General features: G+C 45.8%; 1 protein-coding gene across 1 annotated transcript; it reads left to right on the top strand.

Moving 5' to 3' along the window:
* Positions 1-42,801: 42,801 nt before the first annotated feature.
* On the top strand, positions 42,802-48,301 carry LOC123402081 (4-coumarate--CoA ligase 3). Its single transcript, XM_045095947.1, has 6 exons — positions 42,802-43,640; positions 44,214-44,567; positions 44,680-44,878; positions 47,152-47,365; positions 47,499-47,601; positions 47,913-48,301. The coding sequence occupies exons 1-6, from the start codon at positions 42,969-42,971 to the stop codon at positions 48,030-48,032; spliced, it is 1,662 nt and encodes a 553-aa protein (XP_044951882.1). The 5' UTR covers positions 42,802-42,968; the 3' UTR covers positions 48,033-48,301.
* Positions 48,302-72,089: the final 23,788 nt, after the last annotated feature.

Below are 72,089 nucleotides of genomic sequence, written 5' to 3'. Positions count from 1 at the left end.
CTGGCATGATTTTTTCTGGAGGTAGGAGAAGAAGATGGGAGCTGGAATAAGTGAAGGGGGGACACATGGGGCCCACAAGCCTGGTAGGCGCGGCCAGGGGCCCCCCACGCCTCCTGGGCTTGTGGCCCACTCGTGCGTCCCCCTGACTAGCTCTCTGTCTCAGAATTTTTCAAAAATTCCAGAAAAATCATACTTGATTTTTAGGGCATTTTAAGAACTTTTATTTTCGGGACACTTTCTAAGGGACGCAAAAACAGAAAACAGGAAAAACTAAAGCTAAATTTACCATTTTTCTTCTAAACAACCGAAAGTAAAAGTTCGAAACAGAGGGTTGTGACTCCAAGATTCATCCATCTCATGGTCATCAAAAGAAATCCGTCAATGAGGTTGATCAATTCTCCTTGACAAACTTTTTCCGAATTGCATAAACCCGGAGAATTTTCGAATAGTCACTAGGTTACCTCAATGGGGATGTGCATATCCCCAACAAGCAAATCATACTTCATCTTAACAGTAGGTATAGGGCATTCAAAGCTCCCAATAAGAATCGATGAAGTTTTTTCAATAGCATTGATGCAATGTACTCGATATTATTTCTTCGGAAAGTCACCGTATGCTCATTACCATTGACATGCAAAGTGACATTGCCTTTGTTGCAATCAATAACAACCCCTGCAGTGTTTAAAAAGGGTCTTCCAAGGATGACCGCCATGGCATCATCCTCAGGAATATCCAGAATAACAAAGTTCGTTAAGATAGGAACGTTATCAACCACAACAGGCACATCCTCGCAAATGCCCATAGGGAAAGAAGTTGATTTGTCGGCCATTTGCAAGGACATTTCAGTGGGTCTCAACTTATCCAATTCAAGTCTACGATAAAGAGAGAGAGGCATAACACTAACACCGGCTCCAAGATCGCATAAAGCAGTTTTAACGTAGTTTCCTTTAATGGAGCAAGGTATAGTGGGCACTCTGATACGTCTCCAACGTATCTATAATTTTTTATGGTTCCATGCTGTTATCTTGTCAAAATTTGGATGTTTTGTATGCCTTTTATATCTTTTTTGGGACTAACTTATTAACTCAATGCCAAGTGCCAGTTCCTGGTTTTTTTTCGTGTTTTTAACCCTTTTCAGAGGAGGATTTTAAACGGTGTCCAAACGGAATAGAACTTCCGAAAAGATTTTTTTCCGGAACAAAAGATACGCACGAGACTTGAGAACCAAGGCACGGGCCACCAGGGGACACCACAAGCCCCCTAGGCGCGGCCAGGGGGCGCGCCTAGCAGGCTTGTGGGCCCCCTATGGCTTGTCTGCCCTACCTCTTCTGCCTATAAATCCAGAAAAATTCCAAAACAGCAAGAGAGATCCACAAAATTAATTTTCCGCCGCCGCAAGCTTCTGTCTCCGCAAGATCCCATCTGGGGCACATTCTGGTGCCCTGCCGGAGGGGGGATTCGGATATGGAGGGCTTCTTCATCAACACCATGACCTCTCCGATGATGCGTGAGTAGTTCACCATAGACCTTTAGGTCCATAGCTAGTAGCTAGATGGCTTCTTCTCTCTCTTGGATCTTCAATACAAAGTTCTCCATGATCTTCATGGAGATCTATTCGATGTAATCTTCTTTGCGGTGTGTTTGTCGAGATCCGATGAATCGTGGATTTATGATCAAATTATCTATGAATCTTATTTGAGTTTCTTCTGATCTTTTATATGCATGATTTTATATCCTTGTAATTCTCTTCGAGTTGTGGGTTTTGTTTGGCCAACTTGATCTATGATTCTTGCAATCGGAGAAGTGCTTGGTTTTGGGTTCATACAGTGCGGTGACCTCTCCCAGTGACAGAAGGGGCAGCGAGGCACGCATCGTGTTGTTGCCATCAAGCGTAAAATGATGGGGGTTTCATCATTGGTTTGAGTTTATCCCTCTATGTCATGTCATCTTGCTTAAGGCGTTACTCTGTTCGTCATGAACTCAATACACTAGATGCATAATGGATAGCGGTCGATTCGTGGAGTAATAGTAGTAGATGCAGAAAGTATCAGTCTACTTGTCTCGGACATGATGCCTATTGATGACCAACAAGTATAGGGGATCAATCGTAATCCTTTCGATAAGTAAGTGTGTCGAACCCAACGAGGAGCAGAAGGCTTTGATAAACGGTTTTTAGCAAGGTACTAACTGCAAGCACTGAAAGTAGCGGTAACAAGTGATGGTGTAGTGAGGTGAAACGTAGCAGGTGAAAAGTAACAAGTAACAAGAGTAGAAACGGTGCAGCAAACTGGCCCAATCCCGTTTGTAGCAAGGGACAAGCTTGAAAAAAGTCATATAGGAGGAAAAATGCTCCCGAGGACACACGGGAATTTCTGGCATGCTAGTTTCATCATGTTCATATGATTCGCGTTCGTTACTTTGATAGTTTCATATGTGGGTGGACCAGCGCTTGGGTACTACCCTTACTTGGAAAACCATCCCACTTATGATTAACCCCTCTCGCAAGCATCCGCAACTACGAAAGAAGAATTAAGACAACGTCTAACCATAGCATTAAACTAGTGGATCCAAATCAGCCCCTTACGAAGCAACGCATAGGCTCGGGTTTAAGCTTCTGTCACTCTAGCAACCCATCATCTCCTTACTACTCCCCAATGCCTTCCTCTAGGCCCAAATATGATGAAGTGTTATGTAGTGGACGTTCACATAACACCACTATAGGAAAATACAACATACAACATATCAAAATACCGAACCAATACCAAATTCACATGACTATTAATAGCAAGACTTATCCCATGTCCTCAGGAACAAAAGTAACTACTCACAAAGCATGAATATATTCATGACCAGAGAAGTAATGAATATCATAATGGATCTAAACATATAATCTTCCACCAAGTAAACCAACTAGCATCAACTACAAAGAGTAATCAACACTACTAGCAACCTTACGGGTACCAATCGGCGTCGCGAGATGGCGATTGGTTACAAGAGATAGACTAGGGTTTGGATAGGAGATTGTGCTGATGAAGATGTTGATGGAGATGACTCCCCTCCGACGAGAGGAGTGTTGGTGATGACGATGGCGATGATTTGCCCCTCCGGGAGGGAAGTTTCCTCGGCAAGATCGTCCTGCCGGAGCTCTAGATTGGTTCTGCTCAAGTTTCGCCTCGTGGCGGCGGAGAATCCACGAAAAAGCTCCGCACTGATTTTTTTTTCCGGACGAAACCCTTCATATAGCAGAAGAGGGGGGCCAGTGGGCCACCAGGGTGCCCACAAGCCCTATAGCCGTGGTCAGGGGGCAGGCCGCGGATACCAGGCTTGTGGGCCCCTGGCAGCTCCCCTCTGGCACTTCTTTAGCACAATATTTTTTTATATATTCCCAAAAAATTCCACGTTGATTTTCAGGGCATTTGGAGTTGCGCAGAATAGAGCACTCAGACTTGCTCCTTTTCAACTCCAGAATTCCAACTGCCGGTATTCTCCCTCTTCAAATAAATCTTGCAAAATAAGAGAGAAAAGGCATAAGTATGGTACCACAAAGTATAATAACAGTCCATAAAGCGATAAATATCAACATGAAAGCATGATGCAAAATGGATGTATCAACTCCCCCAAGCTTAGACCTCGCTTGTCCTCAAGCGAAAACCAAGATCCATAAACATGTCCACATGTTTAGGGATGAAGGTGTCGATAAAACATAATACGGACATGAGGGCATCATGATCACACATAGAACAACAATACATCATAGAGATTCTTATGGGAAAGTAACAATTCCTTCACAAAGCAAAGTATGAAACAAAACCTTACCGAGAACTAGCCAACAACAGTCCATAGTCATTGAAGCAATTGCAATTTATCATAACATCAGAAAGAGTCAAATAAGAGCATGTAAAGCAAATCCACATACTCAATCATCTCTTTTGTTTTCCACAATTGCTACAACTCACGTGGTACTCATGGTATCAAAGTTTCAGTTGGACAGAGAGAAAGATAGGGGCTTGTAATTTTGCCTCCCAACCATTTACCTCAATGGTAAAGTCAACAATAATAAAGCATAAGTACTCATCTCCAAGTTGATATATGAATATAGATCTTTCCCTAGCATATGACGTTCACCAAGATGAAGACGGAATAGGGAATTGGTGTTGATCACCATGACTTTCACAAGGACAAGAGTAAAGGTACAAGATAGGCCCTTCGCAGAGGGAAGCAGGGGTTGTCACGCGCTTTTAAGGTTTGGATATACGACCTCTTAGTATAAAGGAACGTCACTTTATATTGCTCCCTGTGATAAAGAACTTTATTATGCAGTCTGTCGCTTTTATGTCTTCCTCATCACAGATTCATACAAAGCTTATTTTCCATACACTAATAAATCATACATACTTTAGGTAGCAACTTTTTATTGCTTGCACCAATGACAACTTACTTGAAGGATCTTACGCAATCCATAGATAGGTATGGTGGACTCTCATGGCAAAACTGGGTTGAAGGTTTATGGATGCACAAGTAGTATTTCTACTTAGTACAGAAGTTTTGGCTAATATGAGGTGGAAGCAATCGTCACATGCTAAGGGATCTCTAGACATGTAACATTGTTTGGAATCAAGCAAACAGAATTCATTATGTTGTCTTCCTTGTCCAACATCTACTTCTAAGCATGTAATACTTTGGTGAGTGCTCACAATTGTAAAAAGTGTCTAAGATGATATATTTATATGTGAACCTCTCTTTCCTTATTACTTCTTATTAATTTCAACAATGACTGGGGTTTATGTCTGTCTATTCTCAACAAGTTTCAATCATCATACTGGTTATATGTGAAGCTATCACTTTCCATAAGATCATCTCATGATCTTTCATGCTATCGTTCTTTTCATACTTTTGATCACGGCACAAAACAAAGCCCTTGACTAAGATACTCTTTATTATATAGCTCGCAAGCTCGAATACATCGGGGGAGACACAAGGCAAAAGACTCAAACTAAACACTAAAGACTTATTCCACTAAGAGAAGAAATAAAAACTGAAAAGGAAAGAACTAAAACAAAGGTAAAAGCAAAAGATATAAAGGTGATACGATACCAGGGCAACTCCCCCAAGCTTGGCACAAGCCAAGGGAGTTGCCCATACCAATGCTTAGTTGTCTTCCTTTGGTGGTGATGGTGGTGGTGTCTTTGCCTTTGATTCCAAGAGAGCTATCAATCTTTGATTTATACCTTGGAGAGCTTCGACATGATTCTCCAGCAAAACAACTTCACGAGAAAGGAAATATTGCGAGCACGAGTTGTTTCACAAAACCTCAAGAGTTCAATCAAGGATGGACACAGCATGTGGAGGAAGGATGGAGAAAATCCACTCCTTCAACGTCTTCAATGTTGAACATAGGTTGAACTTCCTCCCTAGCTTGGGTTTTCTCCTTAGCTTTGTCCCTGGCCTCCATGACTTCTACTCTTTTCGGATCAGCATCTACTTCTTCATGAACTTGAGTGAGATTATTCTCCCCAACAGATTCCTGAGACATCTTTGCTCTGAATCTGCGGCAGACAACAGGCTCGAAACGAAAACAGAGGAAAACTACGTGATACGGAGATCAAAACCCTCGGGCGTAAATATAATGATTTTTTCTAGACCAGAAGAGGTGCTCCGCAAGAAAACGGAGTCCGGGAGGCAAACGAGGTGCCCACAAGCCCTGTCGCCGTGGCGAGGGGGGAGGCCGTGGCTACCAAGCTTGTGGCCGCCTCGTGCGCTCTCCGACTGCTTTTTATTTTCCTATTTTTCCATAAATTCCAAAACGGAGAAAATGTCCTACTGGAAAAGTTTTGGAGTCCAATTACTTACCGAAACACATACCTCTTCGTTTTCAGAGTCTGAAACAGGCTGATAAACATCCCTTATGTACTCCTCTCGAGTTATGATATTGATGATATTGCTCTCAACATTTATGGGAGTACCAGAGATATAATGCTTGATTCTTTGCCCATTTACCACTCTCGGAAAATTACCTTCCGTGTTATTGATTTTGATGGGACCGTAACGATATACTTCCTCGACAACGTAGGGACCTTCCCATTTAGAGAGAAGCTTGCCTGCGAAGAATCTTAAGCGAGAATTGTATAGCAGGACATAATCACCTACATTGAACTCACGTTTTTGTATTCTTTTATCGTGCCATCTCTTAACCATTTCCTTGAACAACTTGGCATTCTCATATGCGTGGGCCCTCCATTCATCTAATTAGCTGATATCAAACAACCGCTTCTCACCGGCAAGTTTGAAATCGAAGTTGAGCTCTTTGATTGCCCAATAAGCCTTGTGTTCTAGCTCAATAGGTAAATGACAGGCCTTACCGTAAACCATTTTATACGGTGACATGCCTATGGGATTCTTATAAGCAGTCCTATAAGCCCATAGTGCATCGTCAAGTTTGCTAGACCAATTCTTTCGAGATCTATTGAAAGTCTTTTGTTAGATCAATTTGATCTCCCTATTACTCAACTCCACTTGACCACTAGACTGAGGATGATAAGGAGATGCAACTCTATGGTTGACATCACACTTAGCGAGCATCTTGCCGAAAACACCATGAATGAAGTGTGAACCGCCATCAGTCATCAGATATCTAGGGACTCCAAATCTGGGGAAAATGACTTCTTTAAGCATCTTAATAGAGGTGTGGTGATCAGCATTTCTAGTGGGGATAGCTTCTACCCACTTAGTGACGTAATCAACAGCAACTAAGATGTGAGTATACCCATTGGAACTCGGGAAGGGTCCCATATAATCAAAGCCCCAGACATCAAACGGTTCAATGAGAAGTGAATAGTTCATAGGCATGTCCTAACATTTACTGATGTTCCCTATTCTTTGGCATTTGTCACAAGACAAGACAAACTTACGGGCATCCTTGAAGAGAGTGGGCCAATAGAAACCTGATTGCAGTACCTTATGAGCAGTTCTATCTCCAGCATGGTGTCCTCCGTAGGCTTCGGAATGACACTTCTGCAGGATCTGTCCCTGTTCATGTTCAGGCACACAACATCTAATAACACCATCTACTCCTTCCTTAAAAAGGTGAGGATCATCCCAAAAGTAGTGTCTCAAATCAAAGAAGAATTTCTTCTTTTGCTGGTAGGTGAAACTGGGTGGTATGTATTTGGCTACAATATAGTTTGCGTAATCAGCATACCACGGTGCACTATGTGAAGTACGGATGACATTCAATTGCTTATCAGGAAAGCTTTCATCAATAGGCCGTGGGTCATCAAGGACATTCTCTAGCCTGGACAAGTTATCTGCTACAGGGTTATCAACACCCTTTCGGTCAACAACGTGCAGATCAAATTCCTGTAGCAGGAGAACCCATCTGATTAGCCTAGGCTTAGCGTCCTTCTTCTCCATAAGGTACTCAATAGCAGCATGGTCATAGTAAATAATGACCTTGGAGTCAACTATATAAGATCTGAACTTTTCACATGCAAACACGACTGCTAAAAATTCCTTCTCCCTAGTGGCATAATTTCTTTGGGCACTATCTAGAGTTTTACTAGCGTAGTGAATAACATTCAACTTCTTGTCAACTCTTTGTCCTAGAACAGCACCAACAGCGTAATCACTAGCATCGCACATGATTTCAAAGGGCAAGTTCCAATCAGGTGGTTGAACAATAGGTGCGGTTATCAAGGCCTTCTTAAGTATTTCGAAAGCTTCCTCACAATCCTCATTAAAAACAAAAGGAACATACTTCTGCAAGAGGTTGGTAAGAGGCCTAGAAATCTTAGAGAATTCTTTAATGAACCTTCTTTAGAAACCAGCATGACCTAGGAAACTTCGTATACCTCTGATATCTGTGGGGCAAGGCATTTTCTCAATTGCATCAACCTTAGCTTATCAACTTCAATGCCTTTCTCTGAGATTTTGTGTCCTAAGCCGATGCCTTCGTTAACCATGAAGTGGCACTTCTCCCAGTTCAAGATGAGGTTGGTATCTTTGCATCTCTGTAAGACTCGATCAAGGTTGCTGAGGCAATCGTCAAAGGAAGAACCGTAAACGGAGAAATCATCCATGAAAACCTCAACAATCTTTTCACAAAAATCAGAGAATATTGCCATCATACATCTTTGAAAGGTGGCAGGTGCATTGTATAAGCCAAAAGGCATACGTCTATAAGAAAAGGTACAAAAGGGGCATGTGAAAGTGGTTCTCTCCTGATCAGATTGTGCAACAGGTATTTGCGAGAAACCTGAATAACCATCTAGAAAGCAGAAGTGTGTGTGTTTAGATAGCCTTTCTAGCATTTGGTCGATAAACGGCAAAGGATAATGGTCTTTCCTGGTTGCCTTGTTCAGTTTCCGGAAGTTTATCGTCATCCTATAGCCAGTAATAATCCTCTGTGGGATTAGTTCATTCTTATCATTAGGAACGACGGTGATACCTCCCTTCTTGGGTACGCAATGCACTGGACTTACCCAATCGCTATGAGCAACAGGATAAATGATTCCTGCTTCCAGAAGCTTTAATATTTCTTTTCTCACGACCTCTTTCATCCTAGGATTTAACCTCCGTTGATGATCAGCGACTGGCTTAGAATCAGGATCGGTTTTAATCTTGTGCTGACATAGAGTGGGATTAATAACCTTAAGATCATCAAGAGTATATCCAATAGCAGAATGGTGCTTCCTCAAAGTTTTTGATAACTTCTTCTCTTCGTGATTCGAGAGGTGAGTACTAATAATAACAGGATATATCTCCTTCTCATCAAGATAGGCATACTTAAGTGTATTTGGTAACTGTTTTAGCTCGAACACAGGATCACCCTTTGGTGGGGGAGGATCTCCAAGCAGTTCAACAGGCAGATTATTCTTAAGAATAGGATATTGTTCTAAAACAATTTTATCTATCTCATCTCTTTCATCCATATGCATATCATTTTCATGCTCAAGAAGATATTGCTCTAATGGATCCGTAGGAGGTACGGAAATAGAGGCAAGAGCAATGATTTCATCCCTACCAGACGACTCTTTTTCATGGGGTTGTCTTCCAAACTTGGAGAAGTTCAATTCATGAGACACACCCTCGAAACTAACAGTGACAGTCTATTTAATGCAATCAATATGAGCATTCACAGTGTTGAGAAAGGGTCTACCAAATATGATGGGACAAAATCTATCTTGTGCAGTAGCAAGGACGAGGAAATCAGTAGGATACTTCGTCTTACCACACAGGACTTCTACATCTCGCACAATTCCCACAGGGCAGATAGTGTCTCTATTAGCTAGCGTAATAGTGACATCAGTGGTTCTAACTCAGCAGGTACAATCTCATCTTTGATTTCATCATATAGGGACCGGGGTATTGCACTAACACTAGCACCCATATCACATAAACCATGATAACAGTGATCTCCTATCTTGACAGAAACAACGGGCAGGCCAACTACAGGTCTGTATTTGTCTTTCGCGTGAGGTTTAGCAATTCTAGCGGAGTCCTCACAGAATTTGATAACATGCCCGTCTATGTCTTCGGCTAAGAGATCTTTGATAATAGCAACACTAGGTTCAACTCTAATTTCCTCAGGGGGTGCAAGTGGTCTAATGTAACCCCTACGTATCACAGTTGGAGCTTTAGAATAATCCTTTTTCCTAGCAGGGTAAGGTGGTTTCTTAGTGTAGGCACAAGGAACAATAGGATCATTATAGGCAATGACTTCCTCTTCAACTAGATTGGGTTTAACTATGTTGAATTCTAAAGGAGGATGATACTTAAACCACTTCTCTTTGGGAAGATCAATATGAGCAGCAAAAGATTCACATAGAGAAGCTACTATCTCAGAGTCAAGTCCATACTTAGCGCTAAAATCTCTAGAAGTGTTTGTTTCAACAAAAGATTTAACGCAATCAAACTAGAAATTCATACCCGACTCCTTACCTTCTTCAAGATCCCAATCTTCAGAGTTACGTTTCATTCTTTCCAATAAATTCCACTTGTGGTCAATATCCTTCTTCATAAAAGAACCGGTACAAGAAGTGTCAAGCATGGTGCGATCTTCATGAGAAAGCCGAGCATAAAAGTTTTCAGTGATAATTTCTCTTGAGAGCTCATGATTGGGGCATGAATATAGCATTGATTTAAGCCTCCCCAAGCTTGAGCTATGCTTTCCCTATCACGAGGCCAAAAGTTATAAATATAATTCCGATCACGATGTACTAGATGCATAGGATAAAACTTTTGATGAAATTCCAATTTCAACCGATTGTAGCCCCATGATCCAGTATCATCACATAGCCTATACCATGTCAACGCCTTATCCTTCAAAGATAAAGTAAAGACTTTATTCTTTACCTCATCCTCGGGCAAACCTGCAAGCTTAAATAAAGCACAAACTTCATCTACATAGATTAGATGCAAGTCTGGATGTGATGATCCATCTCCTGTAAAAGGATTAGCCAGCAGTTTCTCAAGTATACCCGAAGGAATTTCATAAAAGACATTTCCAGTAGGTACCTTAGGTTGAGGAGCAACTCCTCGTGCTTCCGTTCGTGGTGAAGATACCCCGAACAAATTCCTCAAAGGAACAGTTTCCATGGTGACAAGTGACAATAAATTTCAGCACAGTATATAAATGTTTCCTTACCAAATTCCACTTACCAAAGGCGCTTCACTCCCCGGCAACGGCACCATAAAAGAGTCTTCATGACCCACAAGTATAGGGGATCGATCGTACTCCTTTCGATAAGTAAGAGTGCCGAACCCAACGAGGAGCAGAAGGCTCTGATAAACGGTTTTCCAAAAGGTACTAACTGCAAGCACTGAAAGTAGCGGTAACAAGTGATGGTGTGGTGAGGTGAAACATAGCAGGTGAAAAATAACAAGTAACAAGAGTAGCAACGGTGCAGCAAAGTGGCCCAATCCCTTTTGTAGCAAGGGACAAGCCTGAACAAGGTCTTATAGGACGAAAAACGCTCCCGAGGACACACGGGAATTTCTGTCATGCTAGTTTCATCATGTTCATATGATTCGCGTTCGTTACTTTGATAGTTTGATATGTGGGTGGACCAGCGCTTGGGTACTGCCCTTACTTGGACAAGCATCCCACTTATGATTAACCCCTCTCGCAAGCATCCGCAACTACGAAAGAAGAATTATGACAACGTCTAACCATAGCATTAAACTAGTGGATCCAAATCAGCCCCTTACGAAGCAACGCATAGACTGGGGTTTAAGCTTCTGTCACTCTAGCAACCCATCATCTACTTACTACTCCTCAATGCCTTCCTCTAGGCCCAAATATGATGAAGTGTTATGTAGTCGACGTTCACATAACACCACTAGAGGAAAAGACAACATACATCATATCAAAATACCGAACGAATACCAAATTTACATGACTATTAATAGCAAGACTTATCCCATGTCCTCAGGAACAAAAGTAACTACTCACAAAGCATGGATATATTCATGACCAGAGAAGTAATGAATATCATAATGGATCTGAACATATAATCTTCCACCAAGTAAACCAACTAGCATCAACTACAAAGAGTAATCAACACTACTAGCAACCTTACGGGTACCAATTGGCGTCCCGCGACGGCGATTGGTTACAAGAGATAGACTAGGGTTTGGATAGGAGATGGTGCTGATGAAGATGTTGATGGAGATGACTCCCCTCCGACGAGAGGAGTGTTGGTGATGATGATGGCGACGATTTCCCCCTCCGGGAGGGAAGTTTCTCCGGCAGGATCATCCTGTCGGAGCTCTAGATTGGTTATGCTCAAGTTCCGCCTTGTGGCGGCGGAGAATCCACGAAAAAGCTCTGCCCTGATTTTTTTTCCGGACGAAACCCTTCATATAGGAGAAGAGGGGGGCCAGTGGGCCACCAAGGTGCCCACAAGCCCTGTAGCCGTGGCCAGGGGGGCAGGTCGCGGTTACCAGGCTTGTGGGCACCTCGCAACTCCCCTCTTGCACTTCTTTCGCCTAGTATTTTTTATATATTCCCAAAAAAATCCACGTTGATTTTCAGGGCATTTGGAGTTGCGCAGAATAGAGGATCAGACTTGCTCCTTTTCCAGTCCAGAATTCCAGCTGCCGGTATTCTCCCTCTTCAACTAAATCTTGCAAAATAAGAGAGAAAAGGCATAAGTATGGTACCACAAAGTATAATAACAGTCCGTAAAGCGATAAATATCAACATGAAAGCATGATGCAAAATGGACGTATCACCTATATGTATGATCATTGCCTTAGATATCGTCATGACTTTGCGTGGTTCTATCAATTGCTCGACAGTAGTTTGTTCACCCACCGTATTATTTGCTATTTTGAGAGAAGCCTCTAGTGAACACTATGGCCCCTGGGTCTACTTCACACCATATTTTCAGCCTTACACTTTTACTTCATTGCACTTTCCGCCTTCAGATCTCACTTTGCAATCAATCTTGAAGGGATTGACAACCCCTTTATAGCGTTGGGTGCAAGCTCTTTTGTGTTTGCACAGGTACTCTGGACTTGGCGCGATTCTCCTACTGGATTGATACCTTGGTTCTCAAACTGAGGGAAATACTTACTGCTCCTGTGCTGCATCACCCTTTCCTCTTCAAGGGAAAAACCAACGGAAGCTCAAGAGGCAGCACAAGGATTTCTGGCACCGTTGCCGGGGAGGATCAAGTCAAGAACTCATCCAAGTAAGTGTCGCAAACTCATCTCTTGCATTTACTTTCTTTCCTCTCGTTTTCCTCTCCCCCACTTCTGAAAAACAAAAATTTACAAACATATTTGCCTTTTTTTGTTTGCCTTTTTTCGTTCGCCCTTTTCTCGCGCTTACTTTCTGTTAACTTGTGTGCTTGTTTGCTTGCTGAAGTCACCATGACTGAAAACACCAAACTTTGTGACTTCTCAAATACTAATAATAATGATTTTATTAGTACTCCAATTGCTCCCGCCACTAGTGCGGAATCATACAAAATCAATGCTGCTTTGCTGAATCTTGTTATGAAAGAGCAATTCTCCGGCCTTCCTATTGAAGATGTCGCATCCCATCTTAATACCTTCATTGAGCTTTGCGATATGCAAAAGAAGAAATATGTGGATAATGATGTGATTAAATTGAATCCTTTTTCGTTCTTGTTGCGAGATCGAGCAAAAACTTGGTTTTTGTCTTTGCCCAAAAATAGTATTGATTCTTGGAACAAGTGCAAAGATGCTTATATATCCAAGTATTTTTCGCCGGCTAAGATTATCTCTCTCCATAATGATATCATGAATTTTAAGCAACTTGATGATGAACATGTTGCACAATCTTGGGAGAGAATGAAATTGATGATTAGAAATTGTCCCGCTCGTGGCTTGAGTCTTTGGATGATTATACAAATCTTCTACGCTGGCTTGAATTTCGCTTCTAAAAATATCTTGGACTCCGCCTCAGGTGGAACGTTCATGGAAATCACGTTAGGAGAAGCCACAAAACTCCTAGACAATATCATGACGAACTACTCTCAGTGGCACACGTACTGAAAGGTCACCTACTAGTAAGAAGGTACACGTTATAGAAGAAATTAACTCGTTGAGTGCTAAGATGGATGAGTTAATGAATTTGGTTGCTAGTAGAAGTTCTCCTTTAGATCCTAATGAAATGCCCTTGTCTTCCTTGATTGAGAGTAGAAATGCTAGCTTGGACGTTAATTTTGTTGGTAGGAATAATTTTCGCAACAACAATGCTTTTAGAGGAAACTATGTTTCTAGGCCTTTTCCTAGTAACCCCTCTAATAACTTTGGCAACTCCTACAACAATACTCATGGAAATTACAATAGATTACCCTCTGATCTAGAGAGTAATATCAAAGAGTTTATCAACTCGCAAATGATTTTCAATGCGTCCATAGAGGAAAAACTACTCAAAATTGACAATTTGGCTAGGAGTGTTCATAGAATGTCTAGTGATATGGATGCTTTGAAAGTTAGATGTGCTCCTCCCAAGATCAATATGGATGAAACTTTGAAAGCTATGCGTGTTTCCATGAGTGAGAGCAAAGAAAGAACCACCCAAATTCGTGCTAGACATGAATGGCTTAAAAGGGCGTGTTCTCGTGATAAGAATCACGAAGATCTTAAAGTGCTTGGTGTGACTCCCACTGAATCTTTGTTTTCTTGTGTCAAACCTAATGATGATGGGGCTGGATATGAATCCACTTTCGTTGAAAAACGCCCCAATGATTCGGAGTCCATCTATCTTGATGCTAAAAGCATTAAAAGTGGAGTAGATCTTAAAACCTTGAGTAGTAATGAAACTACTACTTTGGATTTCAAGGAATTCAATTATGATAGTTGCTCCTTGATTGAATGCATTTCCTTGATGCAATCCATGCTAAACTCTCCACACGCTTATAGCCAAAACAAGGCCTTTACCGATCATATCGTTGATGCCATGATAAAATCTCTTGAAGATAAACTTGAATTGGAAGTTTCTATCCCTAGAAAGCTTCATGATGAGTGGGAATCTACTATCAAAATCAAAATCAAAAACTATGAATGCAATGCTTTGTGTGATTTGGGTGCTAGTGTTTCCGCGATTCCAAAGTCTTTATGTGATGTTCTGGGTTTTCATGAGATTGAGGAGTGTTCTCTTAATTTGCATCTTGCGGATTCTACTATCAAGAAACCAATGGGATGGATCAATGATGTTCTTATTATTGCACACAGGAACTATGTACCCGTGGATTTCATTGTGATTGACATGGATTGCAATCCTACATGCCCTATCATTCTTGGTGGACCTTTCCTAAGGACTATCGGTGCTATCACCAATATGAAGGAAGGGAATATTAGATTTCAATTTCCTTTAAAGAAGGGCATGGAGCATTTTCCTAGAAATAAACTAAGATTTCCTTATGAATCCATGATCAGGGCTACTTATGGTTTGAGCACCAAAGACGACGATACGTGATTCTATCGCCTTATGCCTAGCTAAGGGCGTTGAACAATAGTGCTTGTTGGGAGGCAACCCAGTGAATTTATCTTTTTCTTTCTATTTTGTTGCGTCCACACCATCATAATTCTGTTATGATTATGTCTTTTGTGTTTCTTTTTATGTTTGAGCCAAGCAAAACCTTTATGACTAGTCTTGGCGATAGTTGTTTGATCCTACTGGAAAAAGACAGAAACTTTTCGCTCACAAGATTATTTTTCATTTTTATTCAGAAAGAGATTTTGAGTTGATTCTTTTTCCTTCTGGTTTATATGCCTTTTTCCCAGGCAGTCGTAAGTTTTCAGAATTTTTGAGATACCACAAGTATACGAAGTATACATATTGCTATAGAATGGTCTGTTTTTGACAGATTCTATTTTTGTTGAGTTGGTTGCTTGTTTTGATGAAACTATGGATAGTATCGGGGGGGTACTAGCCATGGAAAAGTGAGAATACAGTAATATAACACCAATATAAATAGAAATCAAGATTGCTACAGTACCTAAAGAGGTGGTAGCTTGTTTTCTTGTGTTAATGATGTCACGAGTTTCTGTTTAAGTTTTGTGCTGTGAAGTTTTCAAGTTTTGGGTGATGTTCTCATGGACAAAGGGATAAAGAGTGGAAAGAGCTCAAGCTTCTGGATGCCCAAGGAATCCCAAGCCAAATTCAAGGACATCAAAAAGCCTAAGCTTGGGGATGCCCCGGGAAGGCATCCCCTCTTTCGTCTTCAATCCATCGATAACATTACTTGGAGCTATAATTTTATTCACCACATGATATGTGTTTTGCTTGGAGTGTCTTGTATCGTAGGAGTATTTTCTTTTTTTTTGTGTCACAATCATCCTTGCTGCACACCTTTTGAGAGAGACATGCACTCATCGTGAATTTGCTAGAATGCTCATCGTGCTTCACTTATATTTTGAGCTAGATAATTTTGCTGTGTGTGCTTCACTTAGATCTTTTAGAGCACGGCGGTGCATAACTTGGTAGTTGGTTTATGATATGAAAGTAGTCCCAAAGGTGATAGGTACCCAAATAGGATACAAAAAAAACTTCCATCTTCATGTGCATTGAGTAGAAAGAGAAGTTTGATTCCTCTCAATTAGTTTTGAGACGTGGATTCGGTAATATTAAGAGTTATGTTAGTAGGGTGTTGTGAATCTAGAAATACTTGTGTTGAAGTTAGTGATTCCTGTAACATGCACGTATGGTGAACCGCTATGTTAGGAAGTTGGAGCATAATTGATCTATTGATTGTCATCCTTTGTGTTGCGGTCGGGGTCGTGCGATGGTTAACACCTACCAACCCTTCCCCTAGGAGTATGCGCTTAGCACTTTGTTTCGATTACTAATAAAAACTTTCGCAATAAGTATGTGAGTTCTTCATAACTAATGTGAGTCCATGGTATAGATGCACTTTCACCTTCCACCATTGCTAGCCTCTCTAGTACCACGCAATTTTCGCCGGTGCACAAACCCACCATATGCCTTCCTCAAAACAGCCACCATACCTACCTACTATGGCATTTTCATAGACATTCCGAGATATATTGCCATGCAACTCCCACCGTTACGTCTCATGACTTGTGTCGTCACTCTCATATTGCCATTGCATGATCGTAAGATAGCTAGCGAGATGTTTCAACGTCATACGCCAAGCTAGATCGTTGCACATCCCGGTACACTGCCAGAGGCATTTCCTATAGAGTCATCATCGTTCTAAGCTTTGAGCTATGAGTAAATAAAAGTTTGATGATCATCATTATTAGAGAATTGTCCCATATGAGGAAATAAGAAAAAGGCCAAAGTTGCCCACAATAAAAAAAGAGAGAAAAATAGGCCCAAGAGCCCAAATAAAAAAGAGAGAGAAAGAGAGAAGGGACAATGCTACTATATTTTTCCACACTTGTGCTTCATAATAGCACCATGTTCTTCATGATTGAGAGCCTCTTGTTTTGTCACCACCATATACTAGTGGGAATATTTATTTTATAACTTGGCTTGTATATTCCAATCATGGGCTTCCTCAAATTGCCCTAGGTCTTCGTGAGCAAGCAAGTTGGATGCACACCCACTAGTTCTCCTTTTGAGCTTTCACATACTTATAGCTCTAGTGCATCCTTTGTATGGCAATCCCTACTCATTCACATTGATATCTATTAATGGGCATCTCCATAGCCCTTTAATATGCCGATTCAATGTGACCATCTCCTCCTTTTTGTCTCACAACCACCACCACACTCTATTCCACCTATAGTTCTATATCCATGGCTCACGCTCATGTATTGCGTGAGAGTTGAAAACGGTTTGAGAAAGTAAGAGTGCGAAAACAATTACTTGGCCAATACCGGGGTTGTGCATGATTTATTTAGTTGTGTGAGGATGATGGAGCATAGCGAGACTATATGATTTTGTAGGGATAACTTTGTTTGGCCTTGTTATTTCGAAAGTTCATGATTACCTTGCTAGTTTGCTTGAAGTATTATTGTTTTCATGTCAATAGAGAACTATTGCTTTCAATCTTACGGATCTGAACATTCATGTCACATGAAATAAGTTACAAAGGATAACTATGCTAGGTAGCATTCCACATCAAAAATTCAGTCTTTATCACTTCCCTACTTGAGGACGAGCATGAGTTAAGCTTGGGGATGATTGATACGTCTCCAACGTATCTATAATTTTTGATGCTTCCATGCTATTATCTTGTCAAACTTTGGATGTTTTGTATGCCTTTTATATATTTTTTGGGACTAACTTATTAACTCAGTGCCAAGTGCCAGTTCCAGTTTTTTCCGTGTTTTTGACCCTTTTCACAGGAGGATTTTAAACGGTGTCCAAACGGAATAAAACTTCCGAAAACATTTTTTCCAGAAAAGAAGATACGCACGAGACTTGAAAACCAAGGCAGGGGCCACCAGGGGACCCCACAAGCCCCCTAGGCGCGGCCAGGGGGCCCGCGCCTAGCAGGCTTTTGGGCCCCCTGTGGCTCGTCTGTCCTACCTCTTCCGCCTATAAATCCAGAAAAATTCCAAAACTGCGAGAGAGATCCACGAAAATACTTTTCCGCCGCCGCAAGCTTCTGTCTCCGTAAGATCCCATCTGGGGCACGTTCTGGTGCCGTGCCGGAGGGGGATTCGGGTATGAGGGGCTTCTTCATCAACACCATGACCTCTCCGATGATGTGTGGGTAGTTCACCATAGACCTTCGGGTCCATAGCTAGTAGCTAGATGGCTTCTTCTTTCTCTTGGATCTTCAATACAAAGTTCTCCATGATCTTCATGGAGATCTATCTAATGTAATCTTCTTTGCAGTGTGTTTGTCGAGATCCGATGAATTGTCGATTTATGATAAGATTATCTATGAATCTTATTTGAGTTTCTTCTGATCTCTTATATGCATGATTTCATATCCTTGTAATTCTCTTCGAGTTGTGGGTTTTGTTTGGCCAACTTGATCTATGATTCTTGCAATGGGAGAAGTGCTTGGTTTTGCGTTCATACCGTGCGGTGACCTCTCCCAGTGACAGAAGGGGCAGCGAGGCACGCATCGTGTTGTTGCCATCAAGGGTAAAAATATGGACTTTTCATCATTGGTTTGAGTTTATCCCTCTACATCATGTCATCTTGCTTAAGGCGTTACTCTGTTCGTCATGAACTCAATACACTAGATGCATGTTGGATAGCGGTCGATGTGTGGAGTAATAGTAGTAGATGCATAAAGTATCGGTCTACTTGTCTCGGACGTGATGCCTATATGTATGATCATTGCCTTAGATATTGTCATGACTTTGCGCGTTCTATCAATTGCTCGACAGTAATTTGTTCACCCACCGTATTATTTGCTATTTTGAGAGAAGCCTCTAGTGAACACTATGGCCCTCGGGTCTACTTCACACCATATTTTCAGCCTTACACTTTTACTTCGTTGCACTTTCCGCCTTCAGATCTCACTTTGCAATCAATCTTGAAGGGATTGACAACCCCTTTATAGCGTTGGGTGCAAGCTCTTTTCTGTTTGCGCAGGTACTCTGGACTTGGCGCGATTCTCCTATTGGATTGATACCTTGGTTTTCAAACTGAGGGAAATACTTACTGCTCCTACGCTGCATCACCCTTTCCTCTTCAAGGGAAAAACCAACGCAAGCTCAAGAGGCAGCACACTCCGGTATCACCTAGTTTCTTAGGAGTTCCACCCTTGAAGGTGTAATTAGCGAGCATGGTGGAAATCTCAACCTCACGTATCCTCCTTTTATTAGTCACAATATCTTTCATGTACTTAGCATAAGGAGACATTTTGAGCATATATGTCAAACGCATTTGCAGAAAGACAAGCCTAATCATTTCAACAAAGAGCTCAAAATCCTCATCATCTTTTTTCTTGGATGGTTTCGGAGGAAAGGGCATGGGTTTCTGAACCCATGGTTCCCTTTCTTTACCATGCTTCCTAGCAATGAAATCATTCTTATCGTATCTCCTATTCTTAGGTTGTGGGCTGTCAAGATCAACTGGTTCAATCTCCACATCCTTATCATTGCTAGGTTGAGCATCAACATGAACACCACTATCGATATTATCATTAGGCTCATTTTCATCACCAGATTGTGTTTCGGCATCAGAAAAAAAAACATCATTTGGATTCTCGGGTGTAACAGCAGCAGGGTTGCTAGCATGCAAGTTCCTATCATCTTTCTTTTTCTTCCTAGGATGACTAGGTGCCTCGGTGCTAACTCCTTGTGAATCTTGTTCAATTCTCTTAGGATGACCCTCAGGATACAAAGGTTCCTAGGTCATTCTACCACCTCTAGTGATAACTCTAACAGACTTGTCATTCAGCTCATTGAGCAAGTCATTTTGAGCCTTAAGTACTTGTTCTACTTGAGTGGTGACCATAGAGGCATGTTTACTCAAAAGCTTAAGGTCATTGACATTTCTATCCACACAAGCACTTAAATGACTAAGCATACGAGCATTATGTTCCAATTGTCTGCTAACATAATCATTGAAACTTTGTTGTTTGGCAACAAAGTTGTCAAATTAATCTAAGCATAAGCTAGCAGGTCTATCAAAAGGAATATCACTCTCATTGAATCTACGAAGAGAATTTACCTCTACTACCTGTGTCGGGTTATCAAGACCATGTATTACTTCGATAGGTGGTAGATTCTTGACATCTTCAGATTTAATGACTTTCTCTTGCATAGATTTCTTAGCTTCTTGCATATCTTCAGGACTGAGGAATAGGATACATCTTTTCTTCGGAGTTGGCTTCGAAGGTGGTTCGGGAATAGTCCAAGCATTCTCATTGCACAAGATATTATTCAATAGAATCTGAGCTTGTTCCACGGTTCGTTCCCTCAAACCACAACCAGCACAACTATCTAGGTGGTCCCTGATATCAAGTATTTCATTTTTCTCAAGAGCGTGATCAGGCAAAGCATTCTGTAGATGGACAAGCCTCCCCCAAGCTTGTGGGAGACTCTCTTCTTCAACTTGCACAAAGTTATATATATCCTGCAAGGCAGCTTGTTTCTTATGGGCAGAAAATATTTCTCAGAGAAGTAGTAGATCATATCCTCGGGACTACGCACACAAGAAGTGAACCAAGTCTTAGCATCATCCTTTACAAGAAAGGAAACAACTTAAGGATATAGTAGTGGTGGATCTCTTCCTCACTCGTGAATAGGTTGGCTATATCGTGCAGTTTGGTAAGATGTGCTACAACCGTTTCAGACTCATAACCATGAAAAGGATCAGATTCGACCAAAGTGATTAACTCGAGATCGACAGAGAATTCATAATCCTTATCGGTCACAAAGATAGGCGAAGTAGCAAACTTAGGATCGTATTTCATTCTAGCATTCAGAGATTTTTCTTTCCACTTGCGCAATAAATTCTCAAGATCATAGCTATCCTTACAAGCAAGAAAGTCCTCAGCTACCTCTCCCTCCATAACATAACCCTCAGGTATATCAGGCAATTCATATCTAGGAGAGCTAGTTCTAACAGGTGAAACAATAGGTTCTACTTCAATAATTTCAGCAGTTTCAGAAGTATCATCACATTCAGCAGCAACTCTAGCAATTTGTGCATCAAGTAATGCACCAAGTGGCAAAGCAGTATCAAGCAAAGCATCATGGATAGCAGAAGTAGCATCATCAGGCATATGCGACATATCATAATTTCTAGCAGGCGGTGGTGTCGCAAACTTACTCATAACGGAAGGTGAATCAAGTGCATAGCTAGATGGCAGTTCCTTACCTGTCCTCGCAGTTGAGGGCAAGACTTTAGTTTTTGGATCTCTCAAATTCCTCATAGTGATCAACAGACGTAAATCCCAAGTGACTCAGAGAATAGAGCTATGCCTCCCCGGCAACAGCGCCAGAAAATAGTCTTGATAACCCACAAGTATAGGGGATCGCAATAGTTTTCGAGGGTAGAGTATTCAACCCAAATTTGTTGATTCGACACAAGGGGAAGCCAAAGAATATTCTCGAGTATTAGCAGTAGAGTTGTCAATTCAACCACACCTGAAAGACTTAGTATCTGCAGCAAAGTTTCAGTAACAGAGTAGTGTGATAGCAATGGTAGCAACGGTAACAGTAGCAGCAGTGACAGCAGTAGCGGTAACAGTAGCAGCAGTGACAGCAGTAGCGGCAAAGTAACGTAACAAGGACCAGTAGGAAAAACTCACAGGCATTGGATCAGTGATGGATAATTATGCCGGATGACATTCATCATGCAACAGTTATAACATGGGGAGATATGTAACTAGCTCCAGTTCGTCAATGTAATGTAGGCATGCATTCCGTATATACTCATACGTGCTTATGGAAAAGAACTTGCATGACATCTATTGTCCATCCCTCCCATGGCAGCGGGGTCCTAATGGAAACTAAGGGATATTAATGTTCTCCTTTTAATAGAGAACCAGAACAAAGCATTAGCACTTAGTGAATACATGAACTCCTCATACTATGGTCATCTCCGGGAGTGGTTCCGGCTAGTGTCACTCCGGTGTTGCCGGGTCATAACACATAGTAGGTGACTACAACTTGCAAGATAGGATCAAGAACACACATATATTGATGAAAACATAATAGGTTCAGATCTGAAATCATGGCACTCAGGCCCTGGTGACAAGCATTAAGCAGAGCAAAGTAGTAGCAACATCAATCTCAGAACATAGTGGATACTAGGGATCAATCCCCATCAAAACTAACTCGATTACATGATAAATCTCATCCAACCCATCACCATCTAGCGAGCCTATGATGAGATTACTCACGAACGGTGAAGATCACCATGGGATTGGCGATGAAGGATGGTTGATGATGACGAAGGCGTCGATTCCCCCTCTTCGGAGCCCAGAACGGACTCCAGATCTGCCCTCCAAAGGAAGAACAGGTGGTGGCGGCGGCTCCATATCGTAAAATGCGATGAACTCTTCTCTCTGATTTTTTTCCGGGCGAGAGAAAATATATAGAGCTGGAATTGGAGGCGGAGGAGCCCTCAGGGGCTCACAAGCCTGCCATGCACGGCTAGGGGGGGCCGCGCCTCTTGGGCTTGTAGGCTCCTCGCTCCGTCCCTCTAGGTAATTCTTGCGCCAGTATTTTTTATATATTCCTCGTAAATTTTTAGGTCATTCTGAGAACTTTTATTTCTGCGCAAAAACAACACCATGGCAATTCTGCTGAAAACAGCGTCAGTCCGGGTTAGTTCCATTCAAATCATGCAAATTAGAGTCCAAAACAAGGGCAAAAGAGTTTGCAAAAGTAGATACGATGGAGACGTATCATAGCCGGCCTTCCTTACCACGGTCTCGTTAGCCAAATAGTCGGGAGTCAGACTGTAGGTTGTGCGAGGTGGTAAGGGTTCGACCTGGCATACATTATACATTCGCCTACAACTAAGGAAGCTGTTCGAGCTAGCTAGTGAGCCCCCGAGCCCGTGGAGTCGGACTGGGGAACTCACAAACGAGTGAACAATTCTTGCCATGAATCTCAAAGAGGTGTGCTCCAAGCACCATCTTTAAGCACCCATTGCATTTATTAAAAGACTTGAAAAGGGAAGAAGATACATACATACATGCTTTTTTCTCTTGCTTTTTAGCAATAGAACGGGAGAAGCAATGCCGCGTTCCATGGACGCTCCGTTTCCTGGCCAGAGTCATCTCTCTTGCGCTTCCTTGACTTCTGGGCGTCTATCAGATAGTATGCATTTTTATGCAACGCCCTGCTGATGATGAAAGGTCCTTCCCATGGAGAGTAGAGCTTGTGATGGCCAGCTGTTCGCTGGATTCTTCTAAGCACCAAGTCCCCTCCCTGAAAGAGAGGGGCCTGATCTTCTTGATGTGGTAGTACCTCAGGTTCTGTTGATATATGGTCGTCCGACTCAAAGCCATCTCCCGTGCCTCTTCGAGCAGATCGACGATGTCTTCTCCTGCCTCCTTCACTTCCGTCTCTGCAAATAGAGTGACCCGAGGAGAGTCAAACTCAACATCCGAGGGGATGATTGCCTCGGACCCATATACCAGAAAGAATGGTGTGAAGCCGGTTGACCGGTTTGGCGTGGTGCGGAGGCTCCACAGCACACCCGGCAGCTCTTCGATCCAGCAGCCGGCTGACCTGACTAGTGGCACCACCATTCTTGGCTTGATGTCGGCCAGGATCAAGCGATTTGCCCTTTCCACCTGGCCGTTGGATTGTGGGTGCGCCACCGACGCCAAGTCGAGCCGGATGCCCTCTTTGGCACAGAAGAGCGCCAATGCACCCTTGGCAAAGTTGGTGACGTTGTCGGTGCTGATGCTGTGGGGGACACTGTAGCGGACAACAATGTCCTTGATGAACCTGATGGTCGTGGGACTGTCAAGCTTCTTGATGGGCCCGGCCTCAATCCACTTGCTGAATTTATCAACAACGACCAGAAGATGTGTGATGCCGCCTCGAGCGGTCTTGAATGGCCCCACCATATCCAACCCCCAGACAGCAAACGACCATGACAAGGGGATGGTTTTGAGGACTGATGTCGGCAGGTGGCTCTGCGTGCTGAAGCGCTGGCAGCCTTCGCACTTGTTGACCATGTCTACGGCCTCCTCAAGGGCCATGGGCGAGTAAAATCCATGGTGGAACGCCTTGACCACCAGGGTTCTAGAAGCGACATGATGCCCACACTGGCCCTGATGTATATCTCTGAGGATTTCCTGCCCCCTTTCTGGCTTGACGCGGCGTTGAAACACGCCGATCACGCTACGCCGAACCAGCTCGCGGTTGATGATGGCGTATGCCGAGGATCGGCGCTGGATCTTCCTTGCATCCGCCTCGTCTTGGGGAAGCTCGCCGTGAATAAGGAAGGCCAAGATGGGCTGTGCCCACCAGGGAGCCAACACAGGAGCCGGCTCCGCCTCGACCTGAAGATCAGGAGCTTCTGAAGCCCCGACGCTTGTTGATGTGATTGCAGGCTCAAGACCTTCTGTCTATGGTGTCGTCGTGGTAGCTGGCACGCCGTCTACCTCCATGACGGCCACCTACTGGGTGTTGAGCCGACAGGATTCGAGGCTTGGCGTGGCCAATGTTGTTGTCGTAGCCGGCAGAGCAGTTGTAGCCGGCAACTCCATTATAGCCGGCGCAGTAGTTGTAGACGGCACGGCCGGTGTAGCCGACAGAGATGGTGTAGCCGACGTCGATGGAACGAAAGGATCTACCGGCACAAAGATCGATGCTGACTCTCGAGACGGCTTGATGGATGCCTTGTATAGTTGCTCGAGGGAGACGCCGGTTGGGATTGCATGCCTTGTGGATCCAATTTTGGCCAAGGTGTCGGCCGCCTCGTTGTCCGCCCTTGGGACATGATGGAACTCGCAGCCCTCGAAAGGGCCGCTGAGCTGCTGAATGAGGAAGCGGTAGCTCGCCATGTTAGCACCCGTGGTGTCCCATTCGCCAAAGACCTGCTGCACCACAAGGTCTAAGTCGCCGAAGCAAAGGATTCGCCAGATGCCAATCTCTTTGGCAAGCCGGAGGCCGTGAGCGAGCACTTCGTACTCGGCGACGTTGTTGGAGGCGACGAAGTGTATCTGGAGAGCATACTTGAGTTGGTATCCTTTCGGAGACGTCAAGACAATGACGTCTCCCAGACCAGTTTGCATCTTTCAGCCGTCCAAGTGCATCCACCAATGAGTGGAGTCTGTTGGCGGTGGCAGAAATTGGGTTTCAGCCCAATCGACGAGGAAGTCAGCCACCACCTGAGATTTGATGGCAGTGCGCGGCTCATAGCAGATGTTGTGGTCGGCCATGGAGATGGTCCACTTGGCAATCCGGCCGTGGAATCACGGTTGCCCATAATTTCTGAGAGTGGAGTAGTGCTCACCACAGTGATGGCATGCTCCTGGAAGTGTTGCTCCAACTTGTTGGCGGCAAAGTAGACACCATAACACATCTTTTGATAGTGGGGGTAGTTTTGCTTGGAGGCGGACAAGACCTCACTGAGGTAGTAAATAAGGCGTTGTACTAACAGCACATTGCCTTCCTCCTTGCGCTCCACTACCAGAACCACACTAACCACGCGAGTGGTTGCCACGATGTAGATGAGGATGGGCTCTCTTTCAGCCGGTGCCGCCAAGATTGACAGGGTCGAGATGACGTGCTTGAGGTCGCGGAAGGCTTTGTCCGCCTGGTCGTTCCACTCGAACTTGGTCGTCCTCTTCATCAGTTGATAGGGTGGAAGCGCCTTCTCGCCCAGCAGGTTGACGAACCGGCTAAGGGATGCCAGACAACCAGCAAACTTCTGGAGGTCAAGGATTCGAGCCGGCTTCACCATCCGCTCGATGTTTCTTATCTTCTCAGGGTTAGCTTCAATGCCGCGAGCCGACACGAAGAAACCCAAGAGCTTGCCGCTGATACGTCCATTTTGCATCATGCTTTCATGTTGATATTTATCGCTTTTTGGGCTGTTATTACACTTCACGGTACAACACCTATGTCTTTTCTCTCTTATTTTGCAAGGTTTACATCAAGAGGGAGAATGCCGGCAGCTGGAATCCTGGCCTGAAAAAGGAGCAAGTTTGAGATACCTATTCTGCGCAATTCCAAAAGCCGTGAAAATCAATGAGGATCTATTTTGGAATTTATAAAAAATACTAGGCCGAAGAAGTACCAGAGGGGCGCCAGTAGGAAGCCACAAGCCTGCTAGGCGCGGCCTCCCCCCTGGCCACGCCTAGGGGGCTTGTGGGCTCCCACTTGGCCCTCTGGCCCCCCTCTTTTGCTACAAGAAGGGTTCCAGAAAAAATCAAGAGGAGGCTTTCGGCAGGAATCGCCGCCGCCACGAGGCGGAACTTGAGCAGAACCAATCTAGAGCTCCGGTAGGACGATCCTGCCGGGGAAACTTCCCTCCCGGAGGGGGAAATCGTCGCTATCCTCATCACCAACACTCCTCTCATCGGAGGGGACTCATCACCATCAACATCTTCATCAGCACCATCTCATCTCCAAACCCTAGTTCATCTCTTGTAACCAATCTCCGTCTCGCGACTCCGATTGGTACTTGTAAGGTTGCTAGTAGTGTTAATTACTCTTTGTAATTGATGCTAGTTGGATTACTTGGTGGAAGATTATATGTTTAGATCTTTGATGCTACTCATTACCTCTCTGGTCATGAATATTATTATGCTTTGTGAGTAGTCATTTTGGTTCCTGAGGACATGGCATAAGTCATGCTATAAGTAGTCATGTGAATTTGGTATTCGTTCGATATTTTGATGTGTTGTATGTTGTTTTTCCTCTAGTGGTGTTATGTGAATGTCGACTATATAACACTTCACCATTATTTGGGCCTAAAGGAAGGCATTGGGAAGTAGTAAGTAGATGATGGGTTGCTAGAGTGACAGAAGCTTAAACCCTAGTTTATGCGTTGCTTCGTAAGGGGCTGATTTGGATCCACTAGTTTAATGCTATGGTTAGACTTTGTCTTAATTCTTCTTTCGTAGTTGCGGATGCTTGCGAGAGGGGTTAATAATAAGTGGGATGCTTGTCCAAGTAAGGGCAGTACCCAAGTGCCGGTCCACCCACATATCAAACTATCGAAGTAGCGAACGCGAATCGTATGAACATGATGAAAACTAGCATGACAGAAATTCTCATGTGTCCTCGGGAGCGTTTTACCTACTATAAGAGTTTGTCTAGGGTTGTCCCTTGCTATAAAAGGGATTGGGCCACTTCGCTGCACCGCTGTTACTTTTTTTACTTGCTACCTGCTACGAATCATCTCACCACACAACTACTTGTTACCGATAATTTCAGTGCTTGCAGAGATTACCTTGCTGAAAACCACTTGTCAGATCCTTCTGCTCCTCGTTGGGTTCAACACTCTTACTTATTGAAAGGACTACGATAGATCCCCTATACTTGTGGGTCATCAGCCGCCTGGAACCCCAAAGACACACTTCTCCGGATTGAGTCGGATCTTGTAATCGCACAGATTGGTGAACGTCTCTCGTAAGTCTTGAAGGAGACTAAAATGTTGCTTGGTCTTGACGATGATGTCATCCACATAGACGTGGATGTTCCTGCCCATCTGCGGCAGGAGGCATTCTTGAATGTAGAGCTGAAAAGTGGCACCAGTGTTCTTCAGACCGAACATCATGGTGGTGTAGCAGTAGGACCCGAAGGGCGTGATGAAGGAGGTCTTCAGTCGGTTGGCTGGATCCAACTTGATCTGGTGGTAGCCGTAATAAGCATCTAGAAAGGACAACAATTCGCAGCTGGCTGTGAAGTCGATCACTTGATCTATCCTAGGCAAAGTGAAAGGGTGTTTCGGACACGCCTTATTCAGGCTTGTGTAGTCGATACACATTCGCCATGTCTTGTTCTTCTTCAGCACCAAGACTGGGTTGGCTAACCAGTACAGGTGGAAAACCTCCATTATGAAGCCGGCTGCGAGCAGCCGAGCGAACTCTTCTCCTATTGCCTGCCGCTTCCCCTCGGCGAAGCAACGCAAGGGTTGTTTCACCGGCTTGGCATCCGGGCACACATGAAGCTTGTGATCGGCATACTTCCTTGGAACTCCTGGCATGTCCTTTGGGGACCATGCAAAGATGTCCCGATTCTCACGGAGGAAGTCGACGAGCTCGCCTTCCTATTTGGCGCTAAGATTAGCACCAATGGTGACGCACTGCTTGGGGTTCGCAGGGTCGAGTGGCACCTGCTTGGTTTCATTGGGCGGCTCGAATGAGCCCTCGCCGGCCGACTGGGGCGGTGGAGTAGGGATCGTCGGCTTCTCGATAGCCTGAGCCACGAGCTGAATGATCTACCTCTTCTCCTCAGTGATCACTAGAGCGTCAGCCAGATGGCTGGTGTCGCGTGCACACTCGAGCGACTTCTTGTAGTCACCAGCGATGGTGATTATGTCCTTGGGACCCGACATCTTCATCTTGAGGTAGGCATAGTGGGGAATGGCCATGAATTTGGCCAAAGCCGGCCTGCCCAGCAGCGCGTGGTAAGGGTTGTTGAGGTCCACCACCTCGAACCAAATTGGTTCACGGTGGAAATGCGCCTTATCGCCGAAAAGGACATCCAGCTGGATTTTGCCAATCGGCGAGCAGGACTGTCCCGGCACGATGCCGTGAAATACAGTGCTGGTCGGTTGGAGGTCTTTCTCCTTCAGCCCAAGGTTGAGCAAGGTGTCGCGGTAGAGGATGTTTATGCTGCTGCCGCCATCGACCAACACCCGGGAGAACCGGCAGGTGAGCCTCTTGGACGCGAAGGTGGGGTCGAGGACGAGCGCGTATGAGCCAGGGTTTGGCATCACCGCAGGATTATGAGCTCGGCTCCATGTAATTGGCTTTTTCAGACCAATGAATGAACTGGGGAACTCAGGGGACCGTGGCATTCACTTCACGTCGGCGCTGTCACTAGCTGTGCTTGTCGCCGCCTTCGCTGGTGAAGATGACATAGGCCCCGTCTTGCTCGGGGTACTGGTCGTGGAGACGCCCGTCGTTAGGAGGCAACGATGGTGGAGCCGGAGCCGGCCTTGGAGCCAGAGCACGAGGCGTTGCAGCTGCCGCAGGGGGAGCCGGCAGACCCTCACCTCGAGACAGTCGTTGTGCGAAGCTGCACTGTCAGAGGGTATGGGTGGCCGGCTTCGCCCCGGTATGCATCTTGCACGGTGCGTTGAGCATTTGCTCGAAGGTGATCTTAGGCTGCCAGGTGTTCTTGTCGGTCCGCTGTCGCTGGGATCCGGCTTGAGTATCCGGCGCCTCTTCCTCCACGTTGGCCACCTGCTTGCTTGCAGAGCGCGAATCAAGTTGATCCGCCTTGCGCTTGTTGTTCTAGCCGCCTTGGTTGTCGCCAGACGGCTTGGGAGTAGACGGCGTGGGGAAAATCTTGTCAGAGGCGGTGACCTTGACCCGCATAGCGGAGTCGGCCGTGGCATACTTGTCCACCTTGGCCATGAGCACCGCCAAAGAGGTGGGCTCTGAGCACATGAGCTTGTGCTTGAGTGAGGTGCCGTCTCGGCAGCCGTCAATGAAGTACTGAATTGCTTGTACCTCGTGAACTCCTTCGCAGGAGTTGCGCAACTCTGTCCAACGCGTGTTGTAGTTGCGAAGGGGCTCATTGGGCTTCTGGACACACATGGCTAGCTCGCAAGGCCGGCCAAGGCATTTGTAGGTGTCGGTGAAGTTGCGGACGAATGCCTCCTCGAAGTCAACCCAAGAGTTGACGCTGCCGGCTGGCAAGCTGTTGAGCCAAGTCCTGGCCGAGCCTTTCAGCATGAGAGGTACGTAGCGGACTGCTACACGCTTGTTTCTCCGGGCAGTGCCGACTGCACTGGTGTAGTCGATCTGCCAGTCCTCTGGCTTGGTGGTGCCGCTGTACTTGGGGGTGTCACGAGGGAGAGTGAAACTTTTGGCAAACGGCTCCGCTCGGATCCAGGGGCCGAAGCATGTCAGACCAATGGAACTCTCCTCCTCCAGGAGGGCCGACTGCGCCAGGAGGTTGATGCGCTTGCGAGCATCGTTGTCGCTGTGAGGGACGCGAGGGCCGATTCCAGACGAGATCGAAAGGGTGCCTTGGGACCCAGTCGCCTAGGCCATCTCCCGATGCTTCGGCGGGGGAATCTCGTGCACCAAATCATCCTCGTCACCAGCCTCCTTGCAGCACCGGCTGGAAACCGGCTCGCTCTGGCGCTGGGAACGTCTATCTTGGCTGCCCTCACCCTTCTGGCCAGAAGTACGATGCATGGAGGAGCCTTGGGCGTGATGACGGCCGCTGGGGTTGCGGTGAGCCTCGGGGTCGGCTCCCGAAGACAACGACTGCGCGTGGCCAGGGTCGAAATGAGCCTGCTGCTCGCTGGCGGCATCAAGGAAATCCTTGACCTGCTTCTCTTGAAGGGTGCGCCCCTCGCGCTCCAAACCAGACATTTCTGCCATAGCCGCCTGGGCGGCCCGCATGTTGGCCATGGGAGTATCATAGATGGGCTGCTTGCCACCTAAGATATCGGCGATGACCCGGCCACGACCGCGGACTTCGCTGTGTTGGCTGGGACCATCAACAGCCGGAGTGAGGCCGTAAGCGAAGTTATACTCACGCTGCTCGGCCTTGATGTCAGCTGTGCTTCCCTTGCAACGGTGCCAAGAATAGTCGTGTCGATGGCACCAGGAATCCTTCAGCTGCGGCTACGCCTTAAGGGACTTCCTAGGCAAGTATGCAAAGGATTTCCCCTGTGGCCTTGGAGCCTTGCGTTGGTGTTCCCTCGAAGCGGAAAGGGTGATGTAGCACAACGGTGGTAAGTATTCCCCTCAGTTTGAGAACCAAGGTATCAATCTAGTGGAGGAGTATCTCAAGATCCTGCACAAACACAAAAGCTTGCTCCCAATCCTATGAAGGGGTTGTCAATCCCTTATAGATTGTTTGCCAAGTGAGAACTGAAAGCAACAAAGTAACAAAGCAAAGTAAAAGCGGAGGTGTAAACGATGGATGTGAATAGACCCGGGGGCCATAGTGTTTACTAGTGGCTTCTCTCATGTAAGAAAGTAGACGGTGGGTGAACAAATTACTATCGAGCAATTGATAGAACCGCGCAAAGTCGTGACGATATCTATGCAATGATTATATCTATAGACATCACATCCAAAACAAGTAGACCGATACTTTCTGCATCTACTACTATTACTCCACACGTCGACCGCTATCCAGCATGCATCTAGTGTATTAAGTCCATAAGAACAGAGTAACGCCTTAAGCAAGATGACATGATGTAGAGGGATAATCTCAAACCAATGATAAAAACCCCATCTTTTTACCCTTGATGGCAACTACTTGATGTGTGCCATGTTGCCCCTACTGTCACTGGGAAAGGTCACCACATGGTAGAACCCGAAACCAAGCACTTCTCCCATTGCAAGAATCATAGATCTAGTTGGCCAAACAAAACCCAAGACTCGGAGAGACTTACAAGGATATCAAACCATGCATAAAATAAATCAGCAAAGACTCAAATATATATCATAGATAATCTGATCACAAATCCACAATTCATTGGATCTCGACAAACACACCGCCAAAGAAGATTACATCGGATAGATCTCCATGAAGATCATGGAGAACTTTGTATTGAAGATCCAAGAGAGAAGAAGCCATCTAGCTACTAACTACGGACCCGTAGGTCTGAAGTGAACTACTCACGAGTCATTGGAGGGGCGATGATGATGATGAAGAAGCCCTCCAACTCCAAAGTCCCCTCTGGCAGGGTGCCGGGAAGGGTCTCCAGATGAGATCTCGTGGAAACGGAAGCTTGCGGCGGCAGAAAAGTATTTTCGAGGCTCCCCTGATTTTTTGTTGAATATTAGGGAATATATAGGCCAAGGATCTAGGTCAGGGGGTGGCCAGGGAGGCCACAAGCCGTGACACCGCCGCCTCCCCCTGGTGGCGTGCTGGGAGCTTGTGGGCTCCCTGGAGCCCACCTGGCTTGGCCCAGAGGCCCCTTGATCTTCTTCCGTTCGGGAAAAAATCATTTCGGCGTTTTTATTCCGTTTGGACTCCGTTCCAAAATCAGATCTGAAAAGAGTCAAAAACACAGAAAAAACAGGAACTGGCACTTGGCACTGAATTAATAAGTTAGTCCAAAAAAGATATAAAAGGTACATAAAACATCCAAAGAAGACAAGATAACAGCGTGAAACCATAAAAAATTATAGATACGTTTGAGACGTATCAAGCATCCCCAAGCTTAACTCTTGCTCGTCCTCGAGTAGGGAAGTGATAAAGAATGAATTTTTGATGCTTTCATGCTACCTAGCATAAGTGTCCTTTGTAATTCCTCTTATGTGACGTGAATGTTCAGATCCATTAGATTCAAAACAATAGTTTTCTATTGACGTGAAAACAATAATAATTCAAGCAAACTAGCAAGGTAATCATGAACTTTAAAAATAACAAGGCCAAAAGAAAGTTATCCCTACAAAAGCATATAGTCTGGCTATGCTCTATCATCATTGCACAACGAATTTAAATCATGCACAACCCCGGTATTGGCCAAGTAATTGTTTCACACCTTTACTTTCTCAAACCTTTTCAACTCTCACGCAATACATGAGCGTGAGCCATGGTTATAGCACTATAGATGGTGTGGAGTGTGGTGGAGGTTGCAAGACAAAAAAAAAGGAGAAGATAGTCACATTAACTAGGCATATCAATGAGCTGTGGAGATGCTCATCAATAGATATCAATGGGAATGAGTAGGGATTGCCATACAAATGATGCACTAGAGCTACGAGTATGTGAAAGCTCTTAAAGAAAACTAGTGGGTGTGCATCCAACTTGCTTGCTCACGAAGACCTAAGGCAATTTTGAGGAAGCCTATCATTGGAATATACAAGCCAAGTTATATAATGAAAATTTCCCACTAGCTATATGGTGTTGACAAAACGAGCGACTCTCAATCATGAAGATCATGGTGCTTAATATGCACAAGTGTGGAAAAAGTGGTAGCATTGTCCCTTCTCTCTTTTTCTCTCATTTTTTTATTTGGTGGGCTCTTTGGCCTATTTTTTTTGGTGGGCTTCTTTGGCCTCTTTTATTTCCTCACATGGGACAATGCTCCATTAATGATGATCATCACACTTTCAACTCAAAACTTAGAGTAACGATTACTCTATATGGAATGCCTTCGGTAGTGTACCATAGCAATGATCTAGCATGGCATAGACATTAATGGAAACATCATGCTAGCTATCTTACGATAGCTATCTTACGATCATGTAATGGCAATGTAGACGTGGTGGCACATGTCATGGTGGTGGTTGCATGGCAATATATCTCGGAATGACTTTGAAAAAGCCATAATAGGTAGGTATGGTGTCTGTTTTGAGGGAGGCTAATGGTGGGTTTTGTGCACCGGCGAAAGTTGCACGACACTAAGAAGATAGTGATGGTGGAAGGTGAAAGTGCATCTAAACCGTGGACTCAACATTAGTCATGAAGAACTCATATACTTGTTGCAAAAGTTTTATTAGTAATCGAAACAAAGCATTCAGCGCATACTCCTAGGGGAAGGGTTGGTAGGTATAAACCATCGCGCGATCCCGACCGCCACACAAAGGATGACAATCAATATACTAATCATGATTAGATTTCATCACATAGCGGTTCACCATACGTGCATGCTACGGGAATCACTAACTTCAACACAAGTATTTCTAGATCCACAACACCTTACTAGCATGACTTCAATATTACCATAACCACAACTCAAAACTAATTGAGATGAATCAAACTTCTCTAACTATTCAATGCACATGAAGGTGGAAGTTTTCGTATCCCTTTGGATAACTACCCCTTTTGAGACTAGTTTCAAAGAATAGATCAACTACCAAGCCATGCACCGCTGTGCTCTAAAAGATATAAGTGAAGCACATAGAGCAAAAGTATCTAGCTCAAAAGATATAAGTGAAGCACATGTGAGCTGAATTGTCTACCAAAAGATATAAGTGAAGCTCGACAAAATCATGGTGAGTGCATGCCTCTCTCTCTAGGTGTGCAGCAAGGATGATTGTGACACAACAAAAATAAAAGACTCCTACGATACAAGACGCTCCAATCAAAAACACATAACATGTGGTGAATAAAAATATAGCCCCAAGTAACGTTACCGATGGACTGAAGACGAGACAGGGGATGCCTTCCCGGAGCATCCCCAAGCTTAGGCTTTTACGGCATCCTTGAAATCTCTTGGGGTGCCTTGGGCATCCCCAAGCTTGAGCTCTTGCCACTCTTTATCTCTTTGTCCATAATAACTTCACCCAAAACTTAAAAACTTCACAACACGAAACTTAAACAGAAACTCGTGATAACATTAGTATGAGAAAGCAAACCACCACTTCCTTAGGTACTGTAGCAACCTTAAATTCTACTTGTGTTGATGTTGGGTTACTGTAATTTCAATCTTCCATGGCTAATACCCCCCGATACTATCCATAGTTTCATCAAAATAAGCAACCAACACAACAAAAACAGAATCTGTTAACAGCAGACCAGTCTGTAGCAATCTTTATATTTTGTATACCTCTGGTACTCCAACAATTCTGAAAAATTACGACAGTCTGAAGAATTTGTGTAGCAATCAGTAGAAAAAATAATCAACTCAAAAGCTCTTACAGAAAAAAGTTAAAATTCTTTTCGCGAGCAGAAAGTTTCTGTCTTTTCCAGCATGACCAAACGATCATTCCCAAGACTAATCGTAACGGTTTTTCTTGGCACAAACGCAAAAAAGAAACATAAAAAACACAATCATAACAGAATTATGAAAGTGTGGAAAACACAAAACAGAAAGAAAAAGGATAGATTTGTTGGGTTGCCTCCCAACAAGCACTTTTGTTTAACGCCCTTAGCTAGGCAAAAAGTGATGGAATCACGTATAGTCATCTTTGGTGCTCAAACCATAAGTAGCCCTCATCATAGATTCATGAGGCAATCTTATTTTCTTTCTAGGAAAGTGCTCCATGCCCTTCTTTAAAGGAAATTGAAATCTGATATTCCCTTCCTTCATATCGATAATAGCACCAATAGTCCTTAGGAAAGGTCTACCAAGAATAATGGGACATGAAGGATTGCAATCTATGTCAAGTACAATGAAATCCACGGGTACATAGTTCTTATTTGCAACAACAATAACATCATCGATCCTCCCCATGGGTTTCTTGACAGTAGAATCCGCAAGATGCAAATTAAGGGAACACTCTTCAATCTCATGAAAACCAAGAATATCACATAAAGACTTTGGAATCGCGGAAACACTAGCACCCAAATCACACAAAGCATTGCACTCATAGTTTTTGATCTTGATATTTATAGTAGGTTCCCACTCATCATAAAGTTTTCTAGGTATAGAGACTTCTAGTTCGAGCTTCTCTTCAAGAGATTTCATCATAGCATCTACGATATGCGCGGTAAAGGCTTTGCTTTGGCTATAAGCGTGTGGAGAGTTTGCAATGGATTGCACCAAAGAAATGCATTCAAACAAGGAGCAATTATCATAATTTAATTCCTTGAAATCCAAAGTGGGAGTTTCATTTCTACCCATAATTTTGATTTCTTCTACTCCACTCTCCACACCTTTATCATCAAGATAGGTGGACTCCGAATCATTGGGGCGTTTTTCAACCAAAGTGGATTCATATCCAGCCCCTCCATAAATAGGTTTGACACGTGAAAACAAAGATTCAAGAGGAGAAACACCAAGCACTTTAAGATCTTCGTGATTTGCATCACTAGAACGCACCCTTTTAAACCATTCATGTCTAACGCGAATTTGGGCGGTTCTTTCTTTGCTCTCATTCATGGAGATACGCATAGCTTTCAAAGTTTCATCCAAGTTGACCTTGGGAGGAGCGCATCTAACTTTCAAAGCATCAATATCACAAGACATCCTATCAACGCTTTTAGCCAAATCGTCTATTTTGAGTAGTTTTTCCTCTATGGACGCATTGAAAATCTTTTGAGAGTTGATGAACTCTTTGATATTACTCTCTAAATCAGAGGGTAATTTGTTGTGATTTCCATAAGTGTTGCCGTAGGAATTGCCATAATTGTTAGAGGAGTTACTAGGAAAAGGCCTAGGAACATAGTTTCCTCTAAAAGCATTATTGTTGCCAAAATTGTTCCTACCAACAAAATTCACGTCCAAACTAGCGTTGCTACTCTCAATCAAAGAAGATAGTGGCATGTCATTAGGATCTACGGTAGCGTTTCTACTAGCAACCAAATTCATCAACTCGTCCATCTTAGCACTAAGCGAGTTAATCTCTTCTATAGCGTGCACCTTTTTGCTAGCAGGCGACCTTTCAGTGTGCCACTGAGAGTAGTTGGTCATGATATTGTCTAGGAGTTTTGTAGCATCTCCTAACGTGATTTCCATGAACGTTCCACCTGAGGCGGAGTCCAAGATATTGCGAGAAGCGAAATTCAAGCCAGCGTAAAAGATTTGTATAATCATCCACAAACTCAAGCCATGAGCGGGACAATTTCTAAGCATAAGCTTCATCCTCTCCCAAGATTGTGCAACGTGTTCATGATCAAGTTCCTTGAAATTCATGATATCGTTACCTAAGAAGATGATCTTAGCCGGCGGAAAATACTTGGATACGTAAGCATCTTTGCACTTATCCCAATAATCGATACTATTTTTAGGCAAAGAAGAAAACCAAGTTTTTGCGCTATCTCGCAACAAGAAAGGGAAAAGTTTCAACTTAATCACGTCATTATCCACATCTCTTTTCTTTTGCATGTCACAAATCTCAATGAAGGTATTGAGATGGGATGCGACATCTTCACTAGGAAGGCCAGAGAATTGCTCTTTAATAACAAGATTCAGCAAAGCTGCGTTGATTTCATACGATTCCGCACTAGTGGTGGGAGCAATCGGAGTACTAATAAAATCATTATTATTCGTGCTCGATAAGTCGCAAAGTTTGGTGTTTTCAGCCATGATGACTTCAACAAACAAACAAGCACACAAGCAAGCGAGAAAACCAGCAAAGGGAAACGGCAAAGGCAAAAGAAAACGGCGAAGGAGAAAGGCAAATGAAAACGGCAAATGTGAAGTGGGGGAGAGGAAAACGAGAGGCAACTGGCAACAAAAGTAAATGCAAGAGATGAGTTTGTGAGACCTACTTGGATAGGTCTTGATTTCTCCTCCCCGGCAATGGCGCTAGAAATACTTTTGATGTCGGCTGTGCTTCCCTTGTAACGGCGCCAAGAATAGTCGTGTCGACGGCATCAGGAATCCTTCAGCTGCGGCTACGCCTTAAGGGACTTCCTAGGCAAGTATGCAAAGGATTTCCCCCGTGGCCTTGGAGCCTTGCGTTGGTGTTCCCTCGAAGCGGAAAGGGTGATGTAGCACAACGGTGGTAAGTATTTCCCTCAGTTTGAGAACCAAGGTATCAATCCAGTGGAGGAGTATCTCAAGATCCTGCACAAACACAAAAGCTTTCTCCCAATGCTATGAAGGGGTTGTCAATCCCTTATAGATTGTTTGCCAAGTGAGAACTGAAAGCAACAAAGTAACAAAGCAAAGTAAAAGCGGAGGTGTAAACGATGGATGTGAATAGACTCGGGGGCCATAGTATTTACTAGTGGCTTCTCACATGAAAGCAAGTAGACAGTGGGTGAACAAATTACAGCCCGGAAGGGTCTCCAGATGAGATCTCGCGGAAACGGAAGCTTGCGGCGGCGGAAAAGTATTTTCGAGGCTCCCCTGATTTTTTGCTAAATATTTGGGAATATATAGGCAAAGGATCTAGGTCAGGGGGCGGCCAGGGAGGCCACAAGCCCTGACATCGCCGCCTCCCCCCTGGTGGCGTGGTGGGAGCTTGTGGGCTCCCTGGAGGCCACCTGGCTTGGCCCAAAGGCCCCCTGATCTTCTTCCGTTCGGGAAAAAATCATTTCGGGTTTTTTATTCCGTTTGGACTCCGTTCCAAAATCAGATCTGAAAAGAGTCAAAAACACAGAAAAAACAGGAACTGGCACTTGGCACTGAATTAATAAGTTAGTCCCAAAAAAGATATAAAAGGTACATAAAACATCCAAAGAAGACAAGATAACAGCGTGAAACCATCAAAAATTATAGATACGTTTGAGACGTATCAGGCCTCCATCCGACGCTTAGCAGCGGTGATGACAATGCCCTCTTCTAGGATCTGCTTGCGGGCCTCCACGAGCGAGGCCCTAGCATCAGCTGGGTTTGAAGTGGTGGCGATGGGCGTCTTCAAGCCGGCAAGGGTGGCGTAAAGCGGGTCTGCAGAGCCTGCAGCGGGGTCGGCTGCCTCTGATGAAGCCTTGCCATGAGGCTTACTGGTGCCGGCACCAATAACCATCACCTCCATGAAGTTTGAGACGACAGCGACGTGGTGCGGGGCAAGACACCCCACATATGACGGTGGATTGTCGCAGACGAGCACCTCGCTAGCGTACTCATAAGACGCAGGCACATCCTCAAGGGAGAGCCTGCTGAAGCTTGCGCATAGAGCATCGATATTGACGCCCTCACCGAGGTGGCGAGGCTCATCGTCGAGGCGTGGGTCGCTGAAGAGAACGCCGAGGTTTGCGACTGCGGCGATGACGTCGCTAGGTAGCGACTCGCTGGCGAACTCCTCATCAGAGTCCGTGAGACGGCCTGGATCATTGGTCAGCATCACAGAAACCTCCGCAAGGGCAGGCTCCACGGGCATGTTGAACTATCCGGACGCGAGGCATCCGACGGTGTTGGCGAAGGGTCCCGCCCGGAGAGTAACTCTGACCGGTGCCGCGGACGGCCCCACGATGGGCGTCAAATTTCGGTGTTTACTCACGACATCAGCCATGGGTAGGCTAAACATGAGGGGTGGGAACCTAAGGACACCTGCGGGCTCCGGGAACGGGATTGGCACAAGCGAGACAGACGCACGATGTACCTAGGTTCAGGGCTCTTTGTGGGAGATAACACCCCTAGTCCTGCCGGAATGGTTGATGCACCAAAGGGATTACAGTGTGCTCCTTGGGCTGTTCGACGGAGGAGGAAGAAGGAGCAGCCGGCTCGCGTCTACCTCACCTGTATGTGTGTGTGTGTGTGTGTGTGTGTGTGTGCGGTTGGCCAACCCTCTGCATGGAGGGGGGGCGGGGGGTTTTATAGACGAACCCACCGACCTGCAATATGGATAAAAGTACAAAAGTGGGACCCGCCTGGCAGCCTCGCCGGCTGGCCAGGGGGCCCACACTGGTTTGGTATTGTCCTTGGAGGGGCCCGCCGGCTGCGAGGTCCCATCTGGCAATGGGGTCCGTCGGCCAGCCAATGGAGCTCTCGTGTAAGGCCGACGCAGGACACGTGTGGTACGTCCAGCGTCGTCTTGCGAGATTCGTCATGGATCGTTGGTACGGTCGTCTCCACTGTTACCATGCCAAGCTTGGTAATGGAGTGGGTGCTGACGGGCCGATACTGTGCTGGGTTAACGGATCGGAGTCGTCCTAGGTTAGCGGCATGGCCGCTGACACTATATCTGTCGTGTGCCCCAACCTTGCACCCGCGCTGATGCGTCTTCACCTTTAATCGTAGAGTCCCATCACATCTTAGGATTTGATGTGACTAGGGCTGTCTAGCCGGCTAGCAGCCTCGCTAGCCGGCCTTAAAGATGCCGCCTCGCCCCTAGCCGGCAGGCGCTTCCTATCCGGCCAAGAGGAGTTTGCCGTTTGGAGGAAGCTGATGGCTCCCTTTATAGTTGGATGCAAAGGATTAGTCTCGACGATCCTACCCCGGGGTTATCCCCCCGTCATCTCATGTAAGGATTCTTTCAGAATCATAATGGCATTGGTTACACATTTTGATTTAGAGTTACATAAAATGGATGTAAAGACGATATTTGTAAACAGGGATTTGGAAGAAAATGTTTACATGAGACAACCAAAGGGTTTTTATCATGGAAGGCAAGGAAGATATGGGATGCTGCAAGAAGAAATCCATTTATGGACTAAGGCAAGCCTCTAGACACTGGTATATAAAGTTTAATGATACAACTAAAATATTTGGATTTAAAGAGAATGTTGAGGATAAGTGTGTTTATGCAAAGTTCAAAAATGTGAAATACATTTTCCTAATCTTGTATATGGATGATACATTGCTCGCTAGCAATGGTGTTAGTCTGCTACAAGAAACAAAGATGTTTTTCTCCTCAAATTTTGATATGAAAGACATTGGTGAAACATCATATGTTTTGGGCATTGAAATTCACCGAGATAGGAAAAATGGAGTTTTAGGACTATAGCAGAAAGCATATTTAGAAAAGGTTTTCAAAAAGTATAATATGCATGCGAGTAAGGCCACACCTGCTCCTATAGTCAAGGGTGAAAGTTTTGGGAAATTCTACTGTCCCAAGAACCAGTACGAGCTCGATCAAATGAAAACAGTGCCATATACTTCGGCCTTTGGAAGTTTACACTATGCACAAGTGTGCACTCACCCTGACTTAGCTTTTATCACTGAGGTACTCGGTAGATATCAAAAGAATCTATACATAGAGCACTGGAAGATGGTAAAGAAAGCATTGCGTTATGCGCAAGGCTCAAAGGACCTCATGCTAACATACAGAAGATTTGGTTCCCTAGAGATAAAAGGGTATTTAGACGCAGATTTATGAGAGACAGAAATGATAGAAAATCCACGCCAGGATATGTGTTCACTCTCGCTGGAGGGGCTATTTCGTGGAAAAGCTCCAAACAATCCATAATTGCATCGTCCACGATGCAAGCAGAGTTTATAGCATGTTTTGAGGCCACCAGACAGGTTATATGGTTAAAGAAATTCACACCCGACTTGAAAGTGGTAGATTGTATTGAAAAACCACTAAAGATGTACTGTGACAACCAGCCCGCGGTATTCTGTGCTAACAACAACAAGTCGAGTAATGCTACCAAAACAATAGATATAAAGTATTATGTAGTGAAAGATAAAATCCAGGATCACACTATAAGTCTCGAGCATATAAGGACAAAGGATATGCTTGCGGATCCGCTAACGAAAGGCTTATCACCCATTGTGTTCAAGGAACACTTAGCCGACATGGATTTAAGGGAAAGCATATGATTCCTGGATCATGAGAGGCCCAAAAGGAACATAATTTGTTTCAAAACAGAGAGGTGTGTTGTACCTGCCTGATTTATCGGCAATTGAGCTATGACGATGAAACATGCTCTATGTACTAATCAGTGATGAAACTAGTAAAGTATAAAGTTAAAAGTTAAAAGGAAAGTTGAGATCAAGGGGGAGAATGTTAGGTTGATATCCTCTCGTTTGAGCCCAACGGGTCGAACGAGCCCTTGCCTCGGGCCCTGATCGGGGGCGCTCAACCCTCCTATGGTTGACGGGCCCCTGTCATGCTGGGCCATATAAAGAGGTGGGGATCGGGACACGCACTACGAGGTTCGCCGCGCAGCCACCAACCCCACCAACACAACCTATCAACCTAGGTTAGCCCTGAAGTGACGGGAAGCACCGCCGCCACTACTTCGCCCACTCTCTGCTATCGCCACCGTCGCCATCCCCCATGGCATCAGGCTCGGGATCCTCGAACCAAGAAGAAGGTAAAAGTCACCGTTTATCTCTAACCCTACCCGATCCAAAGTCTATCACATCTGTCTTATAGTTGGGATGGATTTGAAAACTAATCTGTTCAAGTAAGGATGGCGTGGGGACGACAACATCTTTGTGGCGAACATGTGTCCCCAGACTCCGTCATTGTGGCGATGTTTGCTCCAGCATCAACGCAGAGCTTGGAAGGTAGCCCATGAGCGAATGCAGATTGTGGTCTGCGTCTATGACATGTGAAAGACGAAACATGTGCTGCGTTCGTGGTTCGTGATGGCAGATATGGTTTCCTCTTTCGACTGTTTAGTCGTGATGTGATACAAAATCTGGAGTTCGATGACATGTGCGGGTGTTGCCTCGGTCTGATTCGTTCAACGGCAAGGACTTCATTTTTGATGAACTGCCTTGAAGATTCGCAAAGCGGCATATCGATGATGTAGCCGCATCGAACTCGGACGAGGAGGTGATCTGTCTTTCTTTTCTTCGATGACTGCTGTGGTGTTGTCGGAGACAAGTGAGAGGCGTTGGCATCAAGCTCAAAGACGTCTCGCTACATTTTCAGTTTTGTCATGCCGGTCTTTACGCGACTTGTATTTCAAATTTATGATATAAATGAACGCATATTATAATTAAAAAAAAGGGTTGCTCTTTTTGAATTTTGAAAAGGCCCCTCTGCTTGCACAAATATAGCCCCCCTCCCCATCCAAAGTCCAAGTGAAAACGAGCGACCAGAAACCGCCAGTAGTAGGCGAGACATGCCCGTCCAACGGAACCATCGCCCGAACCCGAATCCACCAAATCCAGCAGACTTCAACCCCAAAAGACCAGCAAGGTTCAACACGAAAAAGTCGGACCAACCATCCCCCGGTGTTTTCCGTGTCCTACCACTTCCCACACAAGAGACGACACCGCCGTGTCGACATCCAGCCGTGACACATCTCCCGGCTTGCGAAGCAAATGGCCACTCGTCTCAGTCGTCACCAACCCCAATGGCGCACGAGAGGCCGACCAATGCGTGGAGCAGCATTCCGGAGGAAGAAGGGCAGTCGCTGATACTGATAATGGGTGGGGTAGGTAAACGATGGCACAGTCAACGAACCCCCGGCCGCTCTCACCAACCCTTGCCCAGCTCGCTGCCATCCCGGCCCCACGCGTCATCCTCCACTGACCCCACCCACCAACTCCCCAACTCACACCCCGTATATTACACCCGCCATCTTCCCTTCCTCCGTCCTTCTTCAGGAATCAGGAGAGCAGAGATCGATCAAGCGAGCCCGCGCACGCACAAAGCAGCCGTCTCCTCCTCTTCCTCCTACACACGCCCACTAATCTAACCATCTTCCTAGGATTAGTCTTTTGCTCGTCGGTCGATCTTAGCACGACGACGATCGCTGACATGGGGTCCGTGCCGGAGGAGACGGTGGTGGCGGCGGCGCCGGCGGCGGCTGAGGAGGTGGTGTTCCGGTCGAGGCTGCCGGACATCGAGATCCCCAACGAGCAGACGCTGCAGAGCTACTGCTTCGCCAAGATGGCGGAGGTGGGGTCCCGGCCCTGCATCATCGACGGCCAGACGGGCGCCTCCTACACGTACGCGGAGGTGGAGTCCCTGTCCCGGCGCGCCGCCGCGGGGCTCCGGCGGATGGGCGTCGGCAAGGGCGACGTGGTCATGAACCTGCTCCGCAACTGCCCCGAGTTCGCCTTCTCCTTCCTCGGCGCGGCCCGCCTCGGCGCCGCCACCACCACCGCCAACCCCTTCTACACCCCGCACGAGATCCACCGGCAGGCGGACGCGGCCGGCGCCATGCTCATCGTCACCGAGGCCTGCGCCGTCGACAAGGTGCTGGAGTACGCGGCCGCCAAGGGCCTGCCCGTGGTCACCGTGGACGGGAAGCGCGACGGGTGCGTCGAGTTCGCCGAGCTGATCGCCGGCGAGGAGCTGCCGCAGGCCGAGGAGGCCGGGATCCACCCCGACGACGTCGTCGCGCTGCCATACTCCTCCGGCACCACCGGGCTGCCCAAGGGCGTCATGCTCACGCACCGCAGCCTCATCACCAGCGTCGCACAGCAGGTACCGCCAGCGTCTCTCACTCACGCGCCGTTCATGGATTCTCCATTTTCCTCTGCTCCCACCTCTGTTTCCGCTTCCGTTTCCGCTTCGATCATTTACCACGTTTGGGTCAACGGAGCTCAGCGTGGGACAATTCCGTTCCTGTCGGCGCCGAGCCAGCCTCCGTAGCTGCTGAGCTGCTCCTCACTCGCAATCGCAACAGAGCACGACAGGTGGGCCCACGGTGTACGCGTAATGCCCGGACCCACCGGTCAGTGCCTATTAGAATATTATTTTCCACCGCGTGGTCAGAGCTCTGGGTGCCAATCAAGTCGGCAGGCTGGCTCATAAATCCGTGCGTTTATTTTCCATCTATTCTTGGCATCTCGTATATACTCCTACTACAGTAGTAGAATCCTTCCACTGGTATACGGTTCCCTGCACGCGGGGCCCGCGGTGAGTGCGTCCCAGACGCCAAGATTCGTGCTGACCAACACGATGCGCTTGGCGCCAAAGTCAGAGGTTTCGAATTACACCCACTGCTGACGACCTACGAGTAGATGTGTTCTGATGAAAAATGGTGATGGTTTTCAGGTGGACGGAGAGAACCCGAACCTGTACTTCAGGAAGGAGGACGTGCTGCTGTGCCTGCTGCCGCTGTTCCACATCTACTCGCTCAACTCGGTGCTGCTGGCGGGGCTGCGCGCCGGGTCGGCGATGGTGATCATGCGCAAGTTCGACATCGGCGCGCTGGTGGAGCTGGTGCGCGCGCACGGCATCACGGTGGCGCCCTTCGTGCCGCCCATCGTGGTGGAGATCGCCAAGAGCCCCCAGGTCACCGCCGGCGACCTCGCGTCCATCCGCATGGTCATGTCCGGCGCCGCGCCCATGGGCAAGGAGCTGCAGGACGCCTTCATGGCCAAGATCCCCAACGCCGTGCTCGGGCAGGTCCGTCCGCCGCCGCGTCCGCTTAGTGAATAGTGATCAGGTTGCCTCGATCTGGCCGTCGATCAACGAGTGCCGCCGGCTGACACGAGCGTTTGGTTTGGTTTCCGATCAGGGGTACGGGATGACGGAGGCCGGGCCGGTGCTGGCCATGTGCCTGGCGTTCGCCAAGGAGCCGTTCAAGGTCAAGTCCGGGTCGTGCGGCACGGTGGTGCGCAACGCCGGGCTCAAGATCGTCGACCCCGACACCGGCGCCTCCCTCGGCCGGAACCAGCCCGGCGAGATCTGCATCCGCGGGGAGCAGATCATGAAAGGTACCACCAATACTCTCTGTCTACTCTGTCTGTCCGTCTGTCTCGACTTGCATGGCTTGGTGGTGTCAACCACCCCACACTTGGCGGGTGGGCGTGCGTTCGGGTTGGCATGCCCGCCTTTCGCTTTGCGTGTTAATTTGGCGCGTTGGCGGCAGCTACCGGCGATGTCGACAAGCTTGCTGCTCCCAGCGCATAGGTTGCAACTACTGATCTGGTCGTGGTTGGTCCGTGCCGGCCGTCCGATCGGTTGGGCGGAGCGACCGCCACGAAAGCCTTTTGTTTTTCCAACTCGGACGAGGACTTGGATGAGCAACCCAAGACCGCGTTTCCTGATTTTTCTCCTGAGAGCCGAAACAGCTGACCTGGTAGCTCTTAGAAGAAGAAAAATATACGCTGGCCCGTTCAACGTGAACTGTCCTCATCAAGTCATCAGTCATCACAACTTCAAACTCTTTCGTCATCACACGAAAAAACGACGAGAAAAAAAGAAGTTGATCTGATCTGCCCTCCTACTAGTTGGGGGAGGGGCACTTTAAGGCTTTGTTCGGTTGCAACGAATTTGAAGGGGATTGGAGTGGATTGGGGAGGATTAAATCTTCTGTAAGTTAAAATCCACCTTAATCCTCTCCAATCCTCTTTAATTCCCTTGTGGTGGGGATTAACCGAACAAGCCCTAAGGTGGTGGTGAGCGGATGCTTCGTGGAAAGAAGTTTCCTGGTCCAGCTCCAAGGTCTATTCTGAACTTCCAATGATTGTTTGGGCGAGGATTTCCCTCCCGTCGATTCCACTCCACGTTCTTGGGTTAGCAGCCGCAGGCGCGTGGTTGTTGGCACGACACGCTCAACTGCATCCTTAGCAGACTAGCAGTAGTATATTGTTGGTTTTCGGCCAATGAATGAATAAACAGCCACGCACGTTGCTAACAACCTGCAGATCATACATTCCCCCACACAGCTCACGGTCACCGTCACACACCCCACGATCAATTCCAGAATCCAAGTTGCACATTAACAAAGATGAAACCCTAATACCAAAACAAAAATAAGGATGCAACGTAACGTACCCCACACATGGACAAGCTGGTGCTACCAGGCAAAGCCAAAATTTGGTGGAGGAACAAGAGGAAGGATGCTGTAGGTGCCGGCGGGATATGAGCATACCAATGGCCGGCAGCTGTGGACTAGGACAGGGACACGGACGGCTGAGACTGCACATGCATCTTGGAAGAACCCAATCACTAATATTAATTTATCTATCTAGTTGACGAAAAAGAATACATAGTACTACTGGTATCCCTCTTTTCCATACTACTACAGTGCTCAACTCAGAATAAAATACACTGCCATGACCATGACATTGGCATAGAAATGAAGTATCTTGAGATGTTGCCAGTCTACTAGGATTTTGTTAGGTCTGCGCAGCTTGACGACTCATGGGTTGGTACTTGCGTGCAAAGTGGAGATCACGTCAGACCCTCATGATCAAGGAGACGGACCTACTCATGCCGTGATCCCCGCCCCAAAAAAGTGATTCATGTACAACTACGACTACTATCTGTTAAGATCAACCACTACTGAACCAAAACCAATCGAGAAAAGCTATAGCTATGCTCACAATGATTAGCATGGACGGCCAAAAGGTAGCTAGAGTAACAAAGGTAACCCGAGTTTTTAGTAGTGTTCATCTCATTGCAACAAAAGAATAAGCTAGGATTATATTGGTGTTGTTAGATGCCACTAGTACAGGGTTGGTGACCCCATCATGTGACCAAGAAAAAGCCCCGGTTGGGTGACCAACTCCAGCTTGTAGAAGAATCAAGCTGGTATCACGGGTCAATTCCACGAGACATTTTTCTATGAAAGAGCTATATGCTGCAGACTCACTTTCAGACAGATTGTATCCATGCTGCCGCAGCATCAAACGAGAACTGCCATCACGTGCTTCACGAGGTTCCATCGCCTGAATGCACTTGAATGGTGGCAGCAGATGAACACCATCTGAGACGTGCAGCACCATGCCATCATGGTGTGTGCGCCTCTGCGGATGCGGTTTGGGTCAGTCAGCCAATGTTACTGCTGTCATGTGCAAACTGCGGTTGAGTTATGGTGACGCTGTCCTGCCTTTCCGGGCGGGAATCTTGTTGTCCTTCCTAACAATACGGGATAGTGAATGACAACCTGTTCTTAAATTTAGGAAGTATATTACGAGTACGATTTTGTGATGATATCGATGGGTACTCTCAGCTAACATGTGCCCGGCGTGGAATTCTGCAGGTTACCTTAACGACCCAGAATCCACCAAGAACACCATCGACAAGGATGGCTGGCTGCACACCGGAGACATCGGCATCGTCGACGACGACGACGAGATCTTCATTGTTGACAGGCTCAAGGAGATCATCAAGTACAAGGGCTTCCAGGTGGCGCCGGCAGAGCTCGAGGCCCTCCTCATCACCCACCCGGAGATCAAGGACGCCGCCGTCGTATCGTAAGTCGCAGCTTTCTCTCCCTTTTCAGTTGCACAGTTCGCTGCTTCAACTGTACTTTCATTTTACTTTTTCCTGCGGTTAGCTTTCTACAACCAGAATGCTCACTTTCCCCCCTGATTGTTTTTTTTTCAGGCTGAAGGACGATCTTGCTGGCGAAGTCCCGATCGCCTTCGTTATGCGGATCGAAGGCTCTGAAATCACCGAGGATGACATCAAAAAATTCGTCGCGAAGGAGGTAAATAATGCCATCTTTTCCAAGTTTCCAGGTAGTCAAAGTGTCAAGCACATTTCTCACATACAGAAACAGGTCAATTAGTACAACTGTATTGTTGTACCGAGACTTCAGAACAATGAACTATATGATACATATCAGTTACCAATCATCATGTTCAGCTTAATCAAACATTTGGATTTAGAGCCCTATTTGGATTTGCCCATGAACAACTGCTACTGAAAAAAAAAACTGCTAATGTACTTAGGAATCAGATTTTTTTTGTGGATACAACATTAGAGCTCATGACTAAGATGCATTACACGCTGCAACAGGTTGTTTTCTACAAGAGGATCCACAAGGTCTTCTTCACCGACTCAATCCCCAAGAACCCTTCAGGCAAGATCCTGAGGAAGGACTTGAGAGCCAGGCTCGCCGCTGGCATCCCCAGCTAAGCGCTGCGGCCGCCCTCCGCTTCTCAGGTACTCAGCCAGCCAGCAGGGTGCTGGTATAGATCATGTAATATTGGTGAATCTCCACGAAATGGTCGGAGGAGGTTGAGTTTGTTGGTTCTTCCTGCTCATGTAATGTTGATAAAATGAAATGATATATGTAGATGTGTTGTTTTTGAGCATAAGAACAAGGCTGGTTTCCAAAGGGTATAATGTATACTTCTTTTCCAACAGATACCTTGTTCCAATCATATCAACTATTTTTCCTTCCATTGTGCTTCGTCTCGTATACATGGATTCAGTACGAAACCGACATGAGTTGTGTGGAACTTCTGTGAAGTGTCTCAACACCCAAACAGGGTGCCTGCATTGTTTTTATTAATTGGGTGTCGTGGCTTACAAGGGATTGGTAGGAGATTCTCTCGAGAGAGATTACGCGAGGGAGAGAGTGAGAGGTAAGATTAAAACAGAAGTTAAAACCTTCTCTATCTATTCCCTAACGTGACATACTATAGAACACAAGATATGTAAAACTCCCACTTAATCACAACGCAAGTAAGTCGAGATTACGCTGAAATGCCTCAAAACTTCCAGTTGGTAGTGCCTTGGTGAAGCCATCTAGAGTTGATCCTTCAAAGGAATAAGCCTCGCTTCCAATTGTTTACTTGCAACTCTTTCTCGCACAAAGTGAAAATCTATTTCAATGTGCTTGGTCCTCGCATGAAAAACTAGATTAGCAGATAAATAGGTAGCACCAAAATTGTCACACCAGAGACATGCATGTTGTGCTTGTGGAATCCCAAGCTCCTTTAGCATGGACTAAACCGAGATAACTTCAGGTGTTGCATTTGCTAAAGATTTGTACTCTGCTTCTGTATTTGACCTGAAAACTGTGGCTTGTTTCCTTGCACACCAAGAGATCAAGTTTGGACCATAAAAGATTGCAAACCCATCAGTGGACATTCTATCATCCAAACAGCCAGCCTAATCGGCATTAGAGAATGCACTCACAAGAGTAGATGATGATGACCTATTAAACGTGAGACAACCTGTAACGCCCAAGATGCGACCCTATCCTTAATTTGGCACGACGACCTCGTCAGGGATAGAAGCGCATCTCGTCGTTTCGCAAGAATGGATATCATTACAAGTACATGTACTGAAGAGAAGAGTATATGGAATTGGCTTACACTTGCCACAAGCTACATCAGAGTCACATCAGTACAATACATAATCATCTTGAAGAAGAGCAGGGTCCGACTATGGACAAAAACAAACGAGAAAAGAAGAACGACGTCCATCCTTGTTATCCCAGGCTGTCGGCCTGGAACCCATCCTAGATCGAAGAAGAAGAAGAAGAAGAAGAAGAAGAAGAAGAAGAAGAAGAAGAAGAAGAAGAAGAAGCAACTCCAAATAACCAATCAACGCGCTCGCATCAAGTAACCTTTACATGTACCTGCAACTGGTGTTGTAGTCATCTGTGAGCCACAGAGGACTCAACAATCTCATTTCCAAAGGTATCAAGACTAGCAAAGCTTAATAGGTGAGGTATGGTTAAGTGGTGAGGATGCAGCAAGCGACTAAGCATTTATTTGGTGGCTAACTTACCAGTACAAGAATAAAGAGGGGGATGATCTACGCACAACGGACGAGAACTTCTGATGATCAAATGAATGATCTTGAACACCTACTTACGTCAGACATAACCCCACCGTGTCCTCGATCGGAGAAGGAACTCATGAAAGAGAAAGTCACGGCTACGCACACAATTGGCATATTTTAATTAAATTATCTTCAAGTTATCTAGAACCAGTGTTAAACAAAGTTTCCACGTTGCCACATAACCGCGAGCACGGCTTTCCGAAAAGATTTAACCCTACAGGGGTGCTCCAACTAATCCGTCACAAATTACCACAAGCCGTATAGAAATCCTTGATCACGAAGCTCGCGATCTCGTCGGATTCCTTAGTGGAAAACCTCAACTCTTAGATTACCCAAAGCATCACCGGAATCCCGATGCACAAGACATTCGTCAAAGGTAAAACTAATCCAGCAAGGCCGCCCCACGTGTCGACGATCCCGATAGGAGCCGCATATCTCGTTCTCACGAAACGACGGATGAGCGATGGTTACCACGCCAGACGCCGAGTTGCCCCGGGTAGCGTTAGTAAGCTGCTCTGTTTTGGACCAGCACCATCAGCACTGGCCCTCCCAGTATTATGTAACATTACTCCTCGGGTTCATGACGCCCTATGCTTTCAGTATTAACAGTATTATTATGTTGGGCAAATGAAGTATCAATGTTGGGCCTTGCCAGACCAGCTTTAATCTAAAACGAATTATCAAGGGGGTCCCCATAACAACCCCGATCGTGTTAGGAGCGCTCAATTATGGAACATAACACCGGTAACCGAAACTAAGGCTGCAAAGGTGGAACAAAACACCAGGCTAGAAAAGGCCAAGCCTTCCACCTTTTACCAAGTATATAGGTGCATTAATTTAGATAGCATTTAATATGGTGATATAACAATGAACCCATGTCCTCACATGGAAGCAACTGCACCTGCAACTAGCAACGCTAACACAAGGTTAAGCAAGCGGTAACATAGCCAAACAGTGGTTTGCTAGGTTGTGAACAGGTTGAAGGTTTCATGGCAATGTTGAGAGGCTGATATTTAACAGGTGGTAGGCAGCGAGAAATAATCGATAGAAACGGTAAAACTAGCATGGCAATGACAGTAATGGTATCTGGGGAAATGGTCATCTTGCCCGAGATCCCGCTTGGAAGAAGAATGACTCCGTGAAGCAGACGAACCGACGTAGTCGAACGGTCCTTACAATCAGACACGCTTGCGGAACTCTATCGAGACGACGCAAACCGGAAACAAGAATCAACACATGATATTCACCACACGATGCACAACACGAATGATGCATGAGCGGTCGAATATATGAAAGACATGGCATGGCAATTCACAACAACCAAACACTACACATTAAGTGAAGTTCAATATGCAACGAGTTGCATATTGACAAAACTCCACGTACGAATTATTTAGTTCTATCCCGATTAGGTACACGACAATATTAAATGTTGTTAAACATGCAAAAGGTGAAGCGTAACTAAACTACCTATCTAGGCATTTTAAATGAGGTCGGAAATGACATATAGCATCTCCGAGACGACCTCACATGTTAATTTACAATTATGTCAAGATCTGAACTAACACGTTTAAATATTTGTTAAACAGAAAAATAAATAGGTTCACGTGATTCTACGCGTCGCTACAATCAATTTACACATAGAGAACATCTCCAACGGAGCTACGGTTCAAAAGATACGAACACCGCAAGATATGATGGCATGAATGCAATATGTGTGCAACGACAGTCACAAGCATTTCAAAACATACAATCAGCAAGATAATATGAAACTACATGAGATTCTAAGCAAGTTTCATGTAGGACACGATCAAAACGGAGCAACGGTTCAACAACTATGAGCTAAACAAGAAATAGACATAATCTGCCAAAATCAGTCACATAGCATTTTCTACACCCTCGAGCAACTAGCTACACAAATCGAATATGCTCAACCAAGGCATGAGGCAACAGAGGGAAAGATGCACTACCACATACAACTAATAACATCTAGCATGGAAGCATGGATCACTAGGAAAATAAGTCACAAAATGGCATCCCACACACAGTTTCACACTTAGTGAAAATAACAGTTTATGACAGTGCAGTTTTCGATCTGAAGGCATATTGACAGCAGCAAAACCATATGCTACAGGACCCCAAATGGCATGAAAATTTACAGCATGCTAGAGAATCCTAAAGTCTATTACTAACTCCATTGCACCAACCTCAAAAGAGCTACAGATCACCAGATAAACTCATGACAAGACAACAACAAAATATAACAGATTTCAGACTTAGAAATATTTTAGCATCTCCAAATCAACATTATTTTCTAGCATATTGAGAGCAAGCAAACCACACCTAAACTTGAATTTCTATTGCAATCAAAATTATCAGAGGCTAGCCTACACATCCAAGGGCATATCTCTAGTTGACAACTCCTTCTTATCATGCACGGATTAAATCACACGAAATAAGCAAAAGGGCAACATGGCAAAATATCACGTGAACTAACTTTCTCAAAAGCTAAAACTAAATGCACAATTAAATTCTATGGATTTTTCTACCCCGAAAACATATATAACATGTGGGGTTGCAAGAATAAAATAATGCCACACGTATATGCGAGAAGATGTCCTAAACACGGTATAATAAACTAGCGACGAAATCCTGTGTGCAAAAATACAAACAACCACTCTAAAATACATGGAAAATGTCCCTAAAAACATGAGCATTTTATATACTAGATTTGAGCAATCCGGACACACACGAAAATAAATACGGGATGATCCCGTATTAGGACAGCACGCAAAACTAGGCATATGGCAAGTCAAATCACTTCAAACATGCATGCAAGTTGCAAAATAATAATCTACGTGGAAAACTAATAAAGTTTCATATATATAACTTTCCGATCCGATGCACGGTTAAATATCTACGGGCGTTTGAAATATCGCAATTTTCGAAAATAATAATAAATCGCAGATAAAATCCTAAAATACTAAACGGGCCGAATCTGACTGAACTGGGCTAACAAGGCATGGGCGCATGGTAATAAAATGTGCACGGAGCGCGGGATAGGATGGGGCGCTCACCTCGGGCCTAACATTCCGGCTGGGGGGATGCAGAGCTCGGCTTGGGGAGCGGGGCCCACGCGAGGGGCGAGCTCGGGACCGATGCGCTGGCCGACTTGAGCGGGGTGGTCGTGGGCCGCGAGATCGAGGCTCGTCCAGGGGCGCTGGTCAACGCGGTTGGAGGAGGCTGGCCCAGGGCGAGGCACGACAGCGAGGCGCTCCCCGATGTGGATCCCGATCCAGATCGAGTGACGGGTTGCGGCACCGGCGGGATCGGCGGGCGCAGGGAGGCAGCGCAGTTCCGGCGGCGGGGACCGGCGCAAGGCGAAGGGGCAGGGCGGCTCGAGGTGCAGGCAGCGAGGGGAGGCAGCAAGGCTGCGGGCGCACGTAAGGCGGCGCGCGGCGGCGGCTCGGGCAGCATGGGGACGAGGGGCTCTGGATCGGGGCTCCTCCCTGATCTGGAGCTCGGGCCTCTGTTGGCTCTGTGGTCGCCGGACATGTCCGGTTTGACCACGAACATGTCCGGTAGGTGGGAAAATTGGCGAATGTGGGCCTTTGGATGGAAATCCAATGGTCCAGATCTGACCTGGGATGAGATTTCGGGGGAGAGAGGAGATGGGGCTAGTAGGTGGGTTTTTTGAGGGGGTGGCTGCAAAAATGACTAGGGGGAAACCCTAGTGAAGTGAGAGAGGTCTCTCCATGGGGTGGTCTTATATAGGGTTGGGCTATGGAGGGGTGGACCTCGTTCGTCCGATCGCGATCCGATGACCACGAATGGAGGAAGTGGCTAGTCGGGTTTGATGGGCTGTGTAGATGGGTTGTGTAGGGATGAGAGGGAAATGGGTCGGCGCGGCAACGCGATTTTAAAACACCGAAAAAACGTCCTACGGTAATCCGAAGACGGTCCCGCTACGGTCGACCGTTCGGGTACGAGACGGACTCAAATTGCGACGAAATTTGACACGCGGCGTACTTATATTAAAATAAGACCACACACCAAGTTTCAACCCAATCAGAGAATATTTTAAACACATTTTTAAAAACAAGGTTTTAACGATGCCGCGGGCGTGTGCGAGTGTCTTCAGGCTCTACACGGGCAACGACTAACACGGGGAGAACCGTCAACTAATAACGGATGCAAGTTTTGAAAATTGGCGGCAACGGGATGCCGATGCAATGCGGATGATGCGCATGATGCAATGATGATGCGACAAATAAAAATAATCACACGACGAAAATGGAATAAAAGGGGAATCTTCTGGAACGTCGGTCTCGGGTTGTCACACAACTATTCATGGTATTTTTAACATACCTTACGACCCGCTTGGGTGCAGTCCAATGAGTTGTTGTAGGTGCATGCAGGAACTCAGGCCTGATAAGAGTCAAGTATTGAAGTCCTCCAACTATGTATCTGTAATTGGTGATATCCTCCTGATTCAGGGTGTCATGGAGATCTCATGCCAGATGCCATGGGGTGGCTTATCGAGAGTGGTTGGGGGCCTAAGTGCATCGGGGGGTTCCGGAGGCAAGATTGGGGACAAGAAGCGTGTAATACACGATGTACCCAGGTTCAGGGCCCTCCATGGGAGGTAACACCCCTAGTCCTTCGGATCGAGTATATGGGGGACGAGTAATACAATGCTGCTCCTTGAGCTGTTTGCTAGAGGAGGAAGGAGGAGCTAGCTATCTCTCTCTCTCTGCCTCTCCTATGGGGTGTGAATGTGAAATTGTGGAAGACCTCCCAAGCTAGGAGGGGGCGGGGGGGGGGGGGGGGGGGTTATAGGTCAACCCCCGGGCTTACAATAGGCAACGATAATGGGGGTAGGCCCCGTCTAGGAGCCTCTCAAGCTGGCCATGGGTCTCGTCGGTTGTGCGGTCTCGTCACATGTATGGCTCGCCGATTGCAGGGTCCCATCACTCGAGGGGCCCACCGACTGACCTTCGCTTGAGCCATGCATCAATGGAGTCATGGAGTGGTTGCAACTGTGTTGCCACACTATCGTGTCGCCCTGTCGCAGTCTGCCTCAGTTACTGGCATGACTGCCTTCACTATACTAACGGGTGCCCCAATTAGTAGTACTAGGGCCATTGCAGACCACGCCATGGGAGTCGGCCAGAGCGAGCGGGACTGAGGGGCGCAGGCGGCCCCGATGTTTGAAAAATGGACAAGTGTCCTTGAGCCTACCCGAGGGTCACCCCCCAATAGTAGTCCCCGAAGCCGGGGAGTCCTGCCGGCTCGAGGTGGCGACCATCGAAGACTTATCTTCTACGAGGGTTGGAGTCGTGGGTTGGGAGCTTGGCCTCCCGATTGCCTGCTGAGCCAGTGAGGGGGGCAAGCGCGATCCGAATGGCGGGGTCCCATCACTCGAGGGGTCCCCCTGACTGGCCTTCGCTTGAGCCATGCATCAATGGCGTCATGGAGTGGTTGGCACTGTGTCGCCACACTGTTGTGTCGCCCAGTCGCAGTCTGCCTTGGTCACCGGCACGACCTCCTTCACTGTAGTCACGGGTGCCCTGGTCAGCAGTACCGGGACCACTGTAGAACGCGTCGTTGGATTCGGCAAGAGCGTGCGGGACTGAGGGGCGCAGGCGGCCCCGATGTTTTGAAAAAGGGACAAGTGTCCTTGAGCCTACCGCAGGGTCATCCCCCAATATTAGTCTCCGAAGCCGGGGAGATCTGCCGGCTCGAGGTGGCGGACCTCGAAGACTTATCTTCTACGAGGGTTGGAGTCGTGGGTTGAGAGCTTTGTCGCCCGACTGTCCGCTGAGCTAGGGAGGGGGGCAAGCGTGATCCGGTTGACGGAGGAAACGAGCGGGTTGGCCAGCTCGCACCAACCGACATGAAGCGACGCGCCCGCCGCACGATGCAGGGCCGCCACGTGCTGCCTGCTGGTGGACCTGAGCGTGGCAGGCCACGTGCGTGATAGGACGGGGAAGTCGGCTGGGCCTGCTGATACGTCTCAAACGTATCTATAATTTTTGATGGTTTCATGCTGTTATCTTGTCATCTTTGGATGTTTAATGTACCTTTTATATCTTTTTTGGGACTAAATTATTAATTCAGTGCCAAGTGCCAGTTCCTATTTTTTCTGTGTTTTTGGCTCTTTTCAGATCTGATTTTGGAACAGAGTCCAAACGGAATAAAATCCCCGAAATGATTTTTTCCCGAACGAAAGAAAATCAGGGGGCTTGTGGGCCAAGCCAGGAGAGCTACAGGGAGCCCACAAGCCCCCCATCCGCCACCAGGGGGCGGTGGGCAGGCTTGTGGCCTCCCTGTCGCCCCCTGACCTAGATCCTGCACCTATATATTCCCTAAAATACAGAAGAAAAAAATCAAGGGATCCACGAAAATACTTTTCCGCCGCCGCAAGCTTCCGTTTCCGCGAGATCTCATCTGGAGACCCTTCCCAGTGCCCTGCCAGAGGGGACTTTGGAGTTGGAGGGCTTCTACATCAACATCATTGCCCCTCCAATGACTTGTGAGTAGTTCAGTTCAGACCTACGGGACCGTAGTTAGTAGCTAGATGGCTTCTTCTCTCTCTTGGATCTTCAATACAAAGTTCTCCATGATCTTCATGGAGATCTATCCGATGTAATCTTCTTTGGCGGTGTGTTTGTCAAGATCCGATGAATTGTGGATTTGTGATCAGATTATCTATGATATATATTTGAGTCTTTGCTGATTTCTTATATGCATGATTTGATATCCTTGTAAGTCTCTCTGAGTCTTGGGTTTTGTTTGGCCAACTAGATCTATGATTCTTGCAATGGGAGAAGTGCTTGGTTTTGGGTTCTCACCTTGTGGTGACCTTTCCCAGTGACAGAAGGGGCAGCAAGGCACGCATCGTGTAGTTGCCATCAAGGGTAACAATATGGGCTCTGTCGTAGATATGAGATTGTCCATCTACATCATGTCATCTTGCTTAAGGCGTTACTCTGTTCTTTTGGACTTAATACACTAGATGCATGTTGGATAACGGTCGACGTGTGGAGTAATAGTAGTAGATGCAGAAAGTATCGGTCTACTTGTTTTGGACGTGATGCCTATAGATATAATCATTGCCATAGATGACGTCACGACTTTGCGCGGTTCTATCAATTGCTCGACAGTAATTTGTTCACCCACCATCTACTTGCTTTGATGAGAGAAGCCACTGGTAAATGCTACGGCCCCCGGGTCTATTCACATCTATCGTTTCCACTTTCGCTTTTACGTTGCTTTGTTACTTTGGTTCTTTCAGTTCTCACTTGGCGAACAATCTATAAGGGATTGACAACCCCTTCATAGCGTTGGGAGCAAGCTTTTTGTGTTTGTGCAGGCACTTGAGATACTCCTTCACTGGATCGATACCTTGGTTCTCAAACTGAGGGAAACACTTACCACCGCTGCGCTACATCATCCTTTCCACTTTGAGGGAATACCAACGCAAGGCTCCAAGGCCACGGGGGAAATCCTTTGCATATTTGCCTAGGAAGTCCCTTAAGGCGTAGCCATAACAGAAGGATTCCTGGTGCTGTCGACACACCTATTTATGGCGCCGTTGGAAGGTCTTGTTGTAGTAGCACCTGCCAGGCCACAACCTTGGCCTGTGCATGGGATCCGCTATGGACGAACCCGACGGTTGGGTTCCCGTCCCGAAGTTAATGTGCACACAGATTGCGGGGTAGTCGGCATCATGGGCATAATCGAACCCACTACCCCACTTCCCTCGCGTGGGGTTTAAAAGAAGGGGAGGGGCGTAGCGATGGCCAGTAACCCTTCTTGCCCCTCCCCCATCTTCTTCCTATTGCACTCACGAGAGGGAGGGAGGGATAGAGAGAGAGGGAGAGGGAGGGAGAGGTAGGGAGAGGGAGTGGTTGGCACTATGTTGCCACACTATCGTGTCGCCTGGTCGCGGTCTGCCTCGGTCACCGGCATGACCACCTTCACTATAGTCACGAGTGCCCCGGTCAGCAGTACCAGGGCGGGACTGAGGGGCGCAGGCGGCCCCGATGTTTTGAAAAAGGGGCAATTTTCCTTGATCCTACCTCAGTGTCATCCCCGAATAGTAGTCCCTGAAGCCGGGGATGCCCGCCGGCTCGACGTTGCGAACCTCAAAGACTTATCTTCTACGAAGGTTGGAGTTGTGGGTTGAGAGCTTGGCCTCCCAACTGCCCGTTGAGCTAGGGAGGGGGGGGTGCAAGCGTGATCCGGCTCGCGGGGTCTCGTCACTCGAGGGGCCCACCGCCTTCACTTGAGCCATGCATCAATGGCGTCATGGAGTGGTTGGCACTATGTTGCACAGTGTCGTGTGATACGTCTCCAACGTATCTATAATTTTTGATGGTTTCATGCTATTATCTTGTCAAACTATGGATGTTTTGCATGCTTTTTATTTATTTTCTGGGACTAACTTATTAACTCAGTGCCAAGTGCCAGTTCCAGTTTTTTTCCATGTTTTTGACCCCTTTCAGACGAGATTTTGAAACGGAGTCCAAACGGAAGAAAATCCCCGAAAAGATTTTTTTTGGAACGGAAGAAGATCGGAGAACTTGGAAGCCAAGCCAGGGGAGCGCCAGGGGCCCCACAAGCCCCCACCCCGCGGCCAGGGGGCCGCGCCATCCAGGCTTGTGGGCCCCCTGGAGGTCCTCTCACCTAGATCTTGCGCCTATATATTCCCAAATATTCCCAAAAAAATCAAGAGACGATCGCAATCACTTTTCCGCCGCCGCAAGCTTCTGTCTCCGCAAGATTCCATCTGGGGCACGTCCTGGTACCTTGCCGGAGGGGGGATTCGGACACGGAGGGCTTCTCCATCAACACCATGACCTCTCCGATGATGCGTGAGTAGTTCACCATAGACCTACGGGTCCATAGCTAGTAACTAGATGGCTTCTTCTCTCTCTTGGATCTTCAATACAAAGTTCTCCATGATCTTCATGGAGATCTATCCGATGTAATCTTCTTTTGTGGTGTGTTTGTCGAGATCCGATGAAATCGTGGATTTATGATCAGATTATCTATGAATCTTATTTGAGTTTCTTATGATCTCTCTTATGCATGATTTCATATCCTTGTAATTCTCTTCGAGTTGTGGGTTTTGTTTGGCCAACTAGATCTATGATTCTTGCAATGGGAGAAGTGCTTGGTTTTGGGTTCATACCATGCGGTGACCTCACCCAGTGACAAAAGGGGTAGCGAGGCACGCATCGTGTTGTTGCCATGAAGGGTAAAAAGATGGGGTTTTCATCATTGGTTTGAGATTATCCCTCTACATCATGACATCTTGCTTAAAGCGTTACTCTATTCGTCATGAACTAGATACACTAGATGCAGGCTGGATAGCGGTCGATGTGTGGAGTAATAGTAGTAGATGCAGAAAGTATCGGTCTACTTGTCTCGGACGTGATGCCTATATGCATGATCATTGCCTAGATATCGTCACGACTTTGCGCGGTTCTATCAATTGCTCGACAGTAATTTTTTCACCCACAGTGATATTTGCTATTATGAGAGAAGCCTCTAGTGAACACTATGGCTCCCAGGGTCTACTCCACACCATATTTTCAGCCTTACACTTTTTGCTTCGTTGCTCTTTCTGCCTTCAGATCTCACTTTGCGAACAATCTTGAAGGGATTGACAACCCCTTTGAAGCATTGGGTGCAAGCTTGTTTGTGTTTGCGCAGGTACTTTGGACTTGACGAGGCCCTCCTTCTGGATCGATACCTTGGTTCTCAAACTGAGGGAAAAACTTACTGCTCCTGTGCTGCATCACCCTTTCCTCTTCAAGGGAAAAACCGACGCAAACCAGAGAAGTAACAAGAAGAATTCCTAAGCGCCAGGGAAGGACTTTTGTTGCCGTAGTAGAAGAATTTCTGGCGCCGTTGCCGGGGAGGAAGATCAAGTCAAGAACTCATCCAAGTAGGTGTCACAAACTCATCTCTTGCATTTACTTTGTTTGCCAGTTGCCTCTCGTTTTCCTCTCCCCCACTTCACCAATTTGCCTTTTTCGTTTGCCTTTTCGTTCGCCTTTTTGTTCGCCCTTTTTCTCGCCTGCTCTTTGTTTGCTCGTGTGCTTGCTTGCTTGCTAAAGTCACCATGAACGAAAACACCAAGCTTTGTGACTTCTCGAATACTAATAATAATGATTTTATTAGTACTGCAATTGCTCCCGCCACTTGTGTGGAGTCATACGAAATCAATGCCGCTTTGCTGAATCTTGTTATGAAAGATCAATTCTCTGGCCTTCCTAGTGAATATGCCGCATCCCATCTCAATACCTTCATTGAGCTTTGCGATATGAAAAATAAAAAAGATGTGGATAATGACATGATTAAATTGAAGCTTTTTTTCCTTTCTCGTTGCGAGATCGCGCAAAAACTTGGTTTTCTTCATTTCCCAAAAATAGTATCGATTCTTGGGATAAGTGCAAAGATGCTTATATATCCAAGTATTTTCCGCCGGCTAAGATCATCTCTCTCCGTAATGATATCATGAATTTCAAGCAACTTGATCATGAACATGTTGCACAAGCTTGGGAGAGAATGAAATTAATGATTCGAAATTGTCCCGCTCATGGCTTGAGTCTTTGGATGATTATCCAAATCTTTTACGCTGGCTTGAATTTTGCTTCTAGAAATATCTTGGACTCCGCCTCAGGTGGAACGTTCATGGTAATCACGTTAGGAGAAGCCACAAAGCTCTTAGACAACATCATGACAAACTACTCTCAGTGGCACACTGAAAGGTCACCTACTAGTAAGAAGGTACACGTTAGAGAAGAAATTAACTCGTTTAGTGCTAAGATGGATGAGTTAATGAATTTGGTTGCTATTAGAAGTGCTCCTTTGGATCCTAATGATATGCCTTTGTCTTCTTTGATTGAGAGTAGCAACGCTAGCTTGGACGTTAGTTTTGTTGGTAGGAATAACTTTGGCAACAACAATGCTTTTAGAGGAAACTATGTTCCTAGGCCTTTTCCTAGTAACTCCTCTAATAACTTTGGCAACTCCTACAACAATACTCATGGAAATTACAATAGATTACCCTCTGATCTAGAGAGTAATATCAAAGAGTTCATCAACTCTCAAAAGATTTTCAATGCGTCCATAGAGGAAAAACTACTCAAAATTGATGATTTGGCTAAGAGCGTTGATAGGATTTCTTGTGATGTTGATGCTTTGAAAGCTAGATGTGATCCTCCCAAAATCAACATGGATGAAACTTTGAAAGCTATGCGTGTCTCCATGATTCAGAGCCAAGAAAGAACCGCCCAAATTCGTGCTAGACATGAATGTCTTAAAAAGGCGTGTTCTCGTGATGAGAATCACGAAGATCTTAAAGTGCTAGGTGTGACTCCCATTGAATCTTTGTTTTCTTGTGTCAAGCCTCATGATTACGGGGCTGGATATGAATCCACTTTAGTTGAAAGTGCCCCAAGGATTTGGAGTCCATCTATCTTGATGCTAAAAGCATTAAAAGTGGAGTAGAAGACGTTAAAACTTTGAGTAGTAATGAAATTACTATCGCGGATTTCGAGGAATTCAATTATGATAACTGCTCCTTGATTGAACGCATTTCTTTGATGCAATCCATGTTGAACTCTCCACACGCTTATAGCCAAAACAAAGCCTTTACCGATCATATCGTCGAAGCTATGATAAAAGCTCTTGAAGAGAAACTTGAATTGGAAGTCTCTATCCCTAGAAAGCTTCATGATGAGTGGGAACCTACCATCAAAATCAAAATCAAAAACTATGAGTGCAATGCTTTGTGTGATATGGGTGCTAGTGTTTCTGCGATTCCAAAGTCTTTATGTGATGCTCTGGGTTTTAATGAGATTGAAGAGTGTTCTCTTAATTTGCATCTTGCTGATTCTATTATCAAGAAACCCATGGGAAGGATCAATGATGTTATTATTATTGCAAATAGGAACTATGTACCCGTGGATTTCATTGTGCTTGACATTGATTGCAATCCTACATGCCCTATTATTCTTGGTAGACCTTTCCTAAGGACTATTGGTGCTATCATCGATATGAAGGAAGGGACTATTAGATTTCAATTTCCTTTAAGGAAGGGCATGTAACACTTACCTAGAAATAAAATAAGATTGCCTTATGAATCCATGATGAGGGCCACTTATGGTTTGAACACCAAAGACGACGATACGTGATTCTATCGCTTCTATGCCTAGCTAAGGGCGTAAAACAATAGCGCTTGTTGGGAGGAAACCCAATGAATTTATCTTTTTCTTTCTGTTTTGTTGCGTCCACACTTTCACAATTCTGCTGTGATTGTGTTTTTTGTGTTTCTTTTTGTGTTTGAGCCAAGCAAAACCTTTATGACTAGTCTCGGTAATGGTTGTTTGATCCTGCTGGAAAAAGATAGAAACTTTTCGCTCATGAGATGATTTTTTATTTTTATTCAAAAAGAGCTTTTGAGTTGATTCTATTTTATGCTGATTGATATGATTTTTCCCCAGACCATCATAATGTTGCACATTTTTTGAGGTACCAGAAGTATACGAAGTCTACAGATTGCTACAGATTGGTCTGTTTTTGACAGATTCTGTTTTTGTTGAGTTGGTTGCTTGTTTTGATGAAACTGTGGTTAGTGTCGGGGGGTACTAGCCATGGAAAAGTGATAATACAGTAGCCCATCATCAATATAGATGGAATTCAAGTTTGCTACAGTACCAAAAGAAGTGGTAGTTTGTTTTGTTGTACTAATGTTATCACAAGTTTCTGTTTAAGTTTTGTGTTGTGAAGTTTTTAAGTTTTGGGTGACGTTCTCATGGACAAAGAGATAAGGAGTGGAAAGAGCTCAAGCTTGGGGATGCCAAAGGCATACCAAGCCAAAATCAAGGAGACCAAAAGCCTAAGCTTGGGGATGCCCTGGGAAGGCATCCCCTCTTTCGTCTTCAATCCATCGATAACATTACTTGGAGCTATATTTGTATTCACCACATGATATGTGTTTTGCTTTGGAGCGTCTTGTATCTTAGGAGTCTTTTCTTTTTGTTGTGTCACAATCATCCTTTCTGCACACCTTTTTGAGAGAGAGAGACATGCACTCATCGTGATTTTTGCTAGAATGCTCATAGTGCTTCACTTATATCTTTTGAGCTAGATACTTTTGCTCTTGTGCTTCACTTATATCTTTGGAGCTAGATAGTTTTGCTCTTGTGCTTCACTTATATATTTAGAGCACGGCGTTGCTTTATTTGGTAGTTGGCTTATGCTATCAAAAGTAGTCCCAAATGTGCTAGCTACCCAAAGAGGATGCAAAAACCTCCATCTTCATGTGCATTGACTAGAAAGATAAATTTTTATTCCTCTCAATTAGTTTTGAGACGTGGATTCGGTAATATTGAGAGTTATGTTAGTAGGGTGTTGTGAATCTAGAAATACTTATGTTTGTTGGAATTATGCCCTAGAGGCAATAATAAATATAGTTATTATTATAATTCCTGTATCAAGATAATCGTTTATTATCCATGCTATAATTGTATTGAATGAATACTTATATACATGTGTGGATACATAGACAAAACACTGTCCCTAGAAAGCCTCTAGTTGGCTAGCCAGTTGATCAAAGATAGTTAGGGTCTTCTGATTATGAACAAGGTGTTGTTGCTTGATAACTGGACCACATCATTAGGAGAATTACGTGATGGACTAGACCCAAACTAATAGACGTAGCATATTGATCGTGTCATTTTGTTGCTACTGTTTTTTGCGTGTCAAGTATTTGTTCCTATGACCATGAGATCATATAACTCACTGACACCGGAGGAATGCTTTGTGTGTATAAAACGTCGCAACGTAACTGGGTGACTATAAAGATGCTCCACAGGTATCTCTGAAGGTGTTCGTTGAGTTAGTATGGATCGAGACTGGGATTTGTCACTCCGTGTGACGGAGAGGTATCTCGGGGCCCACTCGGTAATACAACATCACACACAAGCCTTGCAAGCAATGTGACTTAGTGTAAGTTGCGGGATCTTGTATTACGAAACGAGTAAAGAGACTTGCCGGTAAACGAGATTGAAATAGGTATGCGGATACTGATGATCGACGTTGTTTTATGCGTATTTGAGTTATATGGTTGGTTACCGAATGTTGTTCGGAGTCCCGGATGAGATCACGGACGTCACGAGGGTTTCCGGAATGGTCCGGAAACGAAGATTGATATATAGGATGACCTCATTTGATTACCGGAAGGTTTTCGGAGTTACCGGGAATGTACCGGGACTGACGAATGGGTTCCGGGTGTTCACCGGGGGGGGCAACCCACCCCGGGGAAGCCCATAGGCCTTGGGGGTGGCGCACCAGCCCTTAGTGGGCTGGTGGGACAGCCCAAGAAGGCCCTATGCGCCATAGGAAGAAAATCAAAGAGAAAAAAAAGAGGAGGTGGGAAAAGGGGGAAGGACTCCTCCTTCCAAACCTAGTTGGACTCGGTTTCGAAGGGGAGGGTTGGCCGATCCCCTTGGGGGTCCTTGGACCCCAAGGCAAGGCTCCCCCTCTTCCCCCTATATATACGGAGGTTTTAGGGCTGATTTGAGACAACTTTGCCACGGCAGCCCGACCACATATCTCCACGGTTTTACCTCTAGATCGCGTTTCTGCGGAGCTCGGGCGGAGCCCTGCTGAGATAAGATCATCACCAACCTCCGGAGCGCCGTCACGCTGCCGGAGAACTCATCTACCTCTCCGTCTCTCTTGCTGGATCAAGAAGGCCGAGATCATCGTCAAGCTGTACGTGTGCTGAACGCGGAGGTGCCGTCCGTTCGGCACTAGATCGTGGGACTGATCGCGGGACGGTTCGCGGGGCGGATCGAGGGACGTGAGGACGTTCCACTACATCAACCGCGTTTCATAACGCTTCTGTCGTGCGGTCTACAAGGGTATGTAGATTTGAATATCCCCTCTCGTAGATGGACATCACCAAGATAGGTCTTCATGCGCGTAGGAAAATTTTTGTTTCCCATGCGACGTTCCCCAACAGTGGCATCATGAGCTAGGTTCATGCGTAGATGTCTTCTCGAGTAGAACACAAAAGTTTTTGTGGGCGGTGATGTGCAGTTTGCTGCCCCCCTTAGTATTTTCTTGATTCCGCGGTATTGTTGGATTGAAGCGGCTTGGACCGACATTACTCGTACGCTTACGAGAGACTTGTTTCATCGCTATGAGTAACCCCGTTGCTCAAAGATGACTGGCAAGTGTCAGTTTCTCCAACTTTAGTTGAATCGGATTTGACCGAGGAGGTCCTTGGATGAGGTCAAATAGCAACTCATATATCTCCGTTGTGGTGTTTGCGTAAGTAAGATGCGATCCTACTAGATACCCATGGTCACCACGTAAAACATGCAACAACAAAATTAGAGGACGTCTAACTTGTTTTTGCAGGGTATGCTTGTGATATGATATGGCCAACGATGTGATGTGATATATTGGATGTATGAGATGATCATGTTGTAATAGATAATATCGACTTGCACGTCGATGGTACGGCAACCGGCAGGAGCCATAGGGTTGTCTTTATACTAACATTTGTGCTTGCAGATGCGTTTACTATTTTGCTAGGATGTAGCTTTAGTAGTAATAGCATGAATAGCACGACAACCCCGATGGCGACACGTTGATGGAGATCATGGTGTGGCGCCGGTGACAAGAAGATCGTGCTGGTGCTTTGGTGATGGAGATCAAGGAGCACGTGATGATGGCCATATCATGTCACTTATGAATTGCATGTGATGTTAATCCTTTTATGCACCTTATTTTGCTTAGAACGACGGTAGCATTATGAGGTGATCTCTCACTAAAATTTCAAGATGAAATTGTGTTCTCCCCGACTATGCACCGTTGCTACAGTTCGTCGTTTCGAGACACCACGTGATGATCGGGTGTGATAGACTCAACGTTCGCATACAACGGGTGCAAAACAGTTGCGCACGCGGAACACTCGGGTTAAGCTTGACGAGCCTAGCATGTGCAGATATGGCCTCGGAACACATGAGACCGAAAGGTCGATCATGAATCATATAGATGATATGATTAGCATAGGGATGCTTACCACTGAAACTATACTCAACTCACGTGATGATCGGACTTGAGCTAGTGTAAGTGGATCATGAACCACTCAAATGACTAGAGAGATGTACTTTTTGAGTGGGAGTTAGCAAGTAATTTGATTAAGTTAAACTCTAATTATCTTGAACATAGTCTAAGTCCACTATGAATATATTTGTGTTGTAGATCATGGCTCACGCGACAGTCACCCTGAATTTTAATACGTTCCTAGAGAAAGCTAAGTTGAAAGATGATGGAAGCAACTTTGTAGACTGGGCTCGTAATCTTAAGATAATCCTACAAGCTGGGAAGAAGGATTATGTCCTTAATGCTGCGCTAGGAGATGAACCACCTGCTACGGCTGACCAGGATGTTAAGAACGCTTGGTTAACACGTAAGGAGGACTACTCAGTAGTTCAATGTGCAGTCTTGTATGGCTTAGAACCGGGACTTCAACGTCGCTTTGAGCATCATGGAGCATTTGAGATGTTCGAGGAGTTGAAGTTCATCTTTTAGAAGAACGCCCGGATCGAGAGGTATGAGACCTCCGATAAATTCTATGCTTGGAAGATGGAGGAGAACTCGTCTGTCAGTGAACATGTGCTCAAAATGTCTGGGTACTCAAACCGTCTAGCTGAGCTGGGAATTGAACTCCCGCAAGAGGCTATCACTGACAGAATCCTTCAATCACTGACGCCAAGCTAAAAAGGCTTTGTGTTGAACTACAACATGCAAGGGATGAACAAGTCACCCGGTGAGTTGTTTGCGATGCTGAAAGTCGGAGAGTCTGAACTCCGTAAAGAGCATCAAGTGTTGATAGTGAATAAGACCACTAGTTTCAAGAGAAACGGCAAAGGCAAGAAGGATAATTCAAAGAAGAGCGGCAAACCTGTTGCCAATCCGACGAAGAAACCCAAAGCTGGACCTAAGCCTGAAACAGAGTGTTACTATTGCAAGGGTATGGGTCACTGGAAGCGCAATTGCCCCAAGTATCTGGCTGATAAGAAGGCGGCCAAAGAAAAATCAGGTATATTTGATATACATGTTATTGATGTGTACTTAACCGGCTCTCGTAGTAGTGCCTGGGTATTCGATACCGGTTCTGTTGCTCATATTTGCAACTCGAAACCGGAACTGCGGAATAGACGAAGGCTGGCGAAAGATGAAGTGACGATGCACGTAGGAAATGGTTCCAAGGTTGATGCAATCGCCGTCGGCACAGTTTCACTTCAGTTACCATCAGGATTAGTTATGAACTTGAATCATTGTTATTTAGTGCCTGCATTGAGCATGAACATTATATCTGGATCTTGTTTATTGCGAGACGGTTACTCTTTTAAGTCAGAGAATAATGGTTGTTCTATTTCTATGAGTAACATCTTTTATGGTCATGCATCCAATGTGAGAGGATTGTTCATATTGAATCTTGATAGTGATACACACATACATAACATTGAGACCAAAAGAGTTAGAGTTAACAATGATAGCGCCATATTTTTATGGCACTGTCGCTTAGGTCATATTGGTGTAAAGCGCATGAAGAAACTCCATGTCGATGGACTTTTGGAGTCACTTGACTTTGATTCACTTGACACGTGCGAACCATGCCTCATGGGCAAGATGACTAAAACTCCGTTCTCCGGAACAATGGAGCGTGCAAGTGACTTGTTGGAAATCATACATACCGATGTGTGCGGTCCGATGAGCGTAGAGGCACGCGGCGGATATCGTTATTTTCTCACCTTCACTGACGATTTGAGTAGATATGGTTATGTCTACTTAATGAAGCACAAGTCTGAAACATTTGAAAAGTTCAAGCAATTTCAGAGTGAAGTTGAAAATCATCGTAACAAGAAGATCAAGTTCCTACGGTCTGATCGTGGGGGTGAATATCTGAGTTTCGAGTTTGGTGCTCACTTAAGACAATGTGGAATTGTTTCACACTTGACACCGCCTGGAACACCATAACATAATGGTGTGTCCGAACGTCGTAATCGTACTTTATTAGATATGGTGCGATCTATGATGTCTCTTACCGATTTGCCGTTATAGTTTTGGGGTTATGCATTAGAAACAGCTGCATTCACTTTAAATAGGGCACCATCAAAATCCGTTGAGACGATACCATACGAACTGTGGTATGGCAAAAGGCCAAAGTTGTCGTTTCTTAAAGTTTGGGGATATGATGCTTATGTCAAAAAGCTTCAGCCTGAAAAGCTAGAACCCAAAGCGGAAAAGTGCATCTTCATAGGTTACCCAAAAGAGACAGTTGGGTACACCTTCTATCTCAAATCCGAGGGCAAAGTGTTTGTTGCTAAAAGGGAGCTTTTCTCGAGAAGGAGTTTCTCTCGAGAGAATTGAGTGGGAGGAAGATAGAACTTGATGAGGTTGTCAAACCTCTCATCCCTCTAGATGGTGGCGCAGGGCAAGGGGAAACCTCTGTCATTGCAACGCCGGTTGAGGAGGAAGTTAATGATGATGATCATGAAACTCCGGTTCAAGTTACTTTCAAACCACACAGGTCGACGAGACCATGTGCTGCTCCAGAGTGGTACGGTAATCCCGTTCGTCAATCATGTTGTTAGACAACAATGAACCTGCAAGTTATGAAGAAGCAATGGTGGGCCTAGATTCCAACAAATGGCTAGAAGCCATGAAGTACGAGATAGGATCCATGTATGAGAACAAAGTGTGGACTTTGGAAGTACTACCTGAGGGCCGCAAGGCTATTCAAAACAAATGGATCTTTAAGAGGAAGACGGACGCTGACGGCAATGTGACCGTTTATAAAGCTCGACTTGTGGCAAAGGGTTTTTCACAAGTTCAAGGAGTTGACTACGATGAGACATTCTCACCCGTAGCGATGCTTAAGTCCGTCAGAATCATGTTAGTAATAGCTGCGTTTTTCGATTTTGAAATCTGGCAGATGGATGTCAAAACGGCGTTCCTTAACGGTTTCCTTAAGGAAGAGTTGTATATGATGCAACCCAAATTTTTTGTCGATCCTAAGAATGCTAACAAGGTGTGCAAGCTCCAGCGATCCATTTATGGACTGGTGCAAGCATCTCAGAGTTGGAACAAACGCTTTGATGAGGTGATCAAAGCATTTGGGTTTATACAAGTGGTTGGAGAATCTTGTATTTACAAGAAAGTGAGTGGGAGCTCTGTGGCGTTTCTAATATTATATGTGGATGACATATTGCTGATTGGAAACAACGTAGAGTTTTTGGAGAGCATAAAGGATTACTTGAATAAAAGTTTCTCTATGAAGGACCTAGGAGAAGCTGCTTACATTCTAGGCATTAAGATCTACACGGATAGATCAAAACGCCTGATAGGACTTTCACAAAGTGCATACCTTGATAAAATTTTGAAGAGGTTCAAAATGGAACAGTCCAAGAAAGGGTTCTTGCCAGTTTTACAAGGTACGAGATTGAGTAAGACTCAGTGCACAACAACTGATGAGGATAGAGAGCATATGAGCACCGTCCCCTATGCTTCAGCCATAGGTTCTATCATGTATGCAATGCTGTGCACTAGACCGGACGTTAGCCTGGCCATAAGTATGGCAGGTAGGTTCCAGAGTTATCCAGGAGTGGATCACTGGACGGCGGTCAAGAATATCCTGAAGTACCTGAAAAGGACCAAGGAGATGTTTCTCGTGTATGGAGGTGACGAAGAGCTCGCCGTAAAGGGTTACGTCAATGCAAGCTTTCACACAGATCCGGACGACTCTAAGTCGCAGACCGGATACGTATTTATTCTTAATGGGGGTGCGGTAAGCTGGTGAAGTTCCAAGCAAAGCATCGTAGCAGATTCTACATGTGAAGCGGAGTACATGGCTGCCTCGGAGGCGGCTAAGGAGGGTGTCTGGATGAAGCAGTTCATGAAGGATCTTGGAGTGGTGCCAAGCGCACTGAATCCAATAACCTTGTTCTGTGACAACACGGGTGCCATTGCCCTAGCAAAAGAACCACGGTTTCACAAGAAGTCCAGACACATCAAACGACGCTTCAACCTCATCCGCGACTACGTCGAAGGGGAGGACGTAAATATATGCAAAGTGCACATGGATCTGAATGTAGCAGACCCGCTGACTAAACCTCTTCCACGGGCAAAGCATGATCAACACCAGAACTGTATGGATGTTAGATTTATTACAATGTAATTCGCATGATGATGTGAGGGCTAGATTATTGACTCTAGTGCAAGTGGGAGACTGTTGGAATTATGCCCTAGAGGCAATAATAAATATAGTTATTATTATAATTCCTGTATCAAGATAATCGTTTATTATCCATGCTGTAATTGTATTGAATGAAGACTTATATACATGTGTGGATACATAGACAAAACACTGTCCCTAGCAAGCCTCTAGTAGGCTAGCCAGTTGATCAAAGATAGTCAGGGTCTTCTGATTATGAACAAGGTGTTGTTGCTTGATAACTGGATCACATCATTAGGAGAATCACGTGATGGACTAGACCCAAACTAATAGACATAGCATATTGATCGTGTCATTTTGTTGCTACTGTTTTCTGCGTGTCAAGTATTTGTTCCTATGACCATGAGATCATATAACTCACTGACACCGGAGGAATGCTTTGTGTGTATCAAACGTCGCAACGTAACTGGGTGACTATAAAGATGCTCTACAGGTATCTCCGAAGGTGTTCGTTGAGTTAGTATGGATCGAGACTGGGATTTGTCACTCCGTGTGACGGAGAGGTATCTCGGGGCCCACTCGGTAATACAACATCACACACAAGCCTTGCAAGCAATGTGACTTAGTGTAAGTTGCGGGATCTTGTATTACGAAACGAGTAAAGAGACTTGCCGGTAAACGAGATTGAAATAGGTATGCGGATACTGACGATCGAATCTCGGGCAAGTAACATACCGAAGGACAAAGGGAATGACATACGGGATTATATGAATCCTTGGCACTGAGGTTCAAACGATAAGATCTTCGTAGAATATTTAGGATCCAATATGGGCATCCAGGTACCGCTATTGGATATTGACCGAGGAGTCTCTCGGGTCATGTCTACATAGTTCTCGAACCCGCATGGTCTCCACACTTAAGGTTCGACGTTGTTTTATGCGTATTTGAGTTATATGGTTGGTTACCGAATGTTGTTCGGAGTCCCGGATGAGATCACGGACGTCACGAGGGTTTCCGGAATGGTCCGGAAACGAAGATTGATATATAGGATGACCTCATTTGATTACCGGAAGGTTTTTGGAGTTACCGGGAATGTACCGGGAATGACGAATGGGTTCCGGGTGTTCACCGGGGGGGGGGGGGGGGCAACCCACCCCGGGGAAGCCATAGGCCTTGGGGGTGGCGCACCAGCCCTTAGTGGGCTGGTGGGACAGCCCAAGAAGGCCCTATCCGCCATAGGAAGAAAATCAAAGAGAAAAAAAAGAGGAGGTGGGAAAAGGGGGAAGGACTCCTCCTTCCAAACCTAGTTGGACTTGGTTTGGAAGGGGAGGGTTGCCCCCCTTGGCTCGGCCGAACCCCTTGGGGGTCCTTGGACCCCAAGGCAAGGCTCCCCCTCTTCCCCCTATATATACGGAGGTTTTAGGGATGATTTGAGACAACTTTGCCACGGCGGCCCGACCACATATCTCCACGGTTTTACCTCTAGATCGTGTTTCTGCGGAGCTCGGGCGGAGCCCTGCTGAGATAAGATCATCACCAACCTCCGGAGCGCCGTCACGCTGCCAGAGAACTCATCTACCTCTCCGTCTCTCTTGCTAGATCAAGAAGGCCGAGATCATCGTCGAGCTGTACGTGTGCTGAACGCGGAGGTGCCGTCCGTTCGGCACTAGATCGTGGGACTGATCGCGAGACGGTTCGTGGGGCGGATCGAGGGACGTGAGGACGTTCCACTACATCAACCGCGTTTCTTAATGCTTCTGCTGTGCGGTCTACAAGGGTACGTAGATCGAATATCCCCTCTCGTAGATGGACATCACCATGATAGGTCTTCGTGCGCGTAGGAAATTTTTTGTTTCCCATGCGATGTTCCCCAACAATGTTGAAGTTAGTGATTCCCGTAGCATGCACGTATGGTGAACCGATATGTTAGGAAGTCGGAGCATAATTTATCTATTGATTATCATCCTTTGTGTTGAGGTCGGGATCACGCGATGGTTTACACCTACCAACCCTTCCCCTCGGAGTATGCGTCTAGCACTTTGTTTCGATTACTAATAAAAACTTTCGCAATAAGTATGTGAGCCCAAGGTATAGATGCACTTTCACCTTCCACCATTGCTAGC

Source organism: Hordeum vulgare, chromosome 6H (assembly GCF_904849725.1).
Source record: "Hordeum vulgare subsp. vulgare chromosome 6H, MorexV3_pseudomolecules_assembly, whole genome shotgun sequence".
Taxonomy (NCBI): Eukaryota; Viridiplantae; Streptophyta; class Magnoliopsida; order Poales; family Poaceae; genus Hordeum; species Hordeum vulgare.
The sequence above is the reverse complement of the archived record's forward strand: the minus strand, read 5'-3'. Positions and strand labels throughout refer to the sequence as shown.

Bases quoted from the DNA above. Each gene is read 5' to 3' on its own strand.
- LOC123402081 (XM_045095947.1), top strand. From the start codon at position 42,969: ATGGGGTCCGTGCCGGAGGAGACGGTGGTGGCGGCGGCGCCGGCGGCG. The intron at 43,641-44,213 runs GTACCGCCAGCG...GATGGTTTTCAG, and splicing joins TCACCAGCGTCGCACAGCAG to GTGGACGGAGAGAACCCGAA. The intron at 44,568-44,679 runs GTCCGTCCGCCG...GTTTCCGATCAG, and splicing joins CCAACGCCGTGCTCGGGCAG to GGGTACGGGATGACGGAGGC.